This window comes from Dermacentor silvarum, chromosome 3, assembly GCF_013339745.2.
Source record: "Dermacentor silvarum isolate Dsil-2018 chromosome 3, BIME_Dsil_1.4, whole genome shotgun sequence".
NCBI classification, from domain to species: Eukaryota; Metazoa; Arthropoda; class Arachnida; order Ixodida; family Ixodidae; genus Dermacentor; species Dermacentor silvarum.
This window is the reverse complement of record NC_051156.1, coordinates 72,846,041-72,917,776: the sequence shown is the minus strand read 5'-3', so window position 1 is coordinate 72,917,776 and position 71,736 is coordinate 72,846,041. Positions and strand designations below refer to the sequence as shown.

General features: G+C 47.4%; 3 protein-coding genes and 1 non-coding gene across 5 annotated transcripts in view; 2 read left to right on the top strand and 2 right to left on the bottom strand.

Moving 5' to 3' along the window:
• The window catches only part of LOC125944265 (uncharacterized), a 4,486-nt gene extending 1,899 nt beyond the window's left edge, over nucleotides 1-2,587 (top strand). Inside the window, exon 3 of the mRNA XM_049664614.1 lies at nucleotides 1,332-2,587. Within this exon, the coding sequence (XP_049520571.1) occupies nucleotides 1,332-2,027 (696 nt within the window). The 3' untranslated portion in view covers nucleotides 2,028-2,587. The remainder of the gene's footprint in view (nucleotides 1-1,331) is intronic.
• A 2,175-nt stretch (nucleotides 2,588-4,762) lies between these two features.
• LOC119444479 (uncharacterized) lies at nucleotides 4,763-7,282 on the bottom strand. Its single transcript, XM_037708874.2, has 2 exons — nucleotides 7,147-7,282; nucleotides 4,763-6,361 (listed from the first exon to the last, which is right to left on the bottom strand). The coding sequence occupies exons 1-2, from the start codon at nucleotides 7,210-7,212 to the stop codon at nucleotides 4,763-4,765; spliced, it is 1,665 nt and encodes a 554-aa protein (XP_037564802.1). The 5' UTR covers nucleotides 7,213-7,282.
• A 12,937-nt stretch (nucleotides 7,283-20,219) lies between these two features.
• Nucleotides 20,220-65,467, bottom strand: LOC119444477 (zinc finger FYVE domain-containing protein 21). Of its 2 annotated transcripts, none has more exons than XM_049663342.1 (6): nucleotides 65,057-65,467; nucleotides 64,461-64,511; nucleotides 59,963-60,210; nucleotides 54,581-54,690; nucleotides 22,374-22,566; nucleotides 20,220-20,677 (listed from the first exon to the last, which is right to left on the bottom strand). In XM_049663342.1, the coding sequence occupies exons 1-6, from the start codon at nucleotides 65,174-65,176 to the stop codon at nucleotides 20,635-20,637; spliced, it is 765 nt and encodes a 254-aa protein (XP_049519299.1). In that variant the 5' UTR covers nucleotides 65,177-65,467; the 3' UTR covers nucleotides 20,220-20,634. The 2 variants fall into 2 exon arrangements, with proteins under 2 accessions (XP_049519299.1, XP_049519298.1); XM_049663341.1 differs by having other exon boundaries at nucleotides 22,374-22,569; nucleotides 65,057-65,454.
• Nucleotides 42,493-42,609, top strand: LOC119446987 (U5 spliceosomal RNA). Its single transcript, XR_005190887.1, has one exon. It is a non-coding gene; the product is annotated as a U5 spliceosomal RNA (small nuclear RNA).
• Nucleotides 65,468-71,736: the final 6,269 nt, after the last annotated feature.

Below are 71,736 nucleotides of genomic sequence, written 5' to 3'. Positions count from 1 at the left end.
GGTCGGATTAAATAAGAGCATGCATTGAGCATCATGCTTGATAAGTATTTAACATTCATTGAGAAGGCCTTGCTGGCCCTGATCACACCACCTACATGCCAGGTCATGGGAACTGTTACTGATGATCTTACTAAAAGGATATAATGTAACCGCCAAAAGTTCATTGGCTCAGTGAGCACCATCCAAGCTGCATGGCCGCTTTGTCTGGCGATGGACGTCTGCTGTGATAGTAGAGTTCAAAGCATGCATGTCTGACGATACTATACTTTTAGACCTGCTGCTCTTAATTGGTGTGCATAGCGTGCTCTTTATCTCATGAACACGCGTACAAGAACGATTACTGCTTTAACGTGAGGCTTATAGTGCGTGAAAAGACAAGGACAGACATGACACACACACAGGCGCTAGCGTCTGAGTGTGTCACGTCTTCCTTCGTCCTTGTCTTTTCATCTGCTATAAGCCTCACGATGCCATACCAAGAAACCCAAACCACTGCATTACAATACTGTTTTAAAATGTTCACGCTTCCTATGTGCGCAGCTAAAGATGCTCACTTTGACTGCTTCACAGCCAGCTGCATGTTCTTACTCTTTTTTTCTGTTGTGGTTTCCGGTTTTTTATTGCTGCAATTTGTCATTCGCATAATGTGCGTCCAAAGTAATGTGAGCATTGGTCAGAGCTGACCTAGCCGCCATATTACTTTTGACCAGTGCCAGTGGCACATTACAGTCGTACAGGGTGGGGACTGGAATTTAGTGTGTTTATTTGTCAACCATAGTAATAGCCATATTAAGCCATGTAATTGGTCCTGTGCTGAAGGCACTGTAGCTTCATAATTCACAAAAGATACCGGTTGGTGGTGAAAGTGGTTGGTGGTGAAAGTTTGCACTGCCAACAGTTCGAGCTTTCTGTTGTCAGTCATTCCCGCAGTCAAATGCTGTACAATTACAACTGCGATGCCTGCGACAGAGGATGCCTTATTTCTCCTTCCCCACCCCTTGTAGATGGCCTTGTGTAAGATGATGTCTTGTTAACACTTATAGAATGGCCCAGTAACCTTCAAAATAGCTCTGCAGCATATAACAAAAACAGCTGTGTGGCGGCTCACACAAGGCACGAAAGATGATTGGCTTGCAGCTAATTGTGAAATTTTCGCTGTTTGGCCATTTAATCGATCAGCATTTTGCATGCTCAGATTAGCGTCATCTGATGCACCGTTACTAGCAAAAGTCGACAGACTGGATGTGCGCCAAGCATGATTATTGAGAACTGCTGAAATGCATTAAAGTACAGACTTGCGGCAAATATATATTATTGTATTTCTTTCCTAGCACCTTCAACTTGCTCCTGAGGAAGCCCAGGACCTAGAAGTGAATACCAGGCAGCAGGCCCTGAGCGACAGATGGCACTCTGCACGACATCACCGCCTCACAGCGTCCACCTTTGGCAGGGTGATAAAGCGGAAAGAATGGACCGAGAAAGGACTAAGAAACCTCTTAGACCCAAAGGATCTGTCCCGTGTACGAGCTATACAATATGGAAAGAAAAATGAGTCTGTTGCTGCAGAGCGGTATGCCACTACAATGAGAGCTGCAGGACACAACGTGACCCTGCAACATTGTGGCCTTGCTGTGCACCCTAGCTGTCCATGGCTGGGTGCAAGCCCGGATAGGTTGGCCTTTGACCCCGAAGAAGGCACCTATGGTGTGGTAGAGATAAAGTGCCCCTACTCTTTAAAAGACAGTGAAGCCAATACTGTAACCACCAAAAACTTTTGTCTTACATTTGTTGATGATACACCGCAGCTCAAGAGAGATGACGAATATTTTTATCAAGTTTTAGGACAGATGGCTGTCACAGAATGCCAGTGGGCGGACTTCGTAGTTTTTTCGGAAAAGTGGATAGCTGTGGAGCGCATTTATTTTGATCAACAGAAGTGGGACAATGTTAAGGCACAGTTAGATGATTTCTTTTTTACTACAGCTCTGCCTTACTTTGCTGCTCGTAACACTGCTGCGTTGTTATAATTCTGGCAATATATGTTTTGTAATGAGGTTGCATTGATATGTGGATTGAACATTTTTCTTCATTGTAGTGATCTACTTTGCAGCTTGTGAGCGATCACAACGTTGTTCTAGCAGATTTATCAGTTCTGTATGTGAAGGTTGCGAAAACACCTAGTCGAAAGATTTATGCCTACAGCGGGGCCAACTACGAGGCGATTAGCGCTGCTTTCGAGTCGTTCTTTCCAACTTTTGATGCACTCGCAGATGATCTAGATATCGAACAACTGTGGAATACTTTCAAACTGAAAATGTTTGAACTACGTGAAGGTTTTGTCCCATCACGAGTTATATCAAGTAGGCGAGCTCAAGACAAACCCTGGTTTAATGCAGAGTTACGTGCCCTTGTTCGATGACAGCGACGAACTTATCAGATACAAGGCGTCTAATTCGCCAGAGCATTTGGCCTTGCTGAAAGCAATAGAAATTGAATTTAGACAAAAGTCTGACATCGCTAAGGACTTGTATTTTTTTAATCTAGATGAAAGACTTTTCAGGGATACCAAAGAATTTTGGAGGTATGTGAAGCGTAATGGCAAGGACAACAGATTGATACTTGCTTTAAAAAATGATGAAACACTTATTCATGATAATGAGTCTAAAGTTGAAATTTTAGCCGTTATTTTTTATCTGTGTTTTTGCCGTCTAGCTCATGTACTATCTGTTTTGAATTACCTATTGAAATAGACCGCATGCCGGAAGTCACCTTTTGTGTCGATGGTATCCGTATGTGAACCAGACTAAGGCATGCGGCCCTGATGACATTCCTGCCGCTATCATAAGAAATTGTGCGGACGCATTATATTTTTATTTCACCCGATTGTTCGAGAAGTCCCTCAGTGAAATAGACATGCCTGATGATTGGAAATTAGCGCGAGTCGTGCCCCTACATAAGAGTGGTGTGCGAAACTCCGTTCAGAACTACAGGCCCGTTTCCTTAACTAGTATAACCTGCAAAATTATGGAGCACGTAATATACAGTTGCGTTATGGCCCATTTAACTAAACATAATCTCCTAAGCCCCAGCCAACATGGTTTCAGGCGTGGTTTATCTTGCAATACACAGTTGGTAGAATTTATACACTATTTAGCCTCGGCTCAATAAGCAACAAGTTGTGGACTGCATTTTCTTAGATTTCCGTAAAGCATTTGATGTAGTCGCACACAGTCTCCTAATCTCTAAATTAAAAGCTTTAACTTGGATGGTCAAATAATAGCGTGGATTGCTGAATATTTGTCATTGCGGAAACAGGCTGTTGTTCTGAACGGTATATCTTCACAATATGCATCAGTTACGTCGGGAGTTCCCCAAGGCTCAGTGTTGGGGCCACTATTGTTTTTGTTGTACATTAATGATATTTCAATTGGTATACAGTCTTCATTCAGGATGTTTGCCGATGATTATGTTCTTTATAGAGTCGTAGATTCCATTTCCGATTCACAAATCCTGCAAGTTGACTTTACTATAGCAGACTGGTGTGTGCGTTGGGATATGTCATTAAATATAAATAAGACTGTTCACGTCACCTTCACAAGAAAACGAGCTAATCATCCATATAGGTATAGAATTCATGATTTTACTCTAAGCATAAGCAAGGAATTTAAATACCTAGGCGTCTTTTTTACTTCTGATTTACGATGGAACAAGCATGTTAACTATATTGTAAATAAGGCAGCATCAGTTTCGGGATTCTTGTGGCGCAATTTTAGTCATTTACCGAGTAACTTAAAAACGCAGCTGTATTTCAGTCATGTACGTTCAATACTTGAATATGGATATGTTTGTTGGGACCCACACACATCTGAGCTTATAAATAAATTAGAAAAAATTCAGAATAGGGCAGTTAGATTTGTTCTTGGTAACTATAGTCGGCAGCTTAGCATGACAGAAAGCAAACAAACTTAAATGGCAAGAGCTGAAGGATCGTAGAAGGCATATCAGATTAAAATTTTTCCACAATATTTATTATTCTAAAACGGGCACAAACCGCGTAGTATATATCCAGGCACCACACTACATATCTAAGCGACTGGACCACTGTTTGAAGGTCAGGGAATTTTCTTGTAGGGGTGACGTTTTCCGTTATTCTTTTTTTTTGTTAGAACTGTTCTAGATTGGAACTGTTTGCCATCGCGCATTGTTACATCACAGAAAATGATGCTTTCTTCCACACATTGTAATTATTTGTTCATGTATTTAGTTAAGTTTGTAACCTCCCTGCTGTAATGCCCTACGGGGGATGCAGGTAACTAATAAATAAATGGTGATATTTTGTATTTATGGCTTTTTTTGTGCTAGACATTGCCTTTCTTTGTATTATTGTCCATTCCTTATTGTTTGTATAATCATCATTGCATATTTTATTTTAAATCGTTTATTCCAGCCGAGCTCGAGCTACGATGAAGAACAAGCTGTACGGCTGATGATAAATACAAATGAGGAATTTGTAGTGTCGCTCTCTCGTGTCTCTGTTTTTTTTCCGATGAATCACCAACATGCCCAAGCTTCCACGCTATGAGGAATTTGTACAAGTGATGTGTACAAATGAAGAAGAGTCAGTCATGGGTCGCGTTCACACATTGTATATTTTATTTATTTTTTATCGTGACTTCATCTGGTTGTAGGAATGAGGGAAGTTCCTTCTTCTGTGTCATCTCGCTCCGTGGTTTGAGCCTATGAATAGAGGTCATCCTCCAAGTTATTCATCCATTAGCTCTGTTGGAGGTGCCAGCTGTCGCCTGCTTGGTGGTGAAGGTTTGCTCAGAGGGCTTTGAAAGTTTGTGAGAATAGCAGCCACAGTCCAGATCTGATTGATTATGGGAGCCAGAGTGAGTGGGATCGGACGATCAAATATATGGAATGATTTGATTCTCCTTATTCTCCTTTCTACATAGATCCTCAATGAAGCAATCTCCTTAGTTTCCCTTACTTGTTGTTCAGAGAGGGCATTCCTGTGCAGAAATGGTGGAATGTTTAGCTTGACATTTTTTCTTGCCAAAAGGTCCTCAATCAAGAACCCCTTGTCTGCCATGACGGAATCATTTCCATCAAACTTGAGGTCGAGAAATCCACTTTTCAGTACGGCCTCCCTGTCCGAGATAGAACCTGTGTAGAGCTCTGACACAAAGGTAACTAAGCCATTTGGTGAAACACCAATGAGGCCTTTAAAGGTATTTGAAGACTTGTAAGCAGAGTAGGAGCTCGATTGGAGAGGCAGTGAGGAGGGCACCTCACACTTTATCTCAGTTGCATCCAAAATAACCCTTGTTGTTGAATACGCACTGAATGCTGCCGGCAATGTTGCGTCTATTACAGCTCTTGATGCCCAGAGTGGTAATTTGCAGAGTCTTATGTACATGAAGTTAATCCATGACACACATATGCGTGACACTGTTGATTGAGTGATGCCAAATCTGTGTGCCAGGTCATGCTCGAAGAGGCCAAGACGAAGCCTCACAAGTACGAGGAACAGCTCATTCTCCACTGTCAGCTTCCGCCGTCGGCCCCCGCTAGCTTTGATGCCAGCATTCCTCAAAACGTTACTCCCATTCTTTCCAGGATTGATGTAAGCCATCAATGCCAGGAAGTGCCGGTATGTTGGCATTCCTGTGTAGGCAAGCAAGTCCTCATTTGAGTGTTTAAAATGCTCAACGCAAAAGCTTGTTAAACTTTCTGTCTCTTCAAGACGTGTAGTGAGGCGGTGATTTTCTTGGAGAGAGAGGTGCATCTCTGTCTTCGTTTGGAGCAGCTGCTCCTGGAGGACTTCACATTCATATTTAAGTCTGTCTATTTCATTGCCCTGTGTGGCAACCACACCCTCAAGACGTTCCACTTCACTGACAGGCTCGCCACCACCTAATGAAGGGACTGTACCAGCAGCAGGTGAACAACTGGTGGTGTCTCCCTCTGTTTCAGGTGTGTCGGACCCTACAGCTGCTGCAGACGATCGATCAGTAGACTGGTCATCAAAAAATCTTGCTTCACTGTCTTCTACAGTCGATGCTTGAGCAGTAGCTTGATCTGGAATCTGATGTGCTGATCTGGAATCTGATGTTCGCTTCTTCGGTGGCTTGCGAAGCTGCTGCATTTTGCCAAAGCTGAACACACTGGGGCAGGCTGTTTGTCGCAGCAAGTTGTTGCCACAGGATACACTGGGAATAAAGTCTGATGGCAGGAAATGCCTTGAACACACTTTTGTGCATTTTGTCACGTTGAAGAATTTCCCTTCATCGCGCTTGATGGCGATGATCCACTTTTTGTATAATGTGGCATCTCTTGGGAAGCGATGATACGAAACCTGCAAGTTTCAAGAGATAAACATGAAGTTAAAACCTGCATCAACAAAACATTAATAACCCGTATGTGCAATACATGAATGTTGTGACCTGCGGGTGATATTTAAAAATACTTCGCTTGATAATAAATCTACCACAACCGTGCAAGCGTTTGTTACCGGGCTGTTGTGGTCGATATGCATATCTGTCACGCGGACCCTTTCGATCGCGATTCTTCTCGATACAGATTAAACAAATTGCGATCGGCCGCGATCGTGTGGTGCGCTAGAACTCGGCAAACTCGATGCAGTTAGTTGTACCATATAAGAGTGATCATTGATCACGATCGTAAATGCCCGCGTGACACCCGCGCGAGAACGTGCGTCCGTCGCTTTATCCGCACTATCCGGCATCTCTATCGCGGCGCGAGGGTTGGTCTGTACCCGAGAAAATCTCGACGTTAATGGCCTTGAGCCCAAGGGCTTACAAGAGCGAGCGCCAGGTACCCTAATATTTACAGCCTCTGCACATCCACAACATCTGAATTTGCTCTAACGACAAGGCTGCTGTCATGACCGTCGGACAAAAAAAAAAAAAGTGGGTCGTACGGGGTTGACGCAAAAAGGAAAGGCCGCCTTTCGAAACTTTCACTAACATCGGGAAAGTACAACACGTTACTTCTCTAACTGTTCTTATAATTTATTGGTAACTAGAGGTTATTTCTCTTTTTTTTTTCAACGGACGACTATTAATACGGGTACGTCCGATGTGTACGGATTAACACGGGTGTGAAACAATAACCACGCACCTTGTTCCCGTCTGGATCCTTGGGTCCACGCTGCTTACACCAGGGGACACAGCAGTGCGTCGGCATTTTAGCTATACGGTAAGGGTCGATCTGGGGCTTGTGAATCCGTGCGGGTAGTGCGGGCCTTGCGCCGTCCGCTCGCTTCCTCGCCGCAACCAAGATGGCGGACCTAACTCTCAACTTGTGCACGAGACGGCGCCGCGCATTTCGCATATTGTCTATTGGGTCACTGGGTTGTCCAAGGTCTAATGGGTAGCATGGGGCTGCTGTACTGAGGGAACCGTGTTATAAATGAACCGTTCGCCCAACTTGTGTAACTGAGTATGTTACACCAGGCATGCCTCGCTCTTCAATGAACCTCTATCACTGCAACTTAGGTCACATGGCTACGTGCCACTCTTCAATGAATCTTTTCGGCCCAAACTTGGGTCACTGGGTTTGTGCCGCCCTTCAATGAGAAACATTCTTGAATATTTCTCCGGTGCTGGGCATTCAGCCATGCGTCATATATATTGTGACAGAGCGATGAAGAATACGTTTTGAGATGACTTGAAGAAGACGACGCTCTGGACTTCGCGAGCTATGATCTTGTCAGCCGCTGTCATTCTTGTAAATACAGTCTAAATATATTTCTCACTTTCCCCGTAACATTTTTGGTGGAGTTTGCGGGCTCAAGCGAAAGACGGATTTACGCAGCGGGCGCTCCTTGGCTGCATCTACCATGCCAGCTCAAGGCGAGGATAATTCGGGCTCGTCGGCCCCCACGCCAACCGTCATTCTGGCACAACCGCGCGACCCCGGCACCTGTTCCGGCACTGACAACACGGATGTTGAAGATTGACTTGAACTTTATGAGCGGGTGAGCACGAGCAACCACTGGAACCAGACCGTCATGCTGGCTAATTTGATATTCTATCTCGCGGGAACGGCACGCGTCTGGTTACAGACCCACGAGGAGGAACTTACCACCTGGAACATTTGTAAACGGAAGCTCACGGATTTGTTTGGCAAGCCTGTCGGACGTCAGCGCGCCGCTCAAAAAGACCTCGCTTCGCGTAACCAGACGTGCACCGAGTCCTACCTCACATACATTCAGGACGTGCTCGCTCTGTGCCGCAAAATGGATCCGAGGATGTCCGAAGCTGATAAAGTCGCACATGTCATTAAGGGCATAGCAGATGATGCCTTTCACCTCCTTGTGTTTAAGAATTCTTCTACTGTACAAGCCATCATTACCGAATGCCGGCGATTTGAAGAAGCCAAGAGCCGCCGCATTGCCCACCCATTTTCCCGCCTCCCCAACACGGCTGCTGCATCCACCTGCGAAGACCTCCGCAGTCTGCCTACGCCCAATCGCTCTGATGACTTTGCCCACATCATCCGGCGTGAAATCGAAGCCGCGTCTCCTATCCCAACCCCAACCCTTGGCTCCGACAATTGCCAGGCCACCGTTTCCCTGATCCAGACCGTCGTACGCCAGGAATTGGCCAACGTTGGCTTGACCGTCTGCTGCATTAATCGGCCTGACTACGCTTCGTCCACCTCTGCCATGAGCCCCGGAAACGTGAATGCCCCTCCGCGGTATCGCAACCCGGCTGAATTGCGCACTCCAGACGACAGGCCAATATGCTTAACTTGTGGCCGTATCGGTCATATTTCACGTCACTGCCGCTCTTCGTGGAATTCAACCCCTTGGCCATATCTCCCATCCGACCGTCTGCCTCATGCTGCTTCTCGCTTCCCACAGCACACGCAACCAGTAACTCCTGGTGACACTTCTCGGCCCACTCGCTCTAGCCGCTCTCCTTCGCCACATCGCCGCTTCTCCCGCTCGCCCCCATCGCGTCGGTGACCGTCCCCAAGCTCCCTCCGGCGCACGCTTTCGGAAAACTAACGGGTGCACCACCTAGAGGTGATGCTGCTATACCGACCCGAAGACAAAATCCTCTTCTGACCCTACACACACGTCGGAACCTCATCAGAGTGAACGTGGATGGTGTACCTGTTACGGCTCTGTTTGACACTGGCGCGCACGTATCTGTGATGAGTGCTCAGCTTCGCCATCGTCTCAAGAAAGTTCTCACTCCTGCCCCGTCGCCTGTGCTTCGAGTCGCCGACGGGGGAACGCCGGCCGTTATTGGCCTGTGTCCAGCTCGTGTGAGTGCCGCCGATCATCATACTTCTGTTTTATTCTATGTCCTAGAACACTGCCCTCACGACCTATTCCTGGGACTTGGCTTTCTCTAAGCCCATTCCGCCTTGATAGACTGTTCTGCTGGTGTTGTGCAACTCGCTCTACCTGTTGCTATTGATCCCCCCGATAGTGCTCCGATCCGGCTATGTTCCACAGAGCATATTCGCCTCCGTCAGCTTGCCGTTACCTACATAGGTGTTTCTCCCGTTCCGCCCGTTCCAGACGGTGACTATACATCGTATCCCCTAATCCGGATGTCCTGCTCTCGCATAACGTCGCATTTCCTCACACCGTCATTACCATTACGGACAACACGTCCTGTCTTCCGCTCGTGAACTTTGGACTTTGTGCACAAGCTCTCCCGCGCAGCATATCACTTGCGCAAATCACGCCGGCCCGAACACATTTCTGGTTTAACCGCTGACGACTCCTCGTGTACAACTCTTGCTGTGCCTCCTGCCCCTTCAGACTTCAATGCCCTAATGAAAATGATTGCGCCCGACCTTCCGCACCAGTGTGCCAATGAACTACGTTGCCTCCTTGCCTCCTACAGGGACTTATTCGACCTTGGAGACCATCCTCTCGGACAAACATCTGTGGTCAAACATCGCATCAACACCGGGGATGCGAGCCCAATCCATCGGCGACCCTACCGCGTCTCTCCTACTGAGGGAGACATCATCGAACACGAAGTTGACAAGATGCTTTCTCGTAACATCATTGAACCTTCTTGCAGCCCATGGGCATCCCCTGTTGTACTAGTTAAGAAAAAGGACAACAGTTGGCGATTTTGCGTAGATTATCGGCACCTAAACAAGGTAACCAAGAAGGACGTCTATCCGCTACCACGCATTGACGATGCCCTGGATTGCATCCATGGAGCACAATATTTTTCGTCCATAGACCTTCGCTCCGGGTACTGGAAAATTGCCCTCGACGACATGGACCGTGAGAAAACGGCTTTTATTACTCCCGACGACCTTTATCAGTTCAATATCATGCCTTTCGGGTTATGTAATGCCCCGGCCACATTTGAACGAATGATGGACGCCCTCCTACATGGTTTCAAGTGGTCCATCTGCCTCTGTTACTTGGACGATGTGATCGTTTTTTCTCCGACTTTTGCGACGCACCTCGAACGCCTATCGACGGTCCTATCTGTTTTTCGTCGGGCGGGGCTACTACTCAATTCGTCCAAATGCCACTTCGGTCGTCGTGAAATTTCTGTGCTCGGACATCTCGTCGATTCTTCTGGTGTACGTCCTGATCAAGATAAAATCCGGGCAGTGACGTTCGCAGCTTCTTGGGCCTCTGCTCCTACTTTCGTCGGTTTGTCCACAATTTTTCGAACGTTGCTCGCCCTCTTACTCAGCTCAAGAAAGACGCTGCCTTCATTTGGGGCCGCGAGCAAGCTGGTGCTTTCACTGAGCTGATCCGGCTGCTTACTTCCCCTCCCATTCTCGCTCACTTTGATGCGTCAGCTCCAACAGAAGTCCGTACCGATGCCAGCGGCCATGGTATTGGGGCTATCCAGGCCCAGAAACAAGAACGTGTTATTGCTTACACCAGCCACCTTCTTTCCCCTGCTGAGCGCAAATATTCTATCACTGAGCGCGAGTGTCTGGCTCTCGTTTGGGCAGTGGGAAAATTCTGCCCCTATTTGTACGGCCGGCAATTCACAGTCATCACTGACCACCACGCTCTGTGTTGGCTTTCTTCCTTGAAAGATCCTTCTGGGCGCCTTGGCCACTGTGCTCTGCGCCTTCAAGAATACAACTACTCAGTTGTATACAAGACCGGCCGGTTACACCAAGATGCAGACTGCTTGTCGCGCCATCCTGCCGACCTACCTGGCGTTTCTATGGCCTACATTCCTGTCACCGTTCTCTCTTTGAGTGCTTTTCACAATATCGGAGCGGAACAACACCGGGACGGCTCCTTAAAAGACCTTATTCACCGGCTGACTTCAACGACGCCCGACCCTTCGCTTCGAATGTTTGAACTCCACGATGGCATATTGTACCGCTGTAACATGCGCCCTGACGGCCCTGACCGACTCTTAGTTGTCCCTTCGCATCTGCGCCGGACTGTTCTTGCCCAGCTTCATGATGTGCCGACTGCCGGTCACCTTGGCGTGTCACGCACTTACGACCGCGTTCGTCGGCGCTTTTTTTTTTTGGCCTGGTCTTTACCGTGACGTCTGCCGTTACATCGCTGCGTGCGACCTTTGTCAACGACGAAAAACGCCGACCACACTCCCTGCTGGCCGCCTTCAACCACTTGACGTGCCATCATAACCATTCTTTCGTGTAGGCATTGATCTTTTAGGCCCCTTTCCTACGTCTGTTTCGGGAAATAAGTGGATTGCTATAGCAACAGACTACGCCACCCGATACGCAATCACACGGGCTCTTCCGACAAGCTGTGCAACCGATGTCGCCGATTTCCTACTAGAAAACGTCATCCTTCACCACGGTGCCCCTCGACAGCTCCTCACCGACCGAGGCCGCTACTTTCTTTGTAAAGTTGTTAATGACATTCTACACTCATGCGCCACTGAACACAAACTTGCTACTGCTTACCATCCACAAACGAATGGGCTAACCGAGCGTCTCAACCGGACCCTTACTGACATGCTGTCCATGTATGTCTCCGCTGACCATCGCGACTGGGACGTTGCATTACGATTTGTTACCTTTGCCTATTAGATGCAAGAGCATCTTAGGCTCGGGGCAGTGTCCGTTCTGCGGCGTCCGCACCCATACTGCGCACGCGCAACTCTCTCTCATTCTCCTCTCCTGCGCAGGTGTGCTCTCTCCTCCCCTCTCCACCACAGGTGCGGCGCAGCAAATCATTGCATATAACTCTCTCTGTCACTCTCTCCCTCTAAAGGTACGCCGGTAGGCGGCGCAAGTGTCGCGGCGCAGTATAAAGCGCGCGTTCGCTGTGCTTCCGTCATTCTCTCTCTGTGCAACGATGTGCGAAACGCCATGAACAACGTCAACGTCGGCGCTAGTTGCAGCACCACCGCCGCGGCGCAGAGGAAGGCTCGGGAAGCCGAACGTAAACGTCAGCGTCGGCAAGCGGACCCCGAACTTCAGGCCAAGGAAGCCGAACGTAAACGTCAATAGGAAACTTCTACGGAAGCAACACGGGCTCGGCAAGCCGAAGTGGAACGTCAGCGTTATCAAGCCGACCCTGAACTCCGGGCTCGGAAAGTCGAAGCGCCACGGCGCCGCAGAACGGACACTTCCCCGAGCATAAGATGCTGTCGCATCTAAAAAATGTCACAGTTTCACCCGAAATGCGAAGCATCAATTGCGATAGCAAATTAGTAGAGAGCTATACGGAGTAAGGATAGTATTTTTATCAGCTGTATAAACTTGGACATGCAGCAGCACCAGCAACGTGTAGAACTGTTGTCGACGCCGTCGGCGTTTTGCCCGCGTTCGCACCGAACGCGCACGGCGGTGGTGACTGTTGCCGGTGCCTCTGGGGGCGGCTCGGAGGTTTTCGACGAGACCAGAACGGGACACTCGTCGAGCAGCGTCCGAAGTCTTTACCACCTTCTCGCCTCACAACGTTTTTATATAAATGCGCATTTGGTGTCGCAGCTAAACGTCGCCTCCCCTCCCTCCCTCCATTAGCACAACTTTCGTTCCCTTTCAATAAAATTACAGCTAATAATTTTCCCTGATAGAGGCACAAATTTCCTGATTATTTCCATAATATTCAAAATCCCTGAGAATTACCTGTTTTCCCGGTTGGTAGACACCCTGTCCAGGCACAAGAGGCACGCCATGTTGCCCGACGCCGACTTGTGGACTCGCAGGAAAATCAGCGGCGCTTATATGACACCCGCCATCGTGACGCCCACTACACGCCGGGCGCTCTGGTTCTCCTTTGGTCTCCGTCGCGACGCGTTGGCCTCTCGGAGAAGTTGCTTTCAGGCTACTCTGGCCCTTACCGGGCTTGCGTCAAGTAACCGACGTTACCTACGAAATCGCTCCTGTTGAGCCAAACCGTGGCTCAGCCTCGTTCCGATGTAATCCACGTGGCGTCTTAAGCCGTATCATTCGACCACCTCCTAACCAGCACCGGGTCGGTGCTTCAGCCGCCGGGGGTCATGTGACAGAGCGATGAAGAAGACGTTTTTAGATGACTTGAAGAAGACAACGCTCTGGACTTCGCGAGCTACGATCTTGTCAGCCGCTGCCATTCATGTAAATACAGTGTAAATATATTTCTTACTTTCCCCGTAACAATATTCCGACAATCTTTATTACAAGAGAAAAGCTCATAGATTAGAATTCTAAGATAAGCGTGCAAATATGCAGGTCTGCCATGTTTAGGTGACCGGGGTGTAGCTGCAGGACGCCCATTGTGGGACATAAGTAAGCCCTGTGAAATGTTGTCCATCTGTACTCGGCAGTTCCCGCCAAATTTAAGTGTTGAAAACTGTAACCTGTTAAGCTTGTTTTACCCAAAATGTGACTGGTTACATACAATTGGTTAGTAAAAAAAGTAATTGAATTCAGTAGTGCACTCAGGATCTCTGCCAGGGGGTGTTGACAGTTTGCCAATACCATCTAAACAGCACTAATTTCAATTTCTTCACGGTAAATTGTCGCAAAATGCGCTTTTTGCGCAAGTTTGTGAGTGTGCAGACGATTGCGTGTCTTACAACTTAGTTGCAGTACTCAAAGGCGCAAGGAAGGAAAAGGGGTTAAACAAAAGGGGGAGTTAACTCGGCCTCAGGGGGGGGGGTTACAACCCCCGATACCCCCCCCCCCCGTCGGTGCGCCACTGATTGAATTCCAGTAAGCGTCACCGAGTAAACAGAGTAAAATTACAAAATTGCTAGAAAACGAAAAAACGAATCTGTTTACAATTACATGTAATTCGTTATGTATAAATCTGGCACGAATCTTATATGTAACTGCACACATTCAGTGATCTGAAAACAATTGGACAACAATTGTAAAAATAGTCGTGTTTACGAGTGCGACTACTCAATTCACCGGCCAAATCAAATAGGGAAGCATTCGGTTCACTATTTGAACGTTAGCACACACTTAACAGTTTTCCATTTAGTAAGATAGCTAACCAAGCCTGATTAAGCTCCTTCTCTTTCTGTCTTACTTTGTTTCTGCCGCTTATCAGTCATATATGCATAATACAATCGGCACAGCTCCACTTATTCTTTTATTAGCCGCGCTAAACATGCAGCTGCAGCAAGGAATCAGTAGTGATGGTGCTTAAGTTTCAGAATGTTTCCACCCGTGCCCAGATGGACATTTCAATGTAGCAACGATACAAGCTTTATTATTCAAGCATGCCAAAACAGGTGTTGTGTACATCGTGTAAACAATGGGGTAATGTCGGAAACATTGCACACAAGCTCACTAGAGTACGCTACATACACATAGGTTGGTCGCAAACTCCCCAGTTTTTAAGAATGCTCTTGGTACAAGAACAGGGGTTGTACATTCACGGGGAGCAAGAACAGGTGCACATCAAAACGTGTTAGTATATAGACACAGTAATTACTGTACACTACAAAAAAAAAAACACGAATGTACTGGTACGCTCCCTAAGGCACTTGTCTGACGGCATCCCTTTGTATTTCAGGGAAAAGTAATTCGCACCTTAAATACCTGCAGTGTATAGAGCAAGACACATACACACATGTTCATCGGCCAGCTATACAATGCCACGCGCATTAAAGGAAGCTATTTCAGCAGAAGAAAACTGCTTGGCGGTCACGAAACATCGGCACTGAAAAAAAAACATATACACTGCCACAAAAATTACTGTATAATAGCGCAGCACTGCCGAACACATCAGGTGCTGAATTCGTTGTTCAAGTTTTACCTTTATGACTACAAACTGCCTTTACGACCATGGCTGGGGGCAAGAACAGCTCATTTATAGCACAAGATGCAACGAAGAATATAAGGAACAGTCAGGAATGCTTGTCGAACATCTCTGAGCCAGCAATCTCTCTCGTTATCATTAGGCAGTTAAGAAGCAGCGTAGTAATTATAAAGCCTTCAATGTTTGTGTTGAGAAGTGTGTGGAGGTGGGAGGGGCGGGAAAGAAAAATAATCTTTCACACGTAGAACACACACACAGCGTACACAGCTATGCTTGGGCTAAAACTATGCGCCACACAGGCATTCTATAGGTGTGCATTCAATGACACCACTGGTTTCGTTCACCCTGAGATAAAGAAAGTAAGACAAAAGCGGTAAGATGAAAAAAGGAAAAGGGCACGTAATAGTAAATTCGTAAGTACAAATAACAAGTGTGGGAGACAAAGAACGATGTGGAGATGACAAGGTGCTGACTTTAACTTGTTTTTCAACTCATTGTTTGTGCCAGCCACAGAATTCATGTACAAGAACCCAACAGAAAAAAAACTTGAAAATATATACCTGAGTATATATATTATAGTCCATACGTGATGACCAACTTGTGTCGGTGAAAATAAGCCAAGTTATCTAGCTCAATAACACCAGTGGCACATTAGCACAGTTATCACAAGTCCTGCAATCTCTCCATGTAGAGATAACCTTCTTTCTTCTCTTCTACTAAACTAAAATGCTAAAGGCTGCTTTGACACTAACCTGATCAATAGACTTCTTGCAAACGTGACGGGAAAACAACAGGTGTAGCACTTCACAGAATCTCAGCAAAAGAATGGATTAATGCATCTCAGCATTAATGTACCAAACAAGCATCAGTCTACTTTGACATTACCATTAGCAAAATATGGTGCCTTTGGTGGGAAGGACGAAGGAGAATTCAGTATGGAATGTTACAGCAAGGCATATGAGTGGATGCAAGAAGACCTGCACAAACTCTTTTAGATCTGTTTTCGAAATAAACTCGGAACAATTTTTTATCGAGCGACACGCTGGACAAGCAAAAGCTAAAGGCCATTTTCTACTAATTCTACACAAGAATGCTTATACAGAATTCTTCAGCCACAAACGAGTGGCAGCATCAGCAATTGTGCGACATCATTGATAAGGTCATACGTAAATTACCTGAAATTGGTTCGGCATTTATTGTTAACTCTAGGCAGAATACAAGCACACATGTATGCTCACTTGATATAGAAATACAGACTCAAGCTAAACTTCAAAATATTCGTTCACAAAACCTGTGGAAAAATAAAGGTGGTCCAACCAGCATCATCTCGAAGTGTACAAGAAAGTTTTCCTGGGAAAACCATTCAGAAGCTGAGGAATTTGAAAAATTGCTAGGATGTTCAGATTTCATAAAACATTTATCACTCACTGGCTTCAATCGCACAATAACAATGTGCCTCAATTAATTTTTGCACGTAATTGATCAGCTTATCGGTTAAACCAGTACTGCTCATGCCTGTGAACACAAATGACGTGCTGCCGAAGAAGTGGCTTCCCGATATTCTGTGAAGATTTCTTTTAAGTCCTTACATTACCAGTTTTCCCAATACTGTACATGTCTCGCTGAAGTAGTACTAGTTAACAAGTAGCATTAAGGAACAAAGTAGGGTCCATCAACTAGCCCAAGTTTCTCTACCACTTTTAAGTGGCGTACCATTAGGAACATGCACATATTGTTTCTGCTGCTGCAGCATCCGTGGAAGGTTAAAAGTTGCAAGATTCTCATACAGATGCCACCACAGCCGAGAACTGTAGTACCCAGCATGGTGCTGGCATCCAAGTGCACAGTTAAATGTAAAGATTACTAGAGAACAGTCGGCTATGCAACGCTTCCTTTAGAAAAACATCACTTGTCTGTTAGCCTTGTAATGTTTGATTTTTATTGGTAATTAGCTGTTGACATGAAAAACACTTGCTTATGGCAGTTTTGTTGTTTTTCAGAGCATTATATGTACAGTGATGGTCCAAATGAGCTCCATCAAAATGTCTGCACTGATGGCTCAATGGCTATGCAGCACATGACAGTGTTTAGAACTGCACCCCAAGTAGCTAAAAGCTAATAAAAAAAAAAACAGCGTGCACTGCTCGAAGGCAGTGGCAGTTCTGTTTGTATTGTTTCGGCAAAACAACTTGAACGAATTCGCTCACATTTTGAAGATAAATTTAACAGTTAATGGAAAACACATGCCAACATGGTGGAAATAATGAGTGTCTGGCCATGAGATGCTCTCGTATGCTAACACTTATAGCTTGTCTGAGCAGTGTTGAAGTGTTTGCCATCTTTCCATACTTCATAAACTAGCATGTCTTTCTACTTGATATGTACTGCATGATTCACAAAATGTCACAGAAGTCAGCTGAAAGATATGCGATAGAACAATGGATGGGAATATCTAGCAGACTTGCCTAATGTTCTCAGCTGAACTGTAGCACCACGTCCTGTCAAATGGAGTTTATACACCATGTTCTGCACATGTCATAGTTTCTCCCTTATTTTTCCAGTACATATAGTCAAATTCATTTTCGGTATATTGGCGCCAACATCTCTAGCTGCTATACATTCTAATAATTTCAAAATTTTGTCCACAGTGACATGATTAACATTTTCAGGAAAAAGAACACCGAAGACATCCGTAGAGAAATTTCCATGCAGACAAATAGACAAATAAATTGCAGTATGCATCATGCATACATGACATATAGTATATTATAAAGTGCACTGGTCAAGAGAGTTAAAAACGCCGATGCTGGCAAGCACTCCAGCCTATCTGATCATAGCCAGCAGGCACAGGGACATGCCTTTTGTTTCCACCTAATTTTTGTCCCTGTCTTGCTGAACCGGCGCTTTTCATGGATGCTAGTTTTGATTACGAAACCTCCTACAATGCTGTGTGACATAACGTGATGGGCACACAATTTCACGCAATACATGTTTCACATTGCACACATGCAACAGTTTACCCCCCCATTATGGAGAGGCCAGCCCAGAAGACTACCTACCCTAAAGAAATTTAGGCATGCCCTTCTTTGATTTGGCATCACGAACTGCTCAAGGCTACCCGAGGCACTGCCTTCAGCCAATGGGCTTTGGTATACACAGTGTCTCTCTGGCAGTCATGGGTAGTCTTGAACAACAAATTGAAGAGACACACCTTATGTCGCAAACGACTTTCAAGCATAAGCATTTGCGGTGAGAGAAGCAAGACAAATCATTGCACACTCATCACCAAACAGCAACAACAAAAAAATTAAACAATGAGAATTTAAAGCATGAAGTCGTGATAGACAGGCTTTATGAGTCTGCCTGTCCTCGTCAACTACAGTCGAAATCGGATGTATCGAATCTGGAGGGGATCACAAGAAAGTTCTATATATAGGTAATTCTATATATAAAATGAAAATCCTACACAAAAATTTTCAAGGGGATTTTACTGCTCTTCGTTATACACAATAATTCATTATATGTAGATTCGTTATATCCGGGTTCGACTGTACATAAGCTCACAGGAAGCCTTGTCTGATACCCCCCCATCACCATCTTCCCCAATTGAAACGAATCCTTTCTTGAAAATATAAATTGTACAACAACCTAGAAGTCATAGTGTACCCCCATGAAGGAAGAATTCGACTGAGAATTGGGAAGACTTGTCGGGAACAATATCCGAAGGTAACAAGCACTCTCCTCTTGGAACAGACAAATTGGCAGGATGGTACTGTTACCAAGGTGGGCAGTTGACGTTACATAAGATGCATGCTTGTGATGAAGAAAACGTTAAAGCATGGCTAAGACATAATGCATCAGCACCAAAAACAGCAAAGAGACATGCCTCGATGTAAGCATTCCAGTTCTCTCGCTTGAAGCCGGAAGAGTAGGGCATCGCTATACCAAGTGGAAGCACTATACACTTTCATAGCATTGTCACCACAGCCAAAGAAATGATGCTCAACAACAAATTGTGCTTTTGAGCAAACCAGGAACTCGAAGTTCTCTGTACAACGTCCCACAGGTGAAGAGAAAACGTTTGTCATGCGCATATAGGAAGGAACTGCAGAGTTTAAAAAAGAGATGCCAAAAACTGTATCTGTGCCTAGTTGCCAGAAACATGAATCAAGGCCACCCTACTTAGGTGCCATAGCAGTGATGATGAGGCAGTTTATCACTTCAACATTTTCCTGCAGAAATATACAGTGACCTACATTTCTGCTCTAATACATTTAGCAGAAGACTTCATACCTACCTGCTTCGTTTTCATTGAAATTATGCAGCCACATAGCCCCCCTCCCTTTTTGGTACGCTTCATGCAGCAAAGCCCATTGCATGTTTGCTTGCCTGGTTAATCCTCAAAGAAAAGCAACAGAAGAAAAAAAAAACTGTACACCTCGCTATCTGAAAAGCGAGCTGCTGCTGAAACATGGACTGGTTTCGCAACCTATAAGAAAACAAAATTTGAGAAAGCTAGGCAAATGAAGATCCTAAAGTATTTTATCGAATGATGCGCACAAAAAGATGCAATCTAGCTGCAAAATCTCAGTGAGCAAACACCAGCAGTAAAGTGGGAAATATGCTTTTTAAAGTTGTTCTAAAAACACACAAGCTGTATGCACTGCAGTCCACACACAGGCACTATCCGCAACCAAAAGAACGCTTTGCCCCATTATGCACATTTATTTATCTCCTCAACCAACGTCATCCACCGGTAAAACGACCGTGGCTCACACATGGGGGACCATCCAGCAACGGGTGGTTAAGGAAATAGTGTCGTCTGGTATCGGTGCACACGAAGGTGAACCCACATCACCAGCTGCATATAGGTCATCTGCAGAGCCTGAACCTACTGAACTTGCCCCACAGAGGGCTCATCCCATGATGGGTTCGCCCGCTATCTTTAACAGTGAACCACATGCTCTGACCTCTAACACAAGGTGTACAATGCACATGTTCGGGCACGGTATGGTATGATATGAAGTAAAGCTATGCGTAATTCTGCATTACAGGCATAAAATTTGGACACCCCAAGAATCTCGGAAACAAGAAGCTGAGTTTCTTTCGGGGCCTGGGAATGAGACTTACAGGCTCGACAGATGCAATGCTTTCAGAGCTCGCGGCTGTACATGTGCCGGACTTTTCATTGATATCAGTCTGCAGTATTGCAATTCTTTTTCGCGACACCAATGGTATCTAAACTTTTGCCTCCAAATTGTACAAGAATCATACAGGCAGCACCATGCAGATATGCTGAATGTCCAGACGTCAGAGCAGAACCAGCACTGCAGACATGAAGTGGTGCGAGTCACTGGTCAGCGGGGTCGCAGCAGCAGGAAGCGCCCGCCGTGGTTCTCGAATAGGCCCTGTTGCAGTCATTCCGGCGACACGTCCGGGCTATGGATCATCCGGAAGGCCCTGCGAATGTACGTACGCAAAGAAGAAAACAAGCACGCAGGGGCATCACAATTTTTGAAGCAAGGTCAGCAAGCATGTGATATGCGACAGAGACTGAATAGATGATTTTAAACAGCGAACCCAGATGCTCTCATCTGTCTGTTTACGTATGCGTGGTTAAAGGTCTTAGCTCGAGTAATAGACAGGGTGCCGCACATTGTCACCAAATGACTAATGTAAACAGTAGCGCACAGGTCTCACTTATTTGTTACCATTTTTTATATGATAACAGTGTTATACCGCAATATAATGTTGCTTGCATAGAGACTTCTTCTAACTTGTGAGTAAATTTACCTACCTGCAAAGTGCCTATTGTGGAGCACTGCTGCCCTGGTTATCATCCAATCCCCACGGTTACCACTACACCTCGTGGACACATGGTGACACCATCTCATCAAAGCGTCATGCCAGATCTGTGGAGACACTCGACTGTCTCGTTTCCTCTGATGTTTTCGCTGACAGTGGACAGTTCAGTCACACGACACAAAGCTCGGTTCTCTGGAACGCTACCAGATGATGTTGTCCTCCGTGCATGACGGATGGCTTCAACTCCGTCATAGCGAGGTTTGAGTATTATACACACTATTTGCCTGCAATGTCTGCCATGGGATAATGGTGCACTAACCCCCATATTCTAGCATGTTCCTTCAATCGGCAGCACTTTCTCTTAACTGAAGTGGTCAGTAGGCTTAAGTGACTTTCCACGCTGAATCCAGAATGTAAATTTTGTAACCTGGTACCCTCAAATGCGCTGGAGGACAGATGTGTTTCTCAAGCAGTTCCTCATGATAGCATTTTATAGCTGCAGATATTTATTAGGCACAGTGCATTCCACAGTAGAGGGATGACAGTGTACTCTCAGTTTACTCTAATAAGAGGCTTGAAGTGTGGCGCTTGAGATAAGGCCCGTTTGTGAACACGGGTGATCAACAATGAAGCGTGAAAGAAAAAGCTGTAGCTAAAACTTCCTTGCTCACGTAATTGCCCTCCTCCAAGGCACAAATATGATTAAGATTTGGTGAAGCCCCGGTGTAACCAATGTCATAGATACTCGAGCAGGATACGCCAAGCTAACCTCGCCTATTGTAATAACACCACAACCATGAAGGGTATCATTGTACACCGTTTCAGTGCAGTAACCCATGCCTTAAAATGCTTGTCCTTCCATACAATATGGCTTATGAGCGTTATCTTGTACTACATACACAAAACATTTCACTTCGATGTAGCCAGTGAAGTTATGGGTCACCTCATTGCATCCAATGCACGAAAAGGTGTAAGTTGTGCAGTGACCTGCTGACTTAAACTGCATAAGTGAGCTAAGGGGTATAGAGGAACACACCATGTTTCTGCATTCCGTCTTATACGCCCCCACTGGATGCCCAAACATTGACTTAAGGCCATGGTTTTCCACCCAGCCAACTATATTTGATGTTTTCCGGTAGCGATACAACACAGATGAGTGGATGGCATCACCTTTACTGTGTCACATCCAAATGACAACTCTTAGCAGCATAAGCCAACTGGTCAAACCCAACCACGTACCAAGGACAGGCAGATTCCTATGCCAAAGGTACACAATTTAAAGATGCATTTGTTTTTCCCAACTTGCAGCAGTGTTTAGCAGCCTCCAATGCAGTAAAGTAATGCACACACCTTGTTAAGTGCAACGATCCAGAGGGCGCCCTGTGCAGCAGCCTCAGGCACAGGAGATAGGCCGAGGTGCAGCAGCGTCTGTGCACGCTCCATCAACGTCTCATGCTGTTCATCGCCTGCATCAAAGGTTGTTCTGTGTGCTCGATAGCCGATCATGACGCCACTCAGGCCGCCATCACTCGCTGAGGGGCTTCCTGCTGCAGAGAGCAATTGATATATTTAGCACAGCTGAGATGTATCAGTGTAGACGTAAATGCGAGCAGCAGCATCAGTAGAGACTCCTTGAAACAAAGCATAACCAAATGGCCGACTGTACTCCACTTCAAGGGACGAAAAATGGACAAAAAATTTATTTTTTATATTCAAGCTGTTAAGGGCTTGTACAAAAATTTTCGAATTTTCACCTGAAAGGCAAAGCATCATTGCGATAGCAAATTAATAGAGAGCTGTACGGAGTAAGGATAGTAGTTTTATCAGCAGTATAAACTTGGAAATGCAGCAGCACCAGCAACGCGACAGAACTGTTGTTGACGCCGTCGGCGTTTTGCCCGTGTTCGTACCGCGAACGCGCGCGGCGTTGGTGACTGTTGCCGGCGCCTCTGGGGGCGGCTCGGCGGTTTTTGACGCTGATCGGAACGGGACACTCGTCGAGCTACGTCGGAAGTCTTTACCACCTTCTCGCCTCGTAACGTTTTAGGGGCGAAGCTCCTTAAAGCGGCACCCGTTCGTCCCTCGTCGTAGTCGTAGTGCGTAACCAGTCTTACGCTTTGACCTGCATGGTGGTGCCGGTGGGAGATTTCTCCTGTGCGTTGTTGAACAATAAAAAATTCGCAGCGTGCGCGTTAACTAAAAGCCGAATTATTCTGTCTCTCATTCCCCATTAGCAGCCATTGGCATGTTCCAGTAGAAAACGTTAGTAGAAGTAGAAGTGTAAGTGTTAGCTAAAAGCCGACTTCTGCTCTCTCATTCCCAGTAGCAGCCATTGTTTACCTCCAAGGTAGTGGCTGGTGAGATTTTATGAATTGCTTAATAGATGGACGTTGTGTGTCCGTATATGTATGTATACCCATATATACATATATATGTATACTGTATAGTATAACCGGAAGCCGACTTCCGCTTCCGGTTCCACTTCCGGTTCCGCTTCCGGTTCCGGAAGCCAGCTTCCGGCTTCCGGAGAACGCTTCCGGCGTTTTATGAAAAAAGTTGTCGCAGTTCACCTGAAAGGCGAAGCATCAATTGCGATAGCAAATTTGAAGAGAGCTATACGGAGTAATGATAGCAGCTTTATCAGCTGTATAAACTTGGACATGCGGCAGCATCGGCAACACGCAGAACTGTTGTCGACGCCGTCGGCGTTTTGCCCACGTTCGCTCAAAATACGTGCAGCGTTGGTGACTGTTGCCTCATATAAATAGGCACTTGGTGCCGCAGCTAAATGTCGCCTCCCTTCCCTCCCCCTCCCCCACGTCCTTTCGCGCGTCGGAAGAAGGCACGTTTGCTCTACATATATGGTGATTGTAGAGGAGGAAAGAGACGCCTACTTCTGCAGCCCTTAAGGGTGGTGGTGGTGGTGGTGAAAAACATTTATTGAACTAGTTCCAGAGAGGTGATTGGGTTAGGGCCAAGATTGGGTCAGGGCCCTATTGGCCTCCTCCCCTCACAGTACTAAGTGGAGCCCCTATTCCGGGGCCCCATTGGCAAGCAACGCCGCCCGCGTCCGTTGAACCAAGGCCTTTTGGGTCTTGAGGTCTTGACAGCCGAGCAGGGCTGCCTCCCAGTCCCTCTCTGGTGGGATTGGGGTTGGGGGGGATGGATGGGTTTGAATGGCACGCCCATACTATGTGGAAGGTGTCAGCCACCTCCCCACAGAACTGGCACGCACCGTCAAAGGATGGGTTGAAAATGCGTCAGCACCGCCGGGGCACAGTACAGTGTTGGTAAAAATTTTGATGAGGAGGCGCTCGTCAGCGCGATCCAGTCCCTTACAAGGGGCCGGGTAACGCTGGTGCTCCTCCTTATAGTAATCGGTGATTTCTTTGAATGAAAGGGCCAGATTGTCTGACTGGGAGTAGGCTTCCCAAGGACAGGGAGACAGCCCGGGGGGAGAGTGCGCCGGGCGGCCTGATCGGCCTGTTCGTTTCCCTGGAGTCCCTGGTGACTGGGGGCCCAAATCAGGTTACGCGGAGTTGGATCAAAGTATAGACAGCTAGATTGGAGTATGCGCTGGGCAAGCGGGGGGGCCCACCCCAGCTCATAGTTCCGACAAGCCCATCGCGAATCGGTGAGGATGTGTGTTGACGTGGGATTAGTGAGGGCCAGAGCGATGGCATCTCCTCCGCGTGTGTTGCGCTGTAGTCTTTGAAAGTGAGCCCGTTAAATGTGTTAGTGTTGTGTACGACTGCAGCCGTGTACCAACCCCCATCGTGTGGGCCGCAACGTCCACGTAATACACGTGTTGTTGGTGACCATAGTGTCGCTGCAACGCTTTCGCGCGCGTCTGGCGACGACCGCTATGGTCTTCTTTGGACATGTTGCGGGGAAGGGGTCAGACCCGGAGGGCACGTCTCCAGGGTTTTGGCACTCTCACCTTTCCTCAATGTGGTAGTCGTGTTTGATGTGTAGCCGGTCCAAGAGGCGGCGACCGACGGGGTCTGTGCAAGACGCGTGTATTGGTTGACTAAGTGGGCTTCTCGAAGTTCCCGGAAAGTATTCACCAAGCCCAGAGCCAGAAGTCTCTGGTTGGACGTGGTGATCGGGAGGTCGAGAGCCGCTTGATGACTTTCCGGTGGATGACCTCCAATTGGTCATCATCGTGTTTGCGCAGGTGCAAGTAGGGGGTCGAGTAGAGGATTCTACTTGTTACGAAAGCATGGGCAAGCTGCAAATGCATCCTTGCTTCGTAATCCGCCCCTCTTGTTGGAAACCCGGCGGACCATGCGGCCCACCTGGTCTCCCACCTTGCGAAGTTTGGCCAGGGTGGTGTCGGCCCTGCGTTGGTGGTGTATGAAGAGGCCAAGGACGCGGATCTCCTTGGCCTCCCGGATCGGCCCCGAGGGGAGAATAATGCGTAGCTGAGTTGTGTCCCGAGGGGAAGGACGTAGGTGCACAAATTCAGATTTAGCAAGGGCGCACTGGAGTCCGCAGTAGGTTGCGTAGTCGTCGACTACGGTTGCTGCTGCTTGCAGGCAGGACTCCATGTGGCCCAGGTTACCTTGCGTGGCCCAGATTGTGATACCATCCGCGTAAAGAGCGTGATGAATACCATGCATAGAAGCCAATTTGAGGGAAGATGAAGCATGGCTAAATGAAGAGGAGGGGAGACAGGACCGTGCCTTGAGGTGTTCCCCTCGAGCCGATTATGTATGGTCCGTGTTCCGCATCTTGTATGCGTATGTAGGCTTGGCATTCTGTAAGAAATTGTCTTATGTAATTGAATGTTTTGTGGCCACAGTTGGTGTAACTGAGGTGGTCTAGGATTACTTCGTGCTTGACGTTGTCGAATGCGCCTTTAAGATCCAAGGCCAGGACCACCTTGTCATTGTGGGGACATTCGACAGGATCTAAGACGTCACGGTGGAGCTGCAGAAGTATATCCTGTGCTGACTTTTGAGGGCGGAAACCGAACATGGTGTCCGCGAAGATGTGCTGTGTTTCGAGAAAGTCAGATAGTCTGTCTCGCACCATCGTCTCCATCAACTTGCCGACGCAAGACGTGAGGGAGATGGGGCGAAGGTTCTCCACATCAATAGGTTTGCCGGGCTTCGGGATTAAGGTCACGAGAGCCGACTTCCAGTCGAGAGGGAGAGGAGTCTCACCGTCCCAAATGTTATTGATGTATTTGAGGAGCACGGCGTAGGCTTTGTCGGGAAGGTTAGCCAAGAGTTTGACCGTAACCTTGTCGCGCCCGGGTGCAGTGCCACGCTTCATCTTGCTTAAGGCCGCCCGGAGGTCATGTAGCTGGAACGGGGTGTCCAGCTCCGTGTTCTCTTTGCCTGCATACGAGTACGCGGTTGTCCGGGGGTCCTTTGTGGTGCACAGGTATCGATCCCTGAGCGTATGCGCTAGCTGTGTTGTCGTTCCTGTAAAGTTGTGCATGACCCTATGTAAGTGGCGTTGGGTTTCCGTGCGTGTTTGTGTTGGATCGATGAGAGCGTGGAACAGGCGCCATGTGTTGCGGCCAGACATCTGGCGGGCAGCCGCGTTGCACCGGTCCACCCAGTTAGTGTCGGCTAGCTGAGCGGCATATTCCGCGGCCTGCTGTGTGAGTTCGAGGATGCGCTTCTTGAGGCGTCTGTTATGTTTCTGTTTCCTCCATCGTTTGGTGAGGCTGCGGCGGGCCTCCCAAAGATGAAGGAGGTGATTGTCCACGTCCATTTGTGTGTCCGTGAGCTGTATCTGCTTTTCGTGTTGTCTGAGTGTCGACGTGAGTGCTTTGGACCAGGCGTCGTAGCCCGACTGGAGGGGGTCTACGATAGGTAGAGAGGTGCGGAAAGTCGTCCAGTCCGGCACACGAGCTTGTGTTAGTGAGCGTTTTAGGGGACGCATGTAGATTGTTGTGTTGATTATACAGTGATCACTACCGAGAGTGTCCTCTGTATTCAGCCAGTCAGCATGGCGTATGTTGCGTGTAATTGTGAGGTCCGGGCAAGTGTCTCGTTGAATTGAATTGCCTACACGTGTTGGGTTGGCGGGGTCAGTGTGGAGGGTGAGTCCAAGTATGGAAAGAAGTTCCGCAAGCTTCCTCCCACGCCTGTCCTCCCGGGGTACCCCCAGAGCCTGCTCGGGGCGTTGAAATCGCCGACGATCAGGAGGGGATCCCTTCCCGCTACCTGCATGGCTTGCGTGAAAATTTCGCTGAACGTAACGCTCTTAAGTTTCGGGGGGCAGTAAATGTTCAGAATGTGTACAGGTGGGTCAGACCGCTTTAGAGGCAGCACCGACACCATCGTGTACGAGAAAGGCGGTGTTGTGGGGAGTGTGACCCCCTGCGCAGTATATTGCTTGTGAACAAGTATACATGTCTCCGGGTTTTGTTGAAATGTAGTGTAGTTGGTGAGTTCACGCCGGCGCCGGGTTCCTGAAGGGCAACCACGGCGACGAGGAACTCAAGGGTCTCAAGGTATAGGCGGAGATGAGCCCGCTTCTTTCGGTCCTTGAGACCCCTGCAGTTCCACTGTGTTAGTGTAAGCGTTCCACTGTGTTAGAGTTGCTCTGGCTCGCGACTTAGGGTTGGGGGCCATGGTCGGAGACGGAGGGTGGGGTTACGTTAACACTGCCTAGTCCGCTAGTGCCCGGCGCAGACGTGCAGGAGTCTTCCGAAAAGTCAGACTCATCGGGAATGACCCTGTTAAATTTTGAGGCGGTTATCATCCCTGATGGGCCCTACGCGCTTAAGGACGCGCCGATTGTCTTGTATCCATTTTTGGATAATGCGAGTTACGGCTTGCGTCACCTGTGTGATAACACTGTCCATCTGACGCGCGATGGTGTCGTGGATAATTTTGGGGAGGTCAGCCAATTGTGTTTCAATCGCGGTCACCTGGGTCTCCAGGGCCGCGACGCGACTCTCTATAGGAGTAGGAAGCTCCCTGTCTTATGTTTTCTTCCTCAACGCTTGAGGAGAGCGGAGTACCGAATTGGGTTCTGAGCGAGTTTAGCTCGCTGGCTAGTTTTTCATTTTGAACTCGCAAGAGGGCGAGCTCGCGCCTGAGTTCCTGCGTCTCGGCGGTGCTGGTGGGCGAGGAGGGGTGAGGGGGAGGAGAGGAGGCGACCCTTGCCCAGCTGCCTACCTTAGGTTGGTTGCGGGCAGCGCCGCCAGATGGAGCGCTGAGAGCTGGGAACTCCGCTTCTCCAGGTAGTGGCGTTGCTGCTGCTGTCTTGTCAGGGGGTGACGTCACGCCGCGGCTTGGCGTCTCCTGGTTGACTTGCTGCCGCCCGGTTGCGTGACTCTCCCGTGTCGCGCCGGGATTGGCTCCCTTGGGTGGCGTGATTGGCGCCTTGCCAGCTGGCTGGCGCCTCGATGTTGCGGGGGTCCCCGATGTCCTGGGCCCTGGCTGCTGAAGCCTGATGAATTTCCGGGTGCATTCACGGGAGCCGGTGAGGTGCGGGCCCTCGCAGACTATGCACATTGGATTGCATTCGTGGGGGGCCATCCCCTCAGTACCAGCCCCCACGTTTTGGCCACAGAGGCCACATCTTTCGTTGACCGGGTTGGGACAGTTGTCCGCCCGGTGCCCCAGTGTGCCGCAACAGTAGCACGCTGGCACTGTCTTCTTGTACTCCCTGACGGGAGTCAGTTCTGCGTTGTAGTGGACGTAACGTGGAACATTTCGTCCCTCGAAAGTCAGCACAGCCACATTGGAGTTTCCCAGCTTGCGCACGTGTACTAGTTCACCACCGCGCCATTGCACACTATGTTTCAGGGACTCACTGGTTTCGAGGTTATGCACAGAAATCACTCCACGACATACGTCACCGGTGAGCTTGAGGTGTCCGTGAAGCGGGAGCGGTCCTTTGCTGGTGTTAAGTTGAAAATCCGTTAGCAGCTTCTGAACTACCTCGGGATTCTGCGTGCCACAGACGATGATGTTTTGTTCCCAATTGGGAGAAATTAATTGTGATGGCGTTCATGTGCTGCCTACCGATGAGTTGGGAAATGGCAGCGCCGAGCTCACCTTGCTGAAAGGTTGTCTTGAGGGCGACCGTAGTGCGCGGCTTGAGCACGATCACGTAGTCGTGGGATTCATCCTGACCGTTGGCTTTGGCGTCCACTTGGAGACTGGTGAAGAAGTCTTCTGTGGAGCTTTAGAAGACGACGACGGAGCGGGAGCGTCTCCCTTGGCTGAATTGTTGAGAGGAGTCTTGGACGTGGCTGCTCCTCGTGCGTTCTGCCGGCGGCGACGCCGGCTCTCGACGACTTGAAAAATGACGGCTTGCTCCGCCGAAATGTTGGGTGGGCCATCCTCTGGTTGGTTTGCAGGGATAGACGACCACGACAGAGTCGTGGGGTCGTAGCCGCGTTGTTCAAGCAGTGCCATGTTGAGAGGTTGGCCGGCGGGCGTCTCCGCAGCCAGCGGCGGGGGAGCTGGAGCCGTTAGGTCCAGCTCGGCCGCTACGTGGTGATGCGAAAAGTTGCTCTAAATGGCCGAGAATTGGGCGTACCTGGGTAAGATCGGTCTCCCCAGGATCCTGCTGACTTGCCGGATGCAGCCCTGCAGGTTTCGTAGGGGTTACGCATAGATTTCCGCGGTTCCAGCCGAAAATCGACGGAGCCGATACGCCTCGCGTCCGATCACTCCGCGTTCAAAGCGCGCGTACGCCGTTAAGGGAGTACAGCGCAGAACGCGCGTTTGTTCTCCGCCGTGCGTTCACTCCCCGTGAAAGCGCGCGTCCCTCGCGCCCTTTCACTCGCACATACCGCGTTCGGCCCGCGGCGACGATTTCATCTCCATTGACGTCATACGGAACCTCACGGCGACGGCGACGCCGACGGCAGAAATCTGCTTTTGAGTGTCCATATAATTGCTATCGCAATAATAGGCACTTGGTGCCGCAGCTAAACGTCGCCTCCCTTCCCTCCCCCCTCCCCCACGGCCTCTCGCGCGTCGGAAGAAGGCGCGTTTGCTCTACATATATGGTGATTGTAAAGGAGGAAAGAGACGCCTACTTCTGCAGCCCTTAAGGGAGCACGGCGCAGAACGCGCGTTTGTTCTCCGCCGTGCGTTCATTCCCCGTAAAAGCGCGCGCCCCTCGCGCTCTTTCACTCGCACATACAGCGTTCGGCGCGCGGTGCCGATTTCATCCCCATTGACGTCATACGGAACTTCACGGCGACGGCGACGGCGACGGCAGAAATCTGCTTTGAGTGTCCATATAATTGCTATCGCAATAAAAAATTCCGAAAGTTGTGTCCGCAGCGCGGAATCAAACCAGGGACCCCTCGCTTCCGAACGCGCGGCGCTAACCACTACGCCACGAAGCGCACATAGACACACGCACCACGATGGCAATAAATACCCAACATTAACGAAAGGCCGCGTTTCTAGCGCGTTTCTAACGCGTTTGTGCTAGCGCGTTACGGCCCGTGTAAGAAGCTGGTGTAAGACGCTGTGGCCTCTCCGCCTTACCTTCAACGCGTTTCGAACGCGCTGCCCAAGGCGGTGGCAAGTCAAGTTCAAGTCGAGGAGCGTTTATGAATACGAGGGGTATACTCTCTCAGCAGTCATGTGATGGCGTCGGCAAACGCGGTGCACGTTCCGGCATGTGTAAATGGCTGCGTAAGACGCTGTGGCCGCTCCCCCTTACTAGAGAGCACTGCACGTTTCTAACGCGTTTGTGCTAGCGTCCCCTTAAGCGGGAGATCCGATGATTCCCTCCGGAGCTTCGCCCATTCCGGAGTCTCCGATTGGCCGCGCCCGCCAAGTGACTCCAGCGCGGTCCGACCGCCACTGGTCCAGCGCTCGCTCCGTAGGGGCGTCGTCTGCTTCTTGCACCTCGCTATCTCTGGACGTCTCCACCATCCCGACAAGTGTCGAAACGGGCGCGACGCGAACATCGCGGAAGGTCGGTCGACCCCTCCGTACTGGGCGTCTTAGACCCATGGCTAAGCATTCCGAGCATCGGCGACGTGGACTTCTCGACCTAGCATTTCGCGCGCAGAATCCCCGGACACGTGGACTTGAACATAAGCCTTTCTAGCATCGGTGCTTCGTACTTCCCCCCCCCCCCCCGCTTCAAGTTTACTTCCAAGCACATCGCGCAATCAATCCTCGGACCCGCTACCATGTCATCGCGCACATACACTTTGGATCTGCGGCTAAGCATTTCGCACATGCTCGGATGCAGTTTACAGAACGGCGATATCTATTTTTGATGCAGAGGCACAAATTTGTAAACTTATGGCTTCCATTTTTATTTAACGTATAATTTAAAAGAATTCATTTATATAAATTCAGGCTCTGAATCAAAATTCCGCTTACAATCAAATAAAATTTAACTTCCTCAAACGCCGTAACATTCAAATCAGCCAAGCGCTTATCTCAGAAAAGCATTTCTGCGTTTTACATGTATTTGAATAGGCGGCATCAAAGTTGGGCCCGAGCTAAAGCTTCCTCTTGATGTCTCTTATGTAAACCACGCCTGCGAAACTAAGTTACACCATTCAAATATTATGTGTTATAAGTAATAATTCAGATGCATGCGCTGAAACACTTATAACAAAAAAAAGAGTTTGCTCACGCCGGAATACGCGTCTTGAAAAAGGTATGAATAGTTTAATCCCCTCCAAGGAAAAACAGACGTGTAATTTTAAAGTATTACCGGGCCCTAATGTAGGCTTGTGGATTTACATGACGGCTAACGTAATGGTAGAACCATTGCGGCAGAACGATTTGAACATTAGCTTCGGTCACGGCCGCGCTCGAATGCACAGTAACACAGCGGCCGTGCATCCGTCACCCGGCAGATCTGTTTAGCTTTCTCGAACGCCATACGTTCTGCTGAAGTGGATTCAGCGGTTGATTTCGCATTTCACGTGCAGTAGAATATAAGAAGCAGCCACGCGCACACAACAAATAATGCCGCAGCGAAGTTTTAATGTGCGTTCTGTCGCTTCGTGCGTTCTGAGACGCAGTATGACGAGACCTCCTCGGAATTGCTTAGCTACTCGCATGCTACACAACCGATACCAATGTAATAGAAATCGCGTCTTTCTTTGTATATCGGTATTAAGCCCCGCCCAAACGGGCAGGGCCCCTCAAAAATTGGCCTATAGGCTCATTGGAGTGCCGTTGTCAGATGGGAAGAGGACTTGGCACCCGTAGGTACCGCGCCCCAGAGCGTACACGTACTCATCAACCCAGCATCATTCGGTACATTGACCCCGGCACCCCCCCCCTACCCGGGCTGACTGGGTGGAGGGCTTTGGTTTGGGCCAAAGGTCCTTCCCGGACAAGGGGGCCGCTGTGGAGCGGCGCACACCGTGCTATTTCACGCTTCACACAAACAGCCATGTCGGTCGTCAGGGACATGAGCCCATCAGATCCCTGGATTACCTCGACGGAAAAGGTGTCAAGGCAAACAACCATGGAGACAACAGAAGCCGTCCGCGGCGCAGCGCACTCTGTTGCGCCAGCACCGGTTCCAACTCGTGTTCCACTGAGGCGAACGGAAACACGTAGATCGACTGGCGCATGCTGTCCAGTCGAGTGACCTTAGAAGCATGCATTATAACTTAATGGAAAGCATTCCACCTGACTCATCAAAAATCACAGCAGGGCGAGCCCACACTTCGAGAAACTTCTCGCCTAGGTGATGCCGCTCCCGGGTGAGATGGAACCAGACTTCCTTCCGTGCTTTTCCAAGCACTTCGTGAAGACCCGGCGCTCCTCCCCCGAAAACCGCATCACAGCGTGCTAACCAAACTTGGTATGAGCACTCGACAAGAAGAAGCACGAACTAGTTGATCGCCTGGCTAGGCAAAGGGTGCAAGAAACGGACTGTCTGAAATGGAACGCCTGGGAGACTAAACAAACTAGCTATCCGTTGGAGGAGAGCAGCAGAAAGTAAACACTGCGAAAAGATGTGAACTGTATCCTCTCGACCGCCACAAAAGGGGCACACTCCACGAGCCGGGATGGCTGTGAAGGGTCGGAAGCTAATCGGCAAACATCCTCGCACCAGGCGGTACATGAATGTAGCTCGCCTGGCGTCAAGGAAGCTTGCCGTAATGAGCTTCCAGCTTGGCCTGTGAAAAGACAGGTCATACCTTTCGCAATGCGGGGGAAGATTGGGGGTAAGGATATCAACTAGTTCTTGGAGCGGAGTAGAAATTACGTCGATCTTGGAATGGACCTTGCGAAGGCGTGCCAATGAATTGGCAGCCATCGCATAGAATGGGGACGGGTTTCCTGAGCAAGGCACACAGTGAGAGAATGTGCTCTAGGAAAACAAACGGAGTCTAGTGCTAAGGAAGAAGGAAGTAAAGCTTTGAGTCAGGAGCATATCTGAGCTAAAGGCAACCTAGGTTCACCTGACATGTAGTGCAGTAGCTACGATGCCCAAGTCGGGAATTCCGAGCCCTCCCTTATCCTTGGGCAGCTTAAGCACCTGCCTAGCTACACAACCAGTTAGTTGTCCCTTTCCAAAGAAACCGAAAGAGAACCCTCTCCAACATGAGCTTGGTTCGGGTTGGAACAGGGGACACACATGCTACATACGTGAGAAAAGAAAAAAGAAGAGACCTAAGAATGCTCGCTCTAGCTGTCAATGGACACGACAACACGCTGAACTCCTGAATCCTGGTTTCAAGCTTCTCTTTAGCTTGCTGCCAGTTTTCAGAAGACAGACCGTCTGGATCGAATTGGAAACCTAGAATACGCAACCGCGTTATCACGGTTAGACCATGAACGGGCTGTGGGCTGGACGGAGTGGAGTTCAAATACATGGCTGCACTTTTCGACCTATTCAACCTCGCACCGCTTGCCCTGCAGTAACTGTCCATGACGTCCAGGACGGTGCATGCTGATGCCTCGTCCGGGACGACAATAGACAAGTCGTCTGCATAGGTGAAGAGTGCAACTGGAGGGGAATCTGGTGGAAGTAGGAACTTGCCAATTCTACTGCCACAGGATAGCCTCTGCAGAAGGGGTTCGATTGTGAGTACGTAGAGAGCAGGTGAGAGCGGATCTCCCTGCCGTACACCACGACCCACAACGAAAGCCTCCAAGACGCGTTCCTGTATGAGAACAGCAGAAGTCGGTCGAGTGCAAAGCTTGGACCCACGCTGAAAACCCACGCTAAAGCCGGCCTCCTTCAAAACCCGAAAAACGTACCTGTGGCTAATGATATCGAAAGCCTTCTCCTGATCAAAGGAGCAGAAAATACCGGGAAGTTTCCTTGTATTTGCCCACAGGAGAAGGTCTCTAACTGCTAAACCATGAAGCTGAGTGGAACGCCCCTGAACGCAGCATGCCTGGTATGGACCCAAAACAGTGTTGAGAACTGGAGTGAGTCGCATACACAGACACTTTGCTATGAGCTTGTAATCGCAGTTCAGAAGTGTGATGGGCCGCCAGGCTCTTAGATCGGTGCTTCTCGACTCATCCTTGCACAGGAGAGTGATTAGCCCCTCTCTTTGAGACGCTGACAAAGTCCCTTCACTGAGCAGCCTGTTCACCAATGATGTGAAAGGCTTCCCTAACAGTTTCCAAAACTTCACATAAAATTCAACTGTCAAACCATCGGATCCTGGACTGCGATTGTGCTTCATAGACTTCAATGCTGAAAAGAGCTCGTCTTCAACTATGGCTGTGTCACCAACTTCCGGCGGTTCACTTGGTGGAACGAATGGAAAAACAGCCGGAGTGGCAGCTGGCTCAGCATAAAGGTTCATGTAGAACTGCCTTGCCAGTGCAAGCACTCCTTCTGGGGAGTCGACTAAGCTACCATCACTGACAGACAGGTGACAGCCTTTGTAAGGGTACTTGCCACCGCCAGCTAAATTGGCAGGTTAAATCTGGGGCACAAAATGGCGAAAGACCAACCGACAGACCACATTTCCCGCAACCCTTGGTAACGTGAAATTAATTAACTTCTTTTCATAAACTTTGGCCTCAGCAGCCAGAGACAAATGGCGCATCTGAGCGCCGTACACGGCACGTCTACGTTTTAGTTAAACAGACTAGTAAGGACAGTCTTTATTACAGCACACTTCGAAAAGCATCCTTTATATATTATGTACAACTGGAAGACAACGACAATTCTTAATGCAGTTCACATTCTTGGCGTGAGATAACCCTACCACGAGCATGCCATCGTGCCTAATAACTTGTTGCTTTATGTGTCGCATGACGTGCAATAGAAAAGTAAGTTTGATGTGTTAAAATAAAAGGACTAGTATATTAAAGATGTATGCAGGTTTCTTGTGCGCATTCACGCAAAACTAAATTAAAGAAATTGAATAGATCACGTGCCAACATGAGTACATCAGAGCGTGACAAAAAAAGGCAGACAGACTGGGGACCAAAATGGTTACCCACCAAATTTGGCGGTAAATAGCAGTCAAAATGTTGGTGTTGTCACCACCCTAAAACAGCGCTTGAATGTAGGCTCCCTAGCAGGCTCCCTACTCCAGGTCAGAGCTGGCGAGTTGTGCCTCCCATTGCTCCAAAGTGTTTGATAGTTTAAATTTACCTAAAAATGTATTTAAATTTGCTGGTCTTGTTTGGCAACCCCACGAAATGTGATACAGTGATGGCGAGCCACTACACCTCGGACAGGCGTGCCCATACAGCGGTGGAAAATTTTTATTAATGTTTAAGCTTTCTTTCGCGAGCTCCTCAGCCCTGTCAAGCGAAACGTGTAATGCCTTGTATCTGCACAAAAATGCGTAATTTGGAAAGTTAACACATTAAATCGTTATGATAGTGTAAATGCAGATAGTAGCTTTTTTAAGCGATAAGGAACAATTTGAAGCAAAAAAAAAGAGAATACCCACACAGATAGACACATAAGGCTCCTTAGCAAATGCATGGGGAAGCTTATAGCAGGGGTGGGCCAATATAAACTTGGGGGTGGGCGAAGTTGAAATTGCGAACAAGGGGGGTTCTGGGTGGGGACGCAGCCTCGAACCGAACGCGCTGGGAGACTACGCTGCTCTGCTCCGCCCTCGAAGACCAACGCTGGGCCGTCCAGCGGGCCGAAGACGCGGCCAGAGCTCAAGGGCTCGTGGCCTACGCCTAGGCGGAGATATTCTCGCCGAAATCCCCGAATAACTCGCCAGACTTTCAATGAAGTTGTTCTTAATTATTCTTCGGCTATTATAATATGAATGAATTTGAAAATTTCTTGCGGTAGAACCCTCCCATGAGGGGACGTAACAACTTCCAGCATATAACCGAAATTTGCTATGTGGCCAGGTGAAGGGCCCTTTAAACATCGTGAAACTATTGGCTACAGATAACATTTAGCTCTCAAATTTCAAACACGCAGCCGAAAAGTAATACCATGGTCACGGCAAAATGCAACCACTCCGAGTTGTTTCTCCCGGCGACGGAACTAATCACGCGCTCTCTATTTCTGGCGCGTACAATAGAGGGCAGGACCGTCGCGCTTGCAAGCAGTCGCGGCTACGGAATGCACGTTAGATCAGAAGCACACGTTATTTTTTTACATCTTGACAGCAGTTTAAAAACAATTATAAATCATGATTAAGAGAATTGCCGACGAGACCAAACTAGCGTAAAATTCCGAGCAAGCGCCCCCCCTCGAGTAAGTCGAAATAGAATTGCCGACGTGACCAAACTAGCGTAAAATTCCAAGCAAGCGCCCCCCCTCGAGCAAGTCGAAATTACCGGCAAAGTTAGGGGGGGGGGGGGGGCGCTATGGGCGTCTTGCACTGGAGTTCAAGGTATAGTAGCGGCGCCTGGTGGCGGCGAGAGAAGTTATCAGGGTAGTACCAGCTTGGGTAGTATTGAGCCCTGGCTGTGGCGAAGCACGTTTCCAGCCCGAGTTTTTCGTCAATTCGCACTTTTTTCGGCCCTGTTGCGAGTGCGAAAAGGCTCGTCACTTCTCAGAGACCACGCTGCGAGCTGGCCGCAGCCTAGTTTAACGAAAACGGACTCTCCGTGTGCCATGGGACGTAATGCTGGAAGCAGAAGGAATCGGCAACGCCAATCCGGAGAGACCTAGCTCAGCCGCGAAAAAGCGTCACCGTCGTTACTGCTGCGTCGTGAGCTGCCATGAGCAAGAAGGCCTGAATCCCAACATCAGATTCTACCGTTTTCTTTCAAGGCCTCACGAAGCGGAGCGTCGGGCACGCAGGATAACTTCATTGCCCCACTCTGGGCAGCACAGGTTTGAGAGTTAAATGTGCTCATCCTTGACCTCAAGCCAGCACGTTGAGGCAGCACAGCAAGGAAGTATTGAGTACAGCACATCGATGTTCGAGCGCTGTCATTAAAAGCTACATCAAGCGAGCAGCGCACGAGCTCGCACTGCAGCGCGATTCGCACGTAGTACGTTACTGCGAGCTCATATGCAGTGCATCAGTTATTTATCAGTTGCTAAAGGGACAGATGGCCGTTACTACAGCGCAGGCATGACTACTTGTTTAGCGGCATGCAGTCAACAAATATTGCAGGAGGGCCGCCGTTTCGCGGCAAGCTGAAAGACCGCTGGTGTCGCGGCGCGTACTGTCGCGCGCTCAAGCAATTCCGTACACATGATGTCTGCTTATCGCTGCTGTGAATTCATTTATAGCAAGCATTTCCTCGCCTTTGTGTGCCTGAATCTAGCAGCGTGCAAACCTTACCTGAAGTTCAACTTCGTACGTGACTCGCTTCACTTGCGATTGACGCCGCGCTAAAACTTCGCCGCTTATTTCTTGAACGGCATACACGTATTCAGTGTTGCATAATTTCTTGCCTTTACGCAGCGTGCCACCCCTGAAAAAATCATCGGCGCCCGATATTCACTGCAAGCCGTGGTACAACACAATCGAAAGTGGCGGGTCCATATTGTAAATGTGCTTTCCGAAGCAGACGACCGAGCTTGGTACTACCCAGTTTCGGATTGAGGGCGCTTTTTAGCACCATTTTTGCAGCACCCCCTGGGCAACGCAGAAGCCCCATCCCGGAACGGCACCAAAATTCAAGATGGCCACGACAAAATTTTCACGCAAAAAAAAGCGCAGTGGGAATAGCATTAAAGTTTTATTGAACATGAACTTTATTAAGCCAAAGATGTGTTAGTGGTGTTTATCGCTCTCAAAGCCACCGAAAGAACTACAGAAAGAGCGCATCGACGCTGCACCGGCGCGTCGCCGCGACCGGCGACACAACCATTGGTTATGCAGCTTCTATTCCAGGCAAAATTATGTCCGCTCGAGTAAAGTGACGCGTAATGTTCACTTTATTAAAAACCATGTCCTCGGTGAAACGGTTAGCACTAATGAGAGTTCCGATACAAGTGAAGCTCAGCTGCAGTGCATGGCTACCGACGGCAGACAGCGAACCGCGGCTCAACCATGCTCGCATCGCAGCTGGTGGTGCCGCAAATATCAGCATGTTGTTTTCATCGTGTGAAATTATTGCGAGGAGAGGGTACAGTGTACTAGAAGGGGGCAGTGGGCTTACTCAGCCGCTCCTCTGATGCAGTCAGCGTCGCATCCAAGAGGTGGCGCCACTGGCAACTTCAATGGAGAAGGGGAAGCGGAATGCAGCAATAATGAAACACAGAGCACAGTGGGGCCACAATAAGTATGAGGTGGTGCGTGGAATCTGGAAAGGAGTAATGGTGCCAGCGCTAACATTCGCAAATGCAATTATATGCTTAAAATCGGATATATTGGCGGGTTTGGAAGTTAACCAAAGATCAGTAGGCCGGTTGGCTTTGGGAGCACATGGTAATACGACAAATGAGGCAGTGCAGGGTGACATGGGCTGGGCCTCTTTTGAAGTCAGAGAAGCACAGAGCAAAATTAGTTTTGAAGAAAGGCTCAGGAACATGGATGAAAATAAATGGGCGGCTAAAGTGCACAAGTATCTCTACATGAAAAGCGTGGATACAAAATGGAGGAAGAGGTCAAGGAAGTTGGCAACCAAGTACAGGATAATCGAAACAGTAAATAGACAACCAGGGGTCATCAGAAAGAAAGTGAGAGAAATAGAGACCGTGAATTGGATGCAAAGAATGGAAACGAAAAAGACAATGAAGATTTACAAGAATGAGAAGAAAGAAATTAGAAGGGAAAATCTGTACGATAACACAAAGGGCAGTGCCTTGCTATTTGAGGCTCGAGCCAGTTGCCTAAGGACGAAAACATATCGGAACAAATATTCGGAACTAGATGAGACAAGTGTATGCTGCAATAAAGATCCAGAGACCACTCAGCACATCCTAATGGAATGCGACGGGATCCACCCAGCGAAAACCGTAGGTAACGTGCAACTGCCAGAAGCGCTTGGGTTTAAAGTGGAAGGAAACATAAACAGATCAGCTGTAGAGATCAGCAAGAGATGATTAGAGTACTGGTGGAAAAAAAGCAGGGAAAAGATGGATACGACCTGATCTCTTAAAATCATAGGCAGCGGTACAAGGTATATTTTTGAAAAATAGTATATTTTTGAAAAATAAAGATAATGAGAGGTATACAAAAATGCTAGATAAAGAACATGTATAGTATACCTGATTAAATCAAGCAGGCTAGGTGACTAGTTGTCGCCGCCCCGTTTCAAAGGGGATGCCAATAAATAATAATCATCATCATCATGGAAGCTTTGCTTGCAGAAGCTTTGATTTTCCTTTCGTTTCTGTCGGCTCAGTTCGAAGCAGTTCACACTCTTATTTGTTTTTAATTCTGGCATACTTGACAGTCTTTACATATCTTTAGCAAGCACTATATTTGTTTAGGCCACATGATATTTGCCATAATAGTACCTTTGTAGAGAAGGAAGACGGCAACTCTTGGGCAATTTGCTGCCTATCCTAACTCTTAGACCTTTTGTGCAAAGAGCTCATCGCTGACGGATGTCGCTTATGTGGAAAGGGCCTTCGAATTTTCCCAATTACCGGGCAATCGTAAAAAAATTTGAAAACGGTTTCATGCCGTGTCGACCTAATGTAAAATTTTGTCAGACAGAAAACAGTGCGTGCGTACTTCCCAGCTGGGCTCAAAAAAAAATCAGGCATGCTAACCAGGTTTGTGCCTTTGCTTAGCCAAAATGAATATGTATATATGGCTTAAATATTTCATTGTTCCACTTTAGTTATTCCATGCTTCACAGTAGCCTTCTGCGTTTATTATTAACCATCATTACGCCGGCAAACATTTGTTAAATCAAATCAGGCTTGTTTTTTCCATAAAGAAATGGAGAGAGGCCTGAACAAAAAGTGAAAACTAGTTCACTTGACAAAGGCTCCGGCCTATGCTTATGTACAGTTATATAAGGGTAAGCAAAATGAAGTTGACAGGGCTGTTTCTGACACAAAGCTTTTATTTGCAAAAGTACAGCAAGCCATTGTTTCATGCACTTCAACTCATGTGCAATGGCTCAACTTCAGCTGCTTGGCCCTCTGCCGCTTTCCTGCCTTGTCACAGTTAATTCCTTTCACATAAGAATGAAGACGTGTGACAATGTAAAAACTAATTATTTTAGCTGTGAGGCTAAGAGCGTGTACATTGCAGCCAACTTCGAGGGAAAGCTTACTCTTAACAACTTCCAGCATATCCATAACGCTGTCAGAGTGTAGCTCACTCTGAGAGAAGAATTCTGTGAAAAGATCTTCTAGAATTTTCACAAAGCCGTACAGCTGACTGGAGGGATAAAGGAGGCCTCCTCGGTCACAGGAGTTTGTTAGCCGGGCAAGTTGAAAACTTTCGCCTGGTGGCGTCATAGTGAGCAGCTTTATGCATTCTTGGCATTTTGTGCTGGAATTGACAATACACTTCCGCGCAACATAGCCCGCAATGTGGTAAGTGAGCCTCGAGTCACTTCTGGCCACGTGCTGGATATGGTCGTTTGAAACCCGCAGGCCCGTGCAATGCTGGCGTACCACGTTTGTGTGGTGCCTCTGTGGCAGTAGCGCTAGCACCAGTTTGACTGCACTCATTTCTGTCACCTGATGCTTCGAGAGAGTCAACCTCCAGTAAGGAGGCAAGTGTACCTTCCTCGCAGTTTCCTTCGCTAACTGACCTAACTAGACCATAAAAAGAAAAACAATTCACAATGATCAGGAACTGCGGTGGAGTTGAGCACAAAACGTGGCTCGAAATGGAGCTCGCATACTGCGCTCGTGTCCTCCAGGGGAGGTTTTATGGAGGTCCTTTTCCCACTCTTTCCGCCTATATTTATCCTTCGGGACGCCAAAAAAGGACAACTTCGGCCCATCCATCACATAAACATAGCCTGTTTGGCACCCAGGCGCGTAATAGTGGTTTTGTCGATGCCGCGGCATGGCTCAGTTACTGCAAGGCATACTAATCTCTTGCAGGCTATGTGCAAAAAAAACACTGAAGGAAAAAAAAAACCCACGCGACGACGTCCACAGAAAAAACAACGCAGCTCAGCAACTCCAACTAATATGATCGGGCACTGGGCGGGCACTAGGCAGCTGCACCGTCGCACCCACGTTCCATGGATGGATGGATGGATGGATGGATGAGGCTGAACCCTTTAAACCGGGCAGTGGCATACGCCACCTAGCCATGACTATTAACATATTTTGTACATAGCCCGCAATGTTGCTGAAACCGACGCCAGCGCTGCCACTCGGGCTATCGGAGAAGCTCTTATTTGCGACATTCGTGGAGCTGCCGCATCACATAGCCTCCGCCAGAGAGTAAGCCCACTGCCCCCTTCTAGTACACTGTAGAGAGGGTAAAGCGGCAACGACGGTAACAAAACATTGCTGCTTGGGAGCGTCGGCGGTTCGTGCTGAAGCGCCGTCTGCTACAGATTCGAAGTGAACTGAAAAAGGCCTAGCGACTATATCGGTGGCAAGTGATAGCAGCGGTGAAGCTAACAGCGATGCCAGAGCGTAGCCGCGACCACTCCTCTATCGCCGAGTTGTCACGTCGCTGTGCCGCAGGGAGCTCCTCTGTGCCGTGCGAGAGGCAGATCTCGCCGTCAGCCGGCGGTCCGTGAACTAGAGACCGCCAGCCGCAGTTCACCCCGATGCACTCGTGTGCCCACTGGGCAACGTTTTTAGCTAACCTAACCTAATCTAAAAACGTTGCCACTGGGGCACCCGGGTACGACCATGATTCGATGAAATGGCTCATCGGGGCGCCCCGATGCGCACCGGTGCGATTTGCCGAATTTGCCATTATTTTCGTGGACTGGATGTGGCAGGCCAGTGTTGGTGCGGAGCGGGAGGAGGAGGGGGCTCTCCCGGAACGGCGCGGAAATTTGAAATTAGCAGTGAAGTTGGGGGGGGGGGGGGGCTCTTGCACGGGTGGGGGCGCTTGCTCGGAATTTTACGGTATGCCTCACAGGAAGCGTGAAATGGGTACAGACTACTGTTTTAAGGTGAACTTTCGCGAACAGCACACTCCGCAACCTGACTGCTATGTCGGGTTAGCCAGGGTGACGTGGGTCGGCCATCAAATTTTTCGTCAACTGCTCAGGTCTCTCCTCAAATCCACGCATTAATCTTTCGCCTTTTACTAAAGATGAGGGACACTCCAATGAGCCTATAGGCCAATTTTTGAGAGGCCCTGTCCGTTTGGAGGGGGCCTACTTCCGAAATTCAAAGATAGATTACGTATTCTGCGATACGTTAGCATCGGCCATGTCGATGCTAACAATGCCAGTTAAATTCTACTGGTTTGTAAGCGGAATTTTGATTTTCAGCTTTAATTTATTTATGACAACAATTAAAACGGACACCGACCACGAAAGTTGACAAATATAATAAGACGTTTCGGCTCCCGCACGGGAGCCTTGTTCACAATGAAGGTGAAAGCGGAATTATTTACCAGAATTCCTTTAAATTATACATTGAAAAAAAAAGTGGAAGCCAGAAGTTTATAAATTTGTCCCTCTGCATTAAAACCAGATATCGCCATTCTGTAAACTGCATCCGTTAGAGCATCTAAAGCGTACAAATTCGGTATATAAATTTACAGCTTACATTAATTTGTTACAGTGTTTGCAAGAGTTTTGCAAAAGTTATACTCGCACAATAATGGTATATTGCAGAGTGGTGTATTATACATTTTGTCCGCTTTAGATGTACTAATAGATGGAACATACAGAATTGATAAATTTTTCATTGCCGAGTTAAGAGTTCGAAACTTTAAATAGTTTCACTTCCTGAAAATTTGAACTTTTAGCAATTTTAACAATGAAGAATTCTTAATACTTCAAGGCAATGTTGAATGATGATTTTTATAATTTTTGCAAGCCACATTCGTCAAATTCATCACGGCACACCAGTACACCGAACATAAAGGGCATGTTTGAAACTTGTCAGAACGTAATGATGCAGACAGTAAATGTGCAGGCACAAGCGTTAACATGCATGCCACTGTGTCAACGGCACGGTAACAATTTCAGATGCATGCAATCGTAATTGTTACACAATTTTTTTTATTGCGATAGCAATTATAGGGACACTTCAACCGAATTTCTGCCGTCGGCGTCGCCGCCGTCGTCGCCGTGAGGTTCCCTATAGATAAAATCTTCGCCACGCGCCGTATGCCCGAGCGGAAGCGTGCGGGGACGCGCGCTATCACGGAGAGCGAACGCACTCAATCTCCCACACGCAAGCAAGGAAGCAGGAAGCCAGCACCGGAAAAAGCGGGGGGGGGGGGGGGGGGGCGCACTTCTACTCTGCCAACAACCGCGCTCGTCGCTCGTCTGCACCGTCTCTTATCTCCACACGGCTCTGACCTTTATGCGCCGTGCATTCGCCGCTCAGTTTCCATTGAAGCGATAGACCGCACGTACCTTCCGCCGCTGCGGCGTATGCTTGCTGCCAGCGTTTTGACAGTCGTTGTCTGCAGTCATTCAGTGTGATCTATTCGTGTTTGTTTGTGCGCGCTCACACCACGCTTGTTCATTCAGTTAGTAATAGTCGGCTCACATTTTCCAACGCACGCTACACATGCAATGCTGCCCGGATCGGCAGTGCAGCGCTACAGGTGTGTCCCTTCGCACGCGCTTCCCACGGGAAGCGCTTCTCATCAACACCACCGTTTCACACGCGCCTTCTCGTGGTCATCGAGTCTCTCTTCATGTCGGTCTACTTACGCCGCAGCACACCTGCTTACTTAATCAGCTCATGTTTACTACAATTCATATTGCTACCAAAGCCGCTCACCTTACTTCGTATGACATTGCTGTATTGCTATTGCATTCATTGCTTCGCCCTTAGGGCGAAACTGTGACATTTTTTTTTTATAGCTAGAGGAAGAAACTTTTGAATGTGCACTTTTTCTTCCCCATTCGTGTTCTATTTATAGCTGTTTACTGCACGAAAACTGTTTTGTTTTTTTGTATAGACGATATTATAACTGATTAGTCATAAATAGCAGTTCTATTTTTTGTGTGTGTGCCTAAAATGTTTCCATAAGGTACCTTAGATTGCATGCATTTTTGTGCAAAAATCCCCCTCCCCCCACAATCCTAGACATGTCACTGGATCCCGATTCATCATTTCGTTACAAGAGAAGCTGTGCGAAGAGGAGCTGCGGTCAAGGCAGGCAGCATAATGATGTGCAAAGGATGTTTGCATCTCATGTCACTCGCAACTGACGTGTAAAAGCGCACTTCTGTTTCAGTGGCTGCCACGGTCGCCGACTGAGTCTTCAAAGGGGCCCTGAACCACTTTTTATCGTAGTTGAGAGAGGCACTTGAAGTTAAAATAGGCACTTTCAGAAATACTTTGCCGCAAAAAGTATTTAAATGCGTTCAGCAGAAGTGTAGTTATTAGCAATCGAACACGCCCTTTGCAGTGCTTCCACTCCTTCTTCAATGCCTTGAGGAAGGGGGGGAGGGGCTGCTGAAGTGCTGAGCTGAAAAAGAAGTTCACTGGGCTGAAACTTCGCAGAGGGCCCGGGCTTGGGGCCGTGTCAAGTCACGTAGCGAGGAGACACCTTGGTACAATTCGACCAGACAGACCTTGTTCTTTGGTTGAACAGCACCTTATGCATGGCCCACATCCCCTTATTGCTCCTAATAGAACTAGTCGAGACAATTATCTGGAGGGGAGAAGGGTATTATGCTTCCTGGAAGATCCTGCATTCAGGACTGGTCGAAGGAGGGGGTGGAACACTTTAATGTAGTTTTTCAGTCCAAGAAGGATATTGAGAAAACGAGCAGATGGGTACAGAAAGCCACCTGTGTCCTCGTAGTAGACCAGGCTGTCGGTGACAGCTGCAGATCGTGGTTTAACCATTAGTGACAGGCACAGGCCACAGCCAGCTTTCTTTTACATCACGCACGAGGTGGCCCCCCACAATAGCCAAAGTGGCGACGTGAAATGTGGGTGGAAGTGCTCTGGGTTCAGCAGACTGCCTAAGCACTTGCCTGTTTCTTTGTGGGAAATGCTGTATTTTCAGATGCTTGTGTAAGTTGCTGCTTTTAGCTGATTGGCCCTGGAGCTACTCTCTCTTGTGCTCATCATGCTGCTGTTGGCAGACATAGTTCCAGTTTTCAAACCCTGCAACGACTGTCCATGCACTCATGTAGTCATTGCTTCGAGAACATTTCTTCCAAACATGAAGAACGACCCAATGAGGTCCAATGGCATTTTTCTCAACAGATCCGAGAGCAACTTCTCTGCAACAGACACACTGGTGAGTGTTATTGGTTCATATGTCTGCTTGCTGAGAAGTGCAACCTGGTACTCTCTTTACTCTGCCAAAAAAAAAAAAGAAGTCCCTGACCAACCAGATCAGACATTCATCAAGATACTGGTTGCCTTAACAGCCAAGATGATTTTGGTGTATGTGCTGCAAACAGTTGCTGTGGCCATGAGGTGGCCATGAGCAAGAAACAGTTGCTTCATGGTTTTCATGGGGGAGAGTGTCAGGACTGTGCTAGCGAAGCTTGCATCACAGGTTTCGTGCTTGCATTTTTATACACCTCACAGCCGCAGACAGACCTTGTAGTGTTTGTTCAGCATATATCTTTTTCATCTTTGTTGGGGACGTATGCGTTCGTGTAAGGAACCTAACTGGCTCTATTCACAATGCTGTTTTCCTGCACCTTGTACAAATTTTTGATGTGCGAGGAAGATTCCTATCCTGTTCGTTCTTTCCAAGTTAAAGCGCCAAGAGCTGTGGCTGAACATTCTCGATTACGTGACATTTGTCAAATGCCAGAAAGAGCTTTCTACGCAAGTCTGCCGGGTGGTCAATGCAATGTAGCAGGCTTCAACAGTACATAAGCTTCAAGGCAGCAATGTTCCTTTTGTGATTGTCCCTCACAAAGTAAAACTTCAAATCTCGCACTCGTCTCGTCTGTCTCGACTTCCTTTATGTCTGTTGCACTTCACCATACGTAGTCAAATATGCATCACCAACTGGCTCGAAATTCTACTCTTCTAAAACACTTCCTCAGCCTACTTCAGGACATGTGCAATAATGTTGTGCAATTGCCGGCCACTGCAGTTTCATGTAAACAGGTAACCAATGGGAATCCTTGTACAAACTCGACTTCCTTTATGTCTGTTGCACTTCACCATACGTAGTCAAATATGCATCACCAACTGGCTCGAAATTCTACACTTCTAAAACACTTCCTCAGCCTACTTCAGGACATGTGCAATAATGTTGTGCAATTGCCGACCACTGCAGTTTCATGTAAACAGGTAACCAATGGGAATCCTTGTACAAACGCACCACTCAAGACTGGTTCACAAGGTCTTGGCATCTTGTGCCCAGTCCCCAGGCTTGCTTTTCCAACAAGTGTGTTTTGCTACTGGCTTGACTAGATGTGCATCGTGTCTTAAAGTCAGCAGACCTCAGTTCGAGGCACAACCAAGGCCTCCATTTCAAGCCTCTTTCGATTAAGTGGGTGAAGTCTACGCTTCCAGAAGTAGTGCCAGCCGGAGTGTACTCAAGCTTCAAAGGAGGCTTTCAGACCTGATGTAGTCGTACATGCAGGTGGAGAGATTTCTACCACGTCATATGGCACAATATTTTCAGGCCAGGGTAGTTCTGCTCTCTAGAAATTTATGACAGTTGAAGAGGAAGCAGGGGGCAATGTTGTTGCAGTGTGCAGCCACTACAGCTGCTACGTAACACGGCACATGACGACACTCCTTTCACTTATTTAGCTCCTCCTTGTAAGAGCCCATGGTGCACCTCAGTCTACAACTTATTTGCACTTCTAGCTTCCGTTCGTTTCGGTGCCATTTCCATGCTGAAAAACTGAAACCACCACTACCCGCATATACACAGACTTGTCTGTGCATTTATGTGCCTCAACAGCGATTGCAGTGTTGAGGTCTTGCACGCAGGAGGCCGAGATGCTGTGTTGGTCACACAAACACATCACTCTCATCACTGCTTGATGCACTGTACTCCTCAGCAGCGGAGCATGTTCACCGTAAAGCACGATGGAGTACTCATTGAATTTTTGTACATCCAGCGGTGGAAGTTCACCAGCATCTGTTGGGTCATCAGAAGGCACAAGTACTATTGTCTAGTGCTATTGTCATGACTTTCCTGTTTTCTTCGGATACTCTGGTTTCTCAGCTTGCGAAGGAAAGTGATTTCAGTGCTCAGGGATGCTTGGGATCACACTCCCCTCAATCAACATCTTGCAATCTCTTTTTAAAATCACAAGGCAAAAGATGTAGACAGCGACTTACCGCAGAGCACGTAGAAAAAGCGATCAGGGTCAATCCATTTCTTCCAATGTCCTCTAGTCAATTCGCTCAAACATCTTTCTTGAGCAAGAAACGCCTGGGACTTGCTTCTTGACATAGGACTTACAGTTGGGCACGCAGCAGCTTGACATGCTGTTTCTTGGTTATGCCAGCAACCAGTAGTACACTCATAATCTTGTCTTCTGATACTGGCACTCACACTGAGGCTCCATTAGCCGACAAAACAATCATCTGCTATGGCCAGATATATCGACGAACTGAATCTCAGATTCGTGTAGTGGAGTAACGTGAAGGTGCTTGATGGCCCCAAATCGTGACATGATTATATAAAGTTACCATGAAATAATTACTTGCCATGCAATTTGGTGACATCGAGCTGCTCACGCTTGAAGTAAATACCAATGGACCTTCTTGGAAAGTCACACTTAACCTTATTGGCAGCTTGATGAATAGCGCAGATGAAAGTGTGCTGGCTGCACTACCATCTGCTACCATGTTTTTGCATGGTCGTAGTGACAGGCACAGGTGTCATTTAGTATTTATCTTCTGTTTTAGGTCAGCACACGCTCTGCAAGCTTCCTGGATTTTTTTGCAGATGTGCAACTATCCATGCATCGTGATTAGAGTCTCGAAAAGTCATGCTAGTCACATTTTTTATGCTGTTTGATACTGGAAGCCCTGCCACTTTTGTTTTGCTTGTTGCTGGGTTCTTGCAGATCTGATTTTGCTTGAGTTGCATTGACACCTGATGGATACATGAACATACAGAACACCATGTTGGCCTATTTGGTACTTGTTGTGGCACTAAAAGGAATCCCACGAAAACACCCGTGTCATTGTGATTGTTTTCGTTCATGTCTGGCTTTGCATGCATCTCTTTAGCGGCAACTATGTATGACATCAAGATAAGAAGTTAACGAAAAAACGTGTTTACCACATACCCAAGTAGCTGCTGACGCTAGACTCACCAAATGTCCCTTTTTGTCATGCTGCTTATGATACAAACATGAATACTATACTTGCAATCATGTCGCTGCTTTTGTCGCTGCTTTTAGTTCAAACTGTACACAATAATAATGTGTATGTCAGGACGCTGCACTGGCTTTCTGCAGTTGCACAACCGAGACTGCACCGACGATGCTTTGGCATGTTTAACCTGACACGAGCGCTGATCTGGTCTCACCAGACTGATGTAGAAACAATGACACGTAAGCTACCATCGGCCACTAGCTGTGCCAATATTAACGTACGTCGATCATATCACCAGGAGAAGTTTTAAAAAGTTGGTTTCATATGTGCCTTATGTGATAGCATCACGACCGCTTGCTACATGCCACTGCTGAATCTAATAATTGCATGGAGTTGTGATTAATGGAAGGTGATGGTTTATCACACCCATAGATGGCCTCCTTCATGCACTGAATATATGAAGTGATTTCTCGCAGATCACACACTAATTTACTTCACATTTTCATGTTTCACATTGCAATAACATGTTCATAGAAAGGTTAACGATAGTGTGCTTAATGATGAAGCCTATCTGACAGCTTGACAAGTCGGCGCCTGTTCACAGTTGTCAAAGAAACGCTGTTAGTGTGTTGTTGCAGCTGGATACCCAGCACATTCGCCCGACAACTTTCTTCTGCAGCATGCTGAAGGTTGTAAAATGCTTTGCCGAAAGTTCAGCAGCACGCAAGCTTCTAGCCAATAACCGACAACCATTAAGAATAAGCAAAAGCCTTGAGAAGATGAATTTGCAGGATGCATTCACAGTCGCGTAGACGGCAGCTGCCTGGCGCACCCTCTCGCCAAACGATACGACTAGGTGAAAGCACAGTGCAGCGTGTTTCTGAAAAGGTCCATTTGGTACTTCAGTAAAACTACTCTGATGCTGACGCAGTGCTTCTGTGACGCAGGTCAAAAAGTTGCCCATTGCCCCAATCACTCCTCATACACTGTGACTAATATCTGGGAATGTGGCGCCCCCTGAGTGAGCCACCACTCGGCAGGCACGGAAAAAATACAGGAAGCTATGTTCATCTAGTCCCTTAGCCTAACTGACTGTCTGATTAACTTTATGACAATATTCAGCGATGTTGTGAACTGCTTCATTCACATGATGATTAAAACATCAGACATTAAAATAATCATTAAGCATTGATATAGTAGTTAAAATTTATTGACATAAGCACTATTTAAACGATGCATTTCAAAAGGTCATTCTATGGTGTGATAAATGGCAGATGTCAGTTAATTTTAAAAAGATTGTTTTTATGAAAATTTCTCACAAACGTAACCCTCTTCATTTTGCCTATTCAGCCAATAATGTTCTTTTGCAGGAGACACAACACTACAAGTACTTTGGTCTTTGGATTTCGAATTACCTTAACTGGACGAGACACATTAACACTGTAATAAGCTCATGGAATTACAAACTATTTTATCTTAGACAAGCTCTCAAGCTCTCCACTGCCCGCCGTTCGCCTTATTGCATTTAAGGGAATTGTTCAACCTACTTTAGATTATGCATCCATAATTTGGTACCCCCACACTAGAAAAAATATCAGCAAAATGGAAAAAATTCAAAAGAAAGCTGTTAGATTTATTTATAACAGTTTTGGCCGTACTTCAATAACATGTTTATTAGCAAAAGCCAACCTCCCAACACCTACACAAAGAAATAAAGTATTGAGATTAAAATTTTTCTTTCATTTAGATAAAGGTTATTTTAAGTTAGACTTATCACATATACTTCATTTCTCCACAGGATATGCCACAAGGCAGAGGCATGCCTTTACAATAACCCCATTCTCCACCCGTAATAACACATTCAAGTATTCGTTTTCCCTATGACTATTACAGAATGGAATAATCTTAGTAACGAAGTTGTTTCCCAGTCATCCTTGAACCTTTTTGCTGCGAAGCTCCAGCAGTGAGTGTCTGAATTCTATTACATGTGCTCCTGCTGTTTATTTCAATCACTGTAGTGATTCTCCACTCGTGATCAGCTTGAATGTAGCGCTGATTTCATTATATGCCCTTATGCCTGTTTATTGCAAAATGTCTTGTCTGAAAGCGTCTACATACCTTACTTGTTTTATATTTATTTGTTTTGCCAATTTGTAAATTTAGCAAATGTATATCCACCCTGCCAAAACCCTATGTTAGGGTTGCAGTACTCCATAAATAAAATAATAAATAAATAAAAAATTGCGACACTAATAAACACTATTTGCACATGGTATATGCTGTCCAAGCTGAACCTTCATCATAAGTGCAAAGCTCAAATTGGATTAGATAGCTGCACAAATTGTATATTAATTCAAATGCTGCCAACTGTCCGACGTTCAATTAGAGTGCTTCTAAGTTTTTTCTTGCAGTTAATTACTTGCAGATACAAACCTCACTTGTTAAGAAAGGCATAACTCAAATATGTAAGCTGCTGTGTCAACTAAGTAGGAATTATGCACCAACATTTGCGACTCCAGTCAGATACATCGTCCAGTCAGTATTATAAAACAGAAAGCTGCACTCCCGCATTAGCAGACTTCTGGAAGAACCACGCATCCTTATCTTTCAAATTCTTTAATAAGCGCACAATCACCGAAGTGTACACAGCACCATGAGGTTAAAGCCGAAGTGATGATCTATGTTTGCAACCCGGTATGGTTGCTATACTGCATAGCAGTGTGCGTATTCAGTGTGCACATTTACGTTTTGTAAAGGGTACACAAACACAGAAGAGATACACTAGCAGCGCAGTAACTTTGGTGTTAAGCAGCCTTGCTCCCCAAGCTGCTGCAACAAAACACTCCTCTTCAGGATCGCAGATAATGCACTAAAACGGAAATGCAACAAAGTCTGGCCGGCTGTTATGTAGCTGACACATCAGCCACCAGGAAGGGGGTGTAATAAGGAAAAAGAGGTCAGAATCAGGGAAAGTATGCAGAAAGAAAGGATAATGAGGTGAGAGAGAAATAAAGGGGCTATTTACAATACAGTTAAACTTCGATATAATGAAGTCAGTAAAATCACTAATTTGTTTCATTATATTGAAATTTCGCTACACTGAAATCCAACTTTTTATGCAAATAAGTACAGTCACTGATTGACATTTCTTACATGGAAGGAACTGCAAAATTTTCCTAATTATCGGACAATTGAGAAAAGCAAATTTCAATGACAAAAAAATTATTCTCTTGAATTTGAGAGTTGGCGACGGAAGATATGGTTTCATGTCATGTCAACAATATCTTCACAATGGCGGCATGGAGCAAAGCCAGCCAGACTTTCGAAAGCGTCCACTCCGTCCCAGCGGCTGATAGTGTCACCCGCAGTGGGATGACGCTATCATGAAAAGCGCCGGCAGCAGGGAGCGAATGCTTCGCCTGCCTCTGTAACGCCTCGCCAAAACTCAAGATTACGCTCCAGTACTAAATGCTGTGGGAATCCTCGGGTCCCATGACCATCGCATGAGCAGCGGACATCACGTTGGTCACCAGACAGAGTCGGGAGAGGGTAAACTTTCCTTTCGCGGGCAGCGCACGGGAATCGAAAGCGCTAGCTACTAGCGCCACCGGGTGTGTCACGCGAGATCCCTCTGACATCGCCCGAGTCTCTTTGGACCCCAGCAAGCGGCGAAGGTGGAAGTCTCCACCGCCGCTTCCGTTTTCCCGCACGTGGTTAGTCAACCGCGTTCTTGCCACGGCAATGGGCTGCATCCCCAGCTGGTAAGTTGGAAGCCCTTCTTTACCTAGCATACTATTCTCTTTGAGGGAACCCTCAGTGATGTTAGCTATAGCTAACTGGCCTGCTCGAAGTGTTAGTTGCAAACATGATAAATTAGTTCCGAGTGTATACATGGTTGTCATCTATTGTTTCCTTGAGCTTGTACCAGACCGCGGTTGATGGGCAAGGCATGCGCCAACCGTGGGGCTCGGTGTGCCAAGGAATAGCGCCGTTGACATCCCCCCCCCCTTATCCAGACAACACGCAGGAAGACGGCGCACATGATGCCATACCATGTCAGCAAGCCCATCCTTTGCAATTGCAGAAAACTACTCTTAAAACAGGGTGTGTGAGGTGCATGTGCGCTCAGCCGCGCTGAGAGTCGTGTGCTGCCACAGCTGCACTAGAAAAGGAGAAGTGCGCCAACCTTCCCCCCACTCCCTTCTCATGCACGCTTGATCATGTTACCGCGAAATCGCTCCCTTGCCCCTTTTCCTCTTGCTTGTGTGCAAGGACTGCACTTGTCATGCCACCATCCTTCTTGGCTCACCCCCGCATGCTTTCACTAGCACCCAAAGCATACAGAGATCAAGGTGCAATAGGATCTTATCGTACTTGGACTTTATACAGATCATGACACTACTGTGCTTCGGCGGTCGCTTTTGGTTGTGTGGAGCTCGATTTGAGAGGTGCATTCACAAGTTGCCGCTTGTAATTCAACCATTTGACCATCTGTGTCCGCAGAAGTTTCCATCTATTGTCTTGGTATTCCTTCGCGGTGGCAGTGAAATTTTGTTGTATTGAAATAGTGTATAACCACACTTCGTTATATTGAGGTTCTAAATGCATGGCATCCTATGGACAAGAACTAGTACAATGAAATTCTTGAAATGACAAAGTACTTAACTTTCTATAGAAAGTTAAGTACTTCGTCATATCAAGAATTTCGTTATACAAGTTCGTTATATGGAGGTTTACCTGTACCGAAAAAAGTTGTGCGAAGTTCTGTGCTCATAGCACTGTTGGTGCCCCGTTTGTTTATGGTGCATCCAGACGAAGGACCGATTCCGGATTTTTAGCGGACGCGGACTATTATGCCACGGACCGTCCGGCTGCAAGCGCATCCACACGGCAGACGAGGTCCTAGCAGACGACAGCGTCACCGAGCCGGATTACTCTCGACCGCAGCCTCTGCGCTGGCTAGCAGCAGACTGGTTTGAGAGTTTCTTCCTACAAAATGGAGGCCAGCAAAAAGCGACGTTTGGCCGCGATGGCTGTTGTTCTGTCAGAGATTGATGAGGACTTTGATTTGTTTCCACGAAAACGGCATTGTTGGCGGAAAGACTGGATGGGAAGGAAAGAATTGGGGGTCGAAAACCTGCTCTACGAAGAGCTCCTGAAGGCTGACCTAGACGAATACCGGAGGCTGCTCCGTGTAAGCAGAGAGCAGTTTCTGCAACTGCTATCACGCGTGGGGCCCCGCATATGAAGGGAGAATGCCGTTATGTGCCGTTCTATTGACCCTTTTCACGGCGATCCCGTGGGCGCTGCCATGTTTGATCACGTGGTGACACGTCCATTGCTTGCCTCAACTACCTCCGTTGCCTCGTTGTTTACAATGGAAGTGTATGACGCCAGCGTGGCTTAGAAAACCTCTGTTTTCGGAGATATCGCAGACGGTGACTAGGTGGACGACACGAAGCTTTGATCACAGCTTCAGAGAACATGCAAAAGCGCTTTCGGACCTGATTAAGCTATGTCCAAACAGCGCAAGCAGCGTATATGGTGCTTGTTCTAAAAGCGGGGCTAAATATGTATTCCAAGCTATCCAGACAACACCGGTAACAACCGTTCTCTAGCACGTTGCAAAGTAATGGGGCTCGGCCGGGACCGCAGAAAAATTCGTATCATCCGGAAATTCGTATTAGCCGGGATCGTATCATCGAGATTCCACTGTATAACGGCATTCCGTTGAGGCAGCACAGACAGATGCCGATTTTGCTCTTCTGACAAAGTCCACTACAATTATGGTCTACTAAATTCTTCCCCTAAATTGCAGAAAAATGTATAACGTACAGAGAAGCAGGTGCCTAAGCAACATACTACAAGAGCACAACATATTAGCAGGTAGGTACTCACTTGAGTCGGTGATTCCTGGACTGTTAGGCCTGAGGATACGGTAGGTGCAGATATTGGCCAGGGGGATTTCGATGCACTCTTTGCTCTGAGCATTCTCCAACTCAAGGATGCTGCGAAGAGAGAACCAACAAGAACACCACAGACCGCTTTGAAAAACATCTGAGATGTTTAGCAGCTGTACAGAGCCAGCTGCACAAAGGTGAAAATACTATTCAACTGGTTTCAACAGGCACTGACAAGGACAAACTGGTTCCAGTTACAAGTCAACCGGACAGCAAGTGGTTTCAGTTGGGATCCAACAGGATTCTTAACCGATAAGTGGTTCCAGTTGGGCTCCAACTGTAACTCTGACCAGTTGTACAGGAGCAACTCGTACCAGTAGTAATCCAAGTAATACCTTGACCAGTACTGGTTGTACAACTGTTTACATACAGTCGAATCCCGATAATTCGAACTCGAACGGGCCCGAAAATTTGTTCGAATTAAAAGAAGGACGTATTTTTGAGGTATTCGTGCACCGTAGCACGACGCACGAACGGCGCGAGTCGTGAAATATCTCGGCGCGCAAGCGCGGGCCACGAAACTGCCCATGCCGCAAACGCTCACTTCCCGATAACGACAGAAAACAAAACTTTAGGGAGCGGGCGGCGCCAGCACGGAGACCGTCGAAGGTGAGGGAGGGGGTCGGCAGGGAAATGGGTTTGGCCTCGGCAACTCCGCTGCTTCGGTGGCTCCCCTCACCCTCGCAGCTCCCTCACCTTCGACTGTCTCTGTGCGCGCCCGCCGCCGTGCCGGCACCAGCTTAACCCGCTTCCTGAAGTTTCATTTTCTGCCGTTATCGGGAAGCGAGCGTTTGCCCGTATGGGCAGTTATGCTGGCCGGACTGGGCCTCCGCCGCTGCTTCCCTCTGCGCTGCAGCTGCAGCATGCAAGGTCAACACACGACTAGAAAATGGAGGAAGCATAAAGGAGAAGGGTTCACTGCCATTTTCTCCGCGAGGCTGAGACGTCGGCACTAGAGTGTACTACAATACAGTTGTCTAGTATACTCTAGTCAGCACACGTACACGCGTGTTTCGGCGACCTTGCCATTTGAGAGAGGGTGAAATTTCCACCGTGGGTGTTTTTCTACCCCCCCCCCCCTTCCTTCGCGCGCGGCATTGAGGCGTCTCTCCCGAGCTTTTGCTTTATGGCGGTGTCGGAGCAATGCCGGTTGGCGCCGCCGCTGCGTGATTTGGCGCGCTGCTAAGAACATTGTCGGGGCGTGGTATGTTCGAATTTACCGTTGCAAATGCTTTCGCGTTCGAATTACCGTGCGTTTTTGCCCATTGGAATACTGGAATACACGTAACTTTGACGGGAGCACAGCGTCAGTTCGAATTAAACGTGTTCGAATTAACGAGATTCAACTGTAATATAGATGAATTAAGTGATATAGCGGCGTAACGAGTGCGACATTTGGACAAATAGGTTTATTTCTACGAATAACTGAATAACTGAATCAAGCAGGATCACGCTGTGAGCATGTACGCATGCTTTAGTTTCAACGCACTAAGCTTGTGAAAGTTGGCCCCAATTTTTACAGTCGTCCAATGAGGCACTGGTTCATCTCGTGACATTACGCAACCTCTTCCAATACTAAATGCGTGGGAAGACAGCTTACATGATGCCACGCCGTCTCGGCATGGCCTCTCTTTGTCCACGTGGCAGATTACCTCTAAAGCAGGGGGTGCGCGGCTGCCTGCCTGCTCAGCCGCACTTACACCCACGCGCAGTGACGCGCGCCAGAAATCAAGGCGTGCACGCTTGATCCCGTTTCTGCGAGCTTGCTCCACTCTCCCTCTTTCCCTTTTCTCGCACGGGAAGCCACCATTTTTCTTGCCTCACCCTCGCACTCTTTCACTCGCACCTAAAGCACACAGTGCACGGAGCGCAATAGAATATTATCGCACTTAGACTTTGAACGGAACTTTGGTGGTCGCTCTTGTCGCGCGACGCAAGATTTGAGAGGTGCATTCGCAAGCAGCCGCTTGTAATTCAGTCATTTGACGATCTGCATCTGCGGCAGTTTCCATTATTCTTTCGGTATCCCTCGGCGATGGCAGTGAAATTTCGTTATATTGCAATTGCGTATAAACACACTTCACTATATTGAGGTTCTAAATACATGGTATTCTATGGACAAGAAGTTATGAAAAGTTAAATACTTCGTTCTATCGAGAATTTCATTATACTGAAGTTTGCTATATTGAGGTTTAACTGTAGTCACAGCATGATGCCTCAAACAGACTAGTAAAGGGTCTCCTGCCAAGTTGAACAGCCCGTAGGCGAGTTGCCGTGCTGCCTACGTGGTACAAGAACAACGCTAAATTACAGCACACGCTTTTAAACACATTAGCTTGCCATCTTTGGGCCAGCCAAACCAGTAGCCAAGACATGCATGTGCATTTTCAATAAGTGATGTCTAAAACATGGTGTCTGATGTGTTTCTGGCTCCTGCAAATGCTTCAGGCCTTCAAGATACGTTTTTGTTACCTAGAGAGAGCCGTCACTAAGCTGTGAATTTGAATACCACCTATGAGCTGCTTCAATTTGCCCTTGCTGAGTATTTGATATTTTGGCTACCAGAATACAGCAACAAATACCCGCCCACCTACGAGAATACAGGGCTACAACAAAGTCAGATCTGACACAAGAATGCCTTCATTGGTATCCAAGATACACACTGATATCAGTGAAACTTTGTTTTAGTGTGGTGGGTCTAAGAAATACAAGCATGATGCACTTTGATGGGCCAGCAAAGGGTCACTTGTCACTTTCGATGGCCCGGTGGCAGCCTGCCGTGCCAATTTATAGAATGTTAACTATGCTAAACAACAGATGTAGTCAAGGGTGTAAACTTCCTACTAAATTACAGATGTGGGTTGCACCATCATTAATAAGCAACTGTGTGAATAGTGTGATCACACAGGAGTGGTGGGTTGGCTCAGGCTGCAGGCTAGCCAAGCTAAGCCATTGGCCAAAACACGCATGCCAGCTTAAAGTTGGTCTTTCTGAGTATATGACATTTGCTACCAAAAGGCATACTTTGAGCTGGCAAGCGATCCAATATTCACTTCGCTGTAACCTATTTTTTCTTGAACCTTGCATTTCTGGTTCTGTTATAGGAGTAGAATACTCACTGAAATAAAGCATGGCCAATCAAATTTTAGATGTACACTGTTATGTATCTGTTCATTATTGTGGCTAGGAGGACGACATTTTAATGTTTGTGCTCGGTGTGCGGGGCCGAGAGGTGAAATGCGCAGGCTTTTCAGTGCTTGTGTTCGGCGTGCGGGGCCGAAAAGCGCGGGAGTGTGCGTGGCTGGTGCGCGTGGTCTTTTCGTGAGAGAGCAGCTAGAGTGACGGGGCCGACAAGCTCAGCGGAGCGGGCCAGCACGGCAGTTTCTCGCTGGGCTCTACAGATCGCATGGCAGGCCACGTCCCGATGTCAGCGATCCCGACCCTGTTAAACCGGGCTTCGCCCCGGTTCGCTGTACCTGGAGGCCGAGCTACCTGGCGGATCCTGCCGTGGTCGGGCTTTGCCCCGGCTCCCTGACATTCCTGAGGCTGGCTGTGCTGCGGCGTCCAGCGCCGACCTGCCCTGTTGAGCCCGGGCTGCGCCCCAGCTCCTGTTAGGCCGAGATAGGCCGCCCTACAGTGTCATCGCCATTCGTCACCCGTCGACGCCGGGCTGCGCCCCGGTTCTTGTCACTGTAGCAGCGACGTGCAGCTCAGCTGCGTCCCAGCCGTCGCTACCTCACCGCTGCGGTGGGTGACCACTACGGCGATTGGAACTGAACTGTGAGTGGTACAGCACCAGTCTGGGATTATCCACAATAACGCGACTTGTGTCATTTACTCTCTGTATTTCGTGTGCATCTGGTCCTTGTCTGCTGTCCGTGTTAAAAATTGTTCCTCTCTGTCTTTGGGTGATTCCTTAGTCTGTTCGACTGACCTGCGCCCACACAGTTGCCCACAATTATATTGAGGTTCAACTGCACTATCTAAGAGGTGTCTCTCTCTATATTTCCTCATTCTGTGGTGCAACAGCTAAATAGGATTCGGAGGAATTTTTGGAGCAGGAAAATCTTGCTTTTGGAGCAGAAAATCCCAAATTTGGAGCAGTTTCACAAAGAATGCTTACTCATAAAATGCCATAAAATTTACCCTCCATAATAAACGCACCCCCTAACATTGCATATCCATTCTGCGAAAAAAAAGTGCGTTCATTATGCAAGTATATACGGTAATTCACATTAGCAGCGTAGGTGAGGGCAGGGCGATCGGAGATCGTTGTTCGGAGCACGCGTTCAGTTTTGCCGTGCACGGTTGACCTACCCGCGTCCAGCAAAATTGAACGCACACTCCGAACAACTACCTCGATTGCGCCCCAGCAGTGCACTGCACGCAACTTTTTCCGGCAAACACATGGAAAGTACACATGCATTTCTTCGCGTGTGGTTCCCTTTCGTTTTTTTTTTTTTTCTGACGATATGTCACGACGTTCCAATGGTAGTAGAAACATGCAGCGACTGCTTGACAATCTTTTGGCGTTTTGGCGGTGTACAGCGAAAAATCGGCACCGTTTCATTACCGCAGTGCCTGTTGCCACGTGGAACCAAACCCTTGCTAGTTTTGTGCATTGTGTCGCCTACAAAGCTCACGCCGTCAGTGCCGGGTCTCTTGATGTACCGTACAAGCGAGTTTCCCGTGGAGTATTCGTACCCGCTCCGCTCGTGACCGCGTGCACAGATACAGCGAGGATTTTGTTGAGTCAACGCGGCAAAGGTGAACTGCTATCGTTACTTCAAGCAACAGTGCACTCCACGAGATGTTACTGCATATACAACACGCCGCACTGCAACCAGCAGCGAAAATATTCTTCGGCGCCCCTCCAGCAAACACGCCAACGTCTCGTCTGGGCACTCCAGTTTGGATTTCGTCTGCGCTACTGGTACTGTAATGGCGTGTCAAGCTGCCAAGGCGGCCTTTATTTCCAGCTAAAACTAGCGTAACCGAGAAATTTTGCAGACGGTCGGGCGTTTTGGCGCAGCATGGCGCAATTTCAATGTATATCGCGTTTTTGGCGTAGCTCAGCGCAAAAATACGAAATTGTATCAAAATGGCACAATTGGCACAGCTGTTGCACCCCTGCTCATTGCATTTCATTTACCCACCATTGTACGTGTGTGTGACATTTGTTCCCAAACCCCTTTTCTACCAACGAAAATAATGCAATGTAAATGTGTCATTTGTCAATGTAAATGTGTCTAACCAGTTTACAGTAGAGCATCGCTAGAAAGCTTCGCTTATCGCCAGAAACCACGCTTAAGAAGCTCACCGATGGTCCAAGGAGAGCCGGCAGCAGTGCGGCAGGGCAGCGTTTGTGTCGGGCACGACCGTGACAAGGAAGTGCGCACCAGCGAGGAGCAGGCGCAGGTGCCGGTCGTAGAAGTCGTTCTCACGCAGCGTGGCCGGGCTGCAGTCGTGACAAATGCGCACGGGGTCCACGAAGCACATCCGCTGCAGAGGAAGCCTGCGGCTGCAGCAGCTGCTGCAGTAGACGCGGCCACACCGACGACAGTGGTGCTGCGCAAGTACACACCAGCCAGGTTGACGGACATTTATCTCAAAGCAGACACCAATGGTGGCTCAGCAGCTCCAAGCATAGCAAAGAACAGTACAAGCAGATGGGAAATGCAGAAATGTGCGTGAGACAGATGAGTTCTGTGCAAGATTGTTTGATTGGAATCAACATTTCTAGGCAACACTTGGACTATGGGGGATGCCGCAGTGGAGGGTTCCAGATTAATTTAGACCACCTGGAGATCTCCAGCTGCAGTGGTATCACACGTGGTGTAAAGCAGATGAAATGTGATATGATGAAAGCTGTCTGTACAAATTCCAAACGATGCCATAGGTGGCTTGAAGCGACGCCCACTTCCAAGTTTTTTGTCTGGCGTTTCCCCAGGCAGAAATTGTTTCTCTTAATCTCTATGCTTATACTTTAATATGTTTTGCACATACAGATAGAAAAGTTTCTTACATATATTTATATGTCTTGTCTTTAAAGAGTTAATGAGCAGCTAATTGTGTGTACATCCTCTAAGGTAGCTTAGTGGCTGTGACATGCACTGTTGTTCACGGGCTTGATTTCCGGCCCCGCGATGTGGTCCCATGTGGTCAAATTTAATCCGGAGTCCCCCCCTACAACGAGTGCTGCATAATCAGATCGTGGTTCGGGCATGTAAAAATCCCGAAATTTTAATTCAAAGTACATGCACATTTTTGCAACAGTATCTACTAGAACAAGTAATGCGGACAAACATAAGCAGCACATATCAGTTTATAGATTACATACAACCGTCACACTGTTTACGTGAGTTTCACATAAGTCTATTTACGAATTGATGGTATTTTCCAACATTGCTGCATAGTCTTCTTTTGTGTGTGTGTGCATGTGTAATTAACACTGTCAGCTCAGTGTTAAAGGAAGTCATTTTCTTATTATTTTCCAATATTTCGAGTTTCCTATAGAAAAAGGATGAGGGCCTACATTGAAACATCTGCTTTAGGAGATATTTAACTTTTTCTTTTAACTGCAACAACTTGCATCAAAATTGGCTCCATGAAAATTGGCTCAGTGCATGCCGAGCACAATAATTTGTCCATTTACAAGTATTTGGCTTCCTATGACATACACAAAGTCATATAGGGAAACTGTTAGTTACGACAGAAAGTCCAGCTAAAAGAAATGTGCAGTGAACCCACAGGAACCAAAATGAATTGTTCAGCTTATCCAAAAATTCTACTCAAAGAAGGTTTATTGCACTTCCTCAGAGCTGTACTACGAAGGACAACTCGCTTCATTAGCCAGCATAGATAAAAACTATTATTGAAAGGTGGCACAGTTGTCAAACATTGCTCTTGCATACTCAAGTGTATGGTAATGCTCTCAAATACCAAATGCACCCAAACTTCAGAGTACCAGAGGCTACTCTAGGAATGCAGTTTGTATTGATTTGATTGATTGATTGCTGGATTAAACATCCCACCAAAGCAACATGGGGGCTAGGAGAGGCACTGTAGAGACTGCTTCAGGTTTGTTTTAATGAATGCATTTTGCTGTTTTGGGACATATTTAATTTAATGGCCAGCATTGTTTTTTTTTAGATAAAGCCAAACCTCAGCACATAACCATTCTTTATTGTAATAGCAAATATGTGCAGATCGCGCTGAGAGGTTTAGGTCTCCGGAGACGTGAGCAATGTGCAGCCTGCTTCGCCGCAGAAACGACCTAGCCAAGTGGACACACCGTCACGCTCCACTCAATCGGCTCTGCAGGGGAGACAGACAAGCATTTCCTTTCACTGCTGCGGGCATACCACACAGTGGTGCATTCACTCATCTGAGCAAAATGGACAGCAAGTGTAATGCGCAGGCTATCTAAACCTTTCATTAGGCACTGACTGCCTCCAGCACCATCAAAGCGCGACGCCTGCAGCACTCCTCATCATGTCAGTGTTGTAAGATGCCCTGTAAGCTACCAGGTGTGTGTGTGGGGGGGAGGGTATTCTGCAAGTGTCCACCAAATGGACTTGTCCATTTCGCCTGCTGCCGAAGTGCTGATTGGCTGGTGATGCCTGTCTCCTTGTGACGCGTACCCCAGCCCAGCCAATTAGAACTTCAGCAGCAGACAAAATGGACATGTCCACTAAGCGGACACTTACAGAGTTTAACATATAACTAACAGCACACAGAGAGCCATCATATATACTTCGATTCTTCGCCACCACGGTAAGGTTCCTATACATGCAAGGAAAGCTAGTGCACAATAATCTCTTCATATTAAAATTATACAAAAAAGCACCACAATGAGCTGGCATTACATGTTGCTCTACTGAAGCGTGTACGTTATTTCAGAAAACGAGCCTCAGACCAGCTCAAATTGCAACAGCTAAGTATGCTTGGGCTACACATACCGGGTGTTCAAAATTAGGCTTTACGGAATCTTTAAAAATTGCCTGTGGCAGGTAGCATAGTTTTTTTCGTTGAGTCAATTGGGTTATTCGAAGAGGTGGACATTAGTAGCACGAGAAATCGAAACACATATTCAACTAATTAACAAAAATTCACTAATTAACTTTGAGGTTAATTACTTTACGACACATATTGCAATTTACGAATTGTAGCTGGTGAGCTTGTAAGGCGATGTATCCACTTGCAATGAATTCCCAAACACCAGTTTGGAGATATGCGCCATCAAACTCGCCGTAAAAATGCACTGTTGTTCCACTTACTTTTTTACCAAAATGCTGCTTTATACATTGAAGCACAAAAGTAACTGGAATGCCCATGCATTTCGTCCCACACTTTGAGGAATAATATCTCGAAACTGGTGTCGTCCTGGAAGTTCATTTCAAGTGGATGCATCTTGCAAACTTACCAGCTACAATTCGTAAATTGCAATGAACTAAGAAGTTCATTAGTGAATTTTTGTTAATTAGTTGAATATGTGTTTCGATTTCTCGTGCTACTAATGTCCGCCTCTTCGAATAACCCAGCTCAACAATAAGAATTGTGCTACCTGATACAGGCGATTTTTTAAATTCCGTAAAGCTTAATTTTGAACACCCGGTATATTCGCATGAATCAAAACTGTCATCACTTTGCTCGTGAACCTAATTTACCCATTCAGATACAGCTGACGAGAAAAATTGAAGGACATCCCGCAAGACAGTGCCAAGACACCCACACGGTATTTGTAGATTATTGTAATTGCCAGCTAATAAATGGCACACTGTAAAGATAATGAACGGCTTCATGATAAAGCGATAAAGTACAGTGGTCTACAATTAAGTTCCACAATTATATCTCCCACAAGGACGTCAAGGATTAATGCTCGACAACTTTCAATTTAATCGCTGCTGCACTATGAACAAAATAAAATAACTTGGCACTACCATTTCACCAACAAAATATAAAAAATTGGCAGTTTCGCACAAACGCCGATGCGCTGACTGCGACAGCAAGGTTCAGTGTTGCACTTGACCTTCTCGGACGTTGTTCTAACTATACGTGGGTCCGTCTATCCTGTATGCGATACACGCGGGTGCACCAAAATTTCTGGCACCCTTAAAAGCTTTGCCACACTGTGTAGGGCCTATAATAACATTGCACAGGCTTCACTACGCTGCCCGTAAGGAGCCGTTCCAGTAAAATTACATCACTTTCAGGTTTGAGCTCCAACATTGTTTTGCACTTCTAATATTTAACAGCCTGAAAAGATCTAAAATAAAAAGGCATGCACTGTGAACGCTGCATTTCATGACATTTGTATGTGGGCTGCCATTCTCAAAATTTTGAGAAATAATTTAGTCAATGTAAGTGCTCGTATGAGCAACTTCGTGATTATTTAAAAATTAAATTATGGGGTTTTACGTGCCAAAACCACCATCTGATTATGGGGCACGTCGTAGTGGGAGACTCCGGATTAATCTGGATCACCTGGGGTTCTTTATAATGTGCACCTAAATCTAAGTACACGGGTGTTTTCGACATTTCGCCCCATCAAAATGCGGCCGCTGTGGCCAGGATTCGATCCCGCGACCTCGTGCTTAGCAGCCCAACACCATAACCACTAAGCAACCACGGCGGGTAAGCAACTTCGTGATATAATATAGTGAAGCAATATAACCCGCATATATAGCATGGCATGGCATATAGCGCATACATATATCTAAATATATGCAGAGCCTCACGGCAACGCCGACGACAATAATTTGCTTGGAATGTCCATATAATTGCTATCGCAATACTACGTGAAACGTTGTACTTACACGGCGAGTTATGAAGTCGAACTTGGAGCGACAACGCCAGCAATCAGCAGTCTGCAAAACAAATTCGAAAAAAAAAAAAAAACATTGAAAGGCGCGCGATAATCGAGCACGCGCAGACAGAAAACGAAAGTAACTACAGCGGCAGAGAAATCGGAAAGGCAAAAGTGATCGATGAATGCAATGTTTACCAGCTGTCGCGATCACGCGGACTTGACCAACCCCGCGGCACTCCAACACAGCTGCTACGTGCTACGCATGCACGTAAGACACCAGTACCGCAAATCTGGACCACGCGTGAGGGCTCTCACCGAATTCCACATCTCTGGCAGGATCAAGGAAGCTAAGACTGCGGGAAAAAAAAATTACGCAGGTCGTAAGGAGCACACGACCAAGACGGAAGGGGCCGATCAAGATCGACACGCACCTCGCTCCCGATTTAAACTGCGCAATTGAACTGATTTAGTTTAGTTAAACAGCCGCTTTCTGAACACGTACGCGACCTCTCCAACATACGCCAGCAGCTGTCGATCACGCAAAACGCGCAGACAAGCTGCCAAAGGTGATCAGGTTTCGACGCGGCTGCGCTGTACACTTGCCTCTCGGTCGGGCGTCCACGGCGGCTCGTCCAAATGGAAAGGACTCAGCTCCTCGTTGCCCACTGTGACGATCCGGAGGCCGCTCTTGGACTTCACCAGCTTCTTTTGCACGCTTGTCATGGTGCACCGAGGCCCGTGGAAGAACCACGCACTCCACGTTGACTATCCAAAACACGTAAACAACCTTCGCACGCACTACACACCCCTTTTCCGCCGCTATGATCCCCGAAAACGGCACTTTCGTACTTCTGTCGCTTTTGTTTATGCTTTTGAATCGTGAGTCGGTGGCGCGCCTGTCGTGTGCTGTTCAGAAGAGTGAATCTGTGCGCGCCACACGTAAAACACTGTTTAATAACTTTATGAATACAATAATAGCACTTTCCTATGTGTATCTGTGACGGTACCACTTTGAAAATGCGAAGTGCGCTAGGTCTCCAAGTTTATAGCCCATAGGGTGGCGCCCTCTAGATATAAAGTACTTGTCTTAAAGGCTATGCTTTTGCAGGTTGAATGCTCCGGACGCGATTGTGAGAGCCGGCAGGAAACACGTGAAATATGCATCGGGTTTTGGACAAGTCTAGCAACAAAGAGTTCCGCTTTTTCATGCGAGGCCATGTGCGAGGCGTGCGTCTAATGTCGTACAAAAATCCCTCACGTGACTCGATCCTAGGCACCTAAGGACACGATCATTTAGGGACTTTTGAGAAGGCGCGATGGTGGCGCCAAGCAACGACGGCATGCGACGGCGTGATCGTTCTCTGGCTCGCGCCGACCGCGCGTTGTTCAACATTGCGTGTGTGATTGTGCTTGCGTTGCTTGTGTATTGGTTGTAGGTTCTGTGTTACTTGGCGGAAAGCCGTGAGTAGTGCTTGTGTGGCAGTGCGGCTTTGGCCTCGGTGAGCTCTGGCAATACAGAACCTGCGTTGTGTGATCCGTGTTCCTTGACAATGCGGAGGTGGTGACGATTGAAATGTCGAAGTGGCGTAGCGCCTCGGCAGCGCAGTTCAGCGAACCGCGTCCGCCTTTCCATAATGGACGTCGAGGGATGTGCTCCTCTCTACGAGTCATAAAGATGTGACAGCGTCGACCGCCCACGGTTCAGCGCTGAATGTGTGGTTCAAGTACTGTGCTTGAAACGAATGGCGCAGCTGTGGTGGCAGAACGCCATGAGGCCTCAGTTTGTGCTCTGTGCTTGAAACGAGTGGTGCAGCAGTGGTGGCAGAACGCCGTGAAATCCGTGCTGTGCAGACGCTCGAAATATCCAATTCGCGTCGGCGTCTTGGCAACGGCCAGTTCGCGAACCGGCGCCCAGGAGCGGCGCTTCTGTGCCCGCCCTATTCGGTAGCGTCGACGCAATAATATTTACGTAACCAGTCCTTGCTTGACAGACGCCGATGGCGAAGGTGCTGCAATATGCTGCCGGCCAGCTTTGCAGTTTTTCTCACATTAAAAACATGTAGCATATATACATGCCTAGCATGTGTTATAAGACAATGTCTACCATGAGAAGATTGTCAGGAGTGCCCCAGTACTGCTCCCAATCTGGCATTCCACGCTTTGCATGCCCTCAGTAAGCATGGTGACAATATGGGCCCATTTTCTTCAAAGTGAGCTGCTATTCTGTTTGCAAAATGGGGAGGCTAGCTAAGCTGGTTTGTTCTTTGTGTTTTGTCAATTTGATGAGAAATTCTTGGCAATGTTTTTTTAAGGTGCTTTTAAAAGATGTTAAGCCTACCAAAAAACTGCACCATTGGCAGTGTTCTTTGGTGGTGACAGAAAAGTGAAACTGCAGACGACTAAGTTGGTCATGCCCGCATTTTTGGAAAATTTAAGAGCAATATCGGCACCCACAACCATACAACTGTGATTGAGCCATGGATGGCCACATGCTTTCTGCACAAATTATAGGCCCTTATGCAACATCAGTGAAGAGCCAACAGGCCAACGTACTGTGTTCCCTTCGACCTAGGCAGTCTACAGTTCATTGTTGTCGCAACAGCTGATCGCCCCGCAAGTTCACAGCCTGTGCCTACTGCTGCTACTACAGTCAACTCGTCACCTGTGCACAACACTTCTAGTTGCCCTAGTGGTAGTGCCGCTGCTTCTAAATATTGAGTAACCACACATTGTAGGCTACAAGGGCATTGTTGCACTGCATCTCCATGTGTGTTGTGTTGCTGTTTTCATACATGTCCTTGTTTGATAAGTGCTCTAAATTTTTTTCACTACTGCAATGTCTCGACTGCACTGTGGCAGTGTTGTATGTACTATCGATTAACCTCCATATACACAAGTGCTTTGATCATCAATCTTCAAAAATGCAACCTTCATGCTGCTCCTTCATTCACAAGAAATCTTGCATATCAAACATTATTCTTGCCCCAACTAGAATTGGCAGATTCAATTTGGTCACCTCACCAGGCATATCTAATCCGCATTCTTGAGTATAGCCAAAACTGTGCTGCACGTTTAATCGCCAGGGATTGCAACCAATATTTGAGCGTATCTAACATTATGTTGTCATTGTCACTACCATCCTTGGAATCATGCCAGAATGTAGTGTCGCTTTGTCTGCTACATAAAATCATTCATAGTGAGCAGTCGTCCACCTTGCCTCTTGTTTGTCCATCCCACACATCTAGGTGCTTGCACAATTGCCTTAGCGTCCAGCACATTTTTGGTCGAACTAATGCCTTTGACTTGCCTGCTTTGCCATGTGCCATTAGGCATTGGAATGGTCTTCTCGATAACATTGCTGACATTAACAATACTGTAACCTTCAGACAAAAAATCAGTATGTTTGGGTAGTGTTCAAGTGGGGGTTTCTATTTCTGGTGTATGCAACTTTTTTTATGTAATTATGCAATCGTACTATTCACTGTATAACCCAGCTTTCTAATGGTAGAATTTTACTTCACAATTTTTATAATTTCTGTTCTTTTCAATTTATTGCGTTGATCTTGTGTCGCTGTTTATATTTCTAACGTTGTATAACTTTTTTCTCTCCTTTGTTATGCGATGCCCTCCCCCCTCCACAGAATACTCCTTCTGGAGCCTGTGACGTAGATGAATACATAAACCAGATGGCACTACTGTTTCTTGTGAAATCAAAATTGTGTATATTGTTGTGGTTTTACCAATAGAAGCTCTAAATTGTTCTCCTGCAATGCCGGCAATGTATCCATAACAGGCCAGTTGTGTATATTGCCTAGAATTGTCGTTCTTAGACCCTGAAAAGTGTGGAATATCCCATCTTCCTGTCTGTCCGGGTCTTTATCCATTTTTCCGTAAACTTAGGTCACTGGGTAATCCATGGTAAAATGGGTAGAGCACTGGGGCTGCTGTGCTGAGGACACTCATTTTGAAACAAAAATAGGTCACGAGGTATGGGCCGGGCCACTCACCAATGACAAAAAAAATTTTCTTAGGTGCTGGGCAGATTCGTCAAGCACCGACTTAGCGGCAACCCTGCTAACAGGCGTAGCATGTCCAGAGGGACTCGTGAGAGAGGAGCCCGGCTCATACATGACTGATCTCTGTGGTGGCAATACAATGTCTCTACATTGTTTCAAGGCTATTGTATTAGCATCGGCATCATCGTGAAATTGGTTGTGCCAGAATTTTCTTTCTAAATTTATTCGCCTGTACCTATGTGCCACAGCTGAGCTTCTATCTCAACATTAGTTGATCTCAACTGAAGTAACGTATATATAGCCTTAGCTATAATGTCTAATGAGCATGACTGATTCTCACCAAGAGTGACAGCCGCTTCAATTCCTTCACAATCTGCACCTGCATTACCAAATATGTTACAGTGAAGTGAGTCTGCTACAACTGAGGATCGAACATGTTTTCAGTTTCAACCAAACCATGCCAGTCAATTTCATGAAAGTGGCATTACAAAATTCACAGGCATTCAATTGCACAATGCATGCTTATAGGCAATTTTATATTCAGTTCATGGCAGTGCCATCATGGGCTGTCGTAATCTAAATTTTGTGCATAGTGATGTCAAGTTTACTTAATCCTGGAACGTTAAAAACACCTGTGCACTGACTCTAGGTTGTTACAGCCAGAAAAATGGGCATGTGAGCAGCCATGGTGAGGGCGCCCCAAAGCTCCAGTAAATAGGGTGCCTGCATGCGCTCACCCCCGCCTCCCTTCACCATTCAGTGCAGAGTAGGGACAACTGCGTCATTTGCAATTGAACAGAAGTTACAAAAAAAGAGTTCCATAGAAAAATTTACTTTACTTTTCATTAATTGTACATAATGACGGGAGTCTGCAGTCAGGCATTCTATCACTAAGGCACATGGAAACAAAACAGGAAAACAAAAATGAGTAGCTCATAAAAAATTAAGCCCTCGAACATGCAATGTACATCCATCACCTGTGCACCATCAGCCCGATTACAACTTTTTTATTACTGTGCAAATATAGCTGTAGCCATTTGCCTCAACTTCTTTCAGTGGTTTATGTGTTCAATTCATTAGATATCTTTGGTGGCACACCTAGGTAATTTTTTTTTAGAAGCTCAATCACCACATACCTGTGATGCTTTGTTTCCCAAGCACCAAATAATGCCAGCAACCTCATCACGTTATCATGGCAATCTCTTGAAAGTCACAATTTTAGTTGGTCGTTTTGACAAGATTGCCAAGCTGATTAAACATGAATTGCACTGAATCCTTCTATATAATCTCAACTCTTTCCTTGATCGGCACCAGTATATCAAGCTTTAAGTTGACAACTTGACGCATCACTTTCATATTCTTCAGGATAGGTAGGTTATCTTTGTTTGCTTGGATTGTTACACATCTTTGATTGCAAGCGCCATGAACACTTCTAAATTTTGCGAGAACTTTCATTTTTCAACTTCTATTTCATCAGTGACTCCACCACACCTACCAGTGAGATAGTTTTCTTTACATACAAGGAGTATGTTATACTTTCACAAGGATTATCCAAATGTGGTTCACGTTTAAGGCATTCACCAGACATGGTAAAGCAACATTTGGCGGCAGTTGCAGCAAATAGAGTAATGTAACAGTCAAAAAGCAACCAATCTGCGATTGTACAGCAAAATCCCATTTTTGCAGCTACTCTGATGCCATTGCTGTAATATAATATGTAGAAAACAGACATAATAATAATAATAATGGGGTTTTACGTGCCAAAACCACGATCTGATTATGAGGCACGCCGTAGTGGGGGACTCCGGAAATTCGGACCACCTGGAGTTCTTTAACGTGCACCTAAATCTAAGTACACGGGTGTTTTCGCATTTCGCCCCCATCGAAATGCGGCCGCTGTGGCCGGGATTCGATCCCGCGACCTCGTGCTCAGCAGCCCAATACCATAGCCACTCAGCAACCACAGCGGACAGCCTAAGCTAACTGCTCAGTGACAACAGAAATTCAGAGATGTGATCAAACAACCGCTCAGTGATCCACAGATCCAGATGTGATGCTGCAGCAACTGTGGAATTCCTTTCACGTGTTTTCACAGTACACCCATGTGCACAAGAAATCTAACACTATAGGGTATACCATTTGGGCAGCTGCTTTGGTGCTGCTACCACTGCCAAAGTCCTGCACCCCTCAGTCAGTCAATGGGCACTGAAAGTACTGGATTTGCATGTAAGTAACACAAATACCATGCAACGAGCGGCTTTTGGTCTCTCCCTAAAGAAAAATTTATTGTGATTATGTGTCACGAACCCGAATATAATGCAAGGCGTGTCCCTGAGGCTGGAAATTTCAAGGAAAAAAAGGCAATATCCGTGAAAGTGAGCCATCAGGTATAGGGTGTGTCCTTCTACATTGAGCTTATTCCAATGACAAAATTCAGTGAGGCACCTGACACAGCCACCAACTCCACACCCCCTCACCACACATTCGTGTGAGCCCCAACCCACACGATGGACTCCCATGTCTCATGTGAGCAGTGAGTGATAATTCTAACATACAGCTTGTTTGAAAGCAGAAACAAACATAAGGGTTCTGCAAACGCCACATTCGAGTTGAGGCTATATTCACAGCATAGCTGCAGTGCACGCTTGCTTGCTGTAGAGACTACCATCATAATAAACATGCACGGCATTGTTGACATTGTAGCATCGTCTCAGCGGGTTAAGATACGATTTGTTGCCCTTTTTGCACAAAAAGCAGGCGTCTCAATTGGGCGAAATTCGGGCACCACAGCTGCACCACTCGTTTCAAGCACAGTACTCAAACCACACATTCAGCGCTGAACCGTGGGCGGTCGACGCAGTCACATTTTTGTGACTTGTAGAGAGCAGCACATCCTTCGACGTCCGTTATGCAAAGGCGGACACGGCGACGCCACTTCGACATTTACATCGCCACCACCTCCGCATTGTCAAGGAACACGGATCACATAATGCAGGTTCTGTATTGCCAGAGCTCACCGAGGCCAAAGCCGCACTGCCACACAAGCACTACTCACGGCTTTCCGCCAAGTAACACAGAACCTAGAACCAATACACAAGCAACGCAAGCACAATCACACACGCAATGTTGAACAAAGCGCGGTCGGCGCGGCCTGCAGAGAACGATCACGCCGAGAACGAACACGCCATCCCATGCCGTCGTCGCTTGGCGCCACCATCGCGCCTTCTCAAAAGTCCCTAAATGATCGTGTCCCTAGGTGCCTAGGAT

Coding starts and splice junctions, on each gene's coding strand:
- LOC119444479 (XM_037708874.2), bottom strand. CDS start 7,212: ATGCCGACGCACTGCTGTGTCCCCTGGTGTAAGCAGCGTGGACCCAAG. Junction 6,362..7,146: donor AGGATCCAGACGGGAACAAG/GTGCGTGGTTAT, acceptor TGAAACTTGCAG/GTTTCGTATCATCGCTTCCC.
- LOC119444477 (XM_049663341.1), bottom strand. CDS start 65,176: ATGACAAGCGTGCAAAAGAAGCTGGTGAAGTCCAAGAGCGGCCTCCGG. Junction 64,512..65,056: donor CGTGGACGCCCGACCGAGAG/GCAAGTGTACAG, acceptor TTTGTTTTGCAG/ACTGCTGATTGCTGGCGTTG. Junction 22,570..54,580: donor TCCAGGAATCACCGACTCAA/GTGAGTACCTAC, acceptor TGCTCTCTGCAG/CAGGAAGCCCCTCAGCGAGT.